At 44.0% G+C, this 71416-nt stretch overlaps 3 protein-coding genes across 5 annotated transcripts; 1 reads left to right on the forward strand and 2 right to left on the reverse strand.

The window, feature by feature from the left end:
• Positions 1 to 6742: 6742 nt before the first annotated feature.
• On the reverse strand, positions 6743 to 15592 carry LOC108942549 (RNA polymerase II-associated protein 3-like). Its single transcript, XM_018765964.2, has 16 exons — positions 15229 to 15592; positions 14416 to 14556; positions 13298 to 13414; positions 12944 to 13071; positions 12651 to 12772; positions 12274 to 12344; positions 12047 to 12181; positions 11613 to 11740; positions 11409 to 11530; positions 10892 to 10974; positions 10691 to 10786; positions 9374 to 9591; positions 8909 to 9095; positions 8701 to 8798; positions 7216 to 7316; positions 6743 to 7123 (listed from the first exon to the last, which is right to left on the reverse strand). The coding sequence occupies exons 1-16, from the start codon at positions 15379 to 15381 to the stop codon at positions 7047 to 7049; spliced, it is 1977 nt and encodes a 658-aa protein (XP_018621480.2). The 5' UTR covers positions 15382 to 15592; the 3' UTR covers positions 6743 to 7046.
• Positions 15593 to 16453: 861 nt separating this feature from the next.
• On the forward strand, positions 16454 to 19512 carry LOC108942554 (mitochondrial inner membrane protease ATP23 homolog). Of its 2 annotated transcripts, none has more exons than XM_018765972.2 (6): positions 16454 to 16509; positions 16913 to 16958; positions 17245 to 17326; positions 17643 to 17780; positions 18052 to 18135; positions 18548 to 19512. In XM_018765972.2, the coding sequence occupies exons 2-6, from the start codon at positions 16942 to 16944 to the stop codon at positions 18749 to 18751; spliced, it is 525 nt and encodes a 174-aa protein (XP_018621488.1). In that variant the 5' UTR covers positions 16454 to 16509; positions 16913 to 16941; the 3' UTR covers positions 18752 to 19512. The 2 variants fall into 2 exon arrangements, with proteins under 2 accessions (XP_018621488.1, XP_018621487.1); XM_018765971.2 differs by having other exon boundaries at positions 16458 to 16717.
• A 17664-nt stretch (positions 19513 to 37176) lies between these two features.
• On the reverse strand, positions 37177 to 59900 carry LOC108942539 (leucine-rich repeats and immunoglobulin-like domains protein 3). Of its 2 annotated transcripts, XM_029252210.1 has the most exons (19): positions 59469 to 59900; positions 55632 to 55703; positions 55456 to 55530; positions 48494 to 48628; positions 48228 to 48371; positions 47992 to 48135; positions 47087 to 47230; positions 44889 to 45032; positions 43520 to 43600; positions 43251 to 43322; positions 42476 to 42547; positions 42202 to 42365; positions 41101 to 41421; positions 40727 to 41008; positions 39751 to 40200; positions 38846 to 39004; positions 38583 to 38723; positions 38148 to 38321; positions 37177 to 37813 (listed from the first exon to the last, which is right to left on the reverse strand). In XM_029252210.1, exons 1-19 carry the CDS (start codon positions 59675 to 59677, stop codon positions 37563 to 37565), a joined length of 3234 nt encoding a protein of 1077 aa, XP_029108043.1. In that variant the 5' UTR covers positions 59678 to 59900; the 3' UTR covers positions 37177 to 37562. The 2 variants fall into 2 exon arrangements, with proteins under 2 accessions (XP_029108043.1, XP_029108044.1); XM_029252211.1 differs by lacking the exon at positions 38846 to 39004.
• Positions 59901 to 71416: the final 11516 nt, after the last annotated feature.

Genomic DNA, 71416 nt, shown 5'->3' on the forward strand with positions numbered 1-71416 from the left:
AAGAAATAAACTGCTGATGCAGCTGTTCATATAAAACCAAACATATAAACAGAAATGTAAGTAATTAAACTATAACTGCAAGAACTTCGAAATTTCAGTGTCTTCATACCAATATTTTACTCCCATACAGCAATTTAAATACATCAGTGTTGCAGCAGGTTGTATTTCATATTTACTGTTTGCACAGCCTCTACAAACTAACTCACCTTTCAGACTGTCATCCCCTGACCCCTAAAACCCCAACATGTGAGAGGAGCCCTGGAGCAGAAGTAAAACACGGTACTTACCGGCTGTGGTGGACATGAGCAGGGATGAGAGCATGAGGATGAGCAGGCAGCTCTCCATCTCCATGAGCACAAACCAACTGTCCTCAGAGCAAAGTTCAGAACCCAACCTTGAGCTGTGAGCTCTCAGGGCGAGCGAGTGCCTTTGTACCATCCTGGACCCCCATGGAGAACACGCCCCCAGCCACCAATCACACTCAGCATTGCCTTATCAGAGGAGTACAGGAACACATGAAAAGTGTGGAAACACCAATCAGAGGAATCTCTCTGTGTTTCCTCCATATATACAGATACTGTAGCGCTGAGGTCTGACTTGACTCCTCCTTCCAGAGTTAAACTACTTAGATAAAAAGAAATGGGTTTATCATATGAATTTTAAGTCTGCTACTAAAGGAGACATACACTGAGATTCAACATTCAAGTTTAGTCTAAACCCCTTATTAACCTATTGTTGTGTAGTGCAAAGTCCTAAGGAAAAAGAGGACAGTTGTGGTTCATTACACTACACGTGTCCTTAACTGACCTTTATTAATGGAGTTACTTGTTCATCAGAAACATACATTCATCCCAGTTAAAATGTGAGCCCTTCAGTAAAGGGCCTTAAAAGAATACACCAAAATTTGATTATTATGGTCCAAACCTTAATTAAACAGTAATTACATGGCAAAAACCTTATAGTTTGACTAAATAGCAGATTGTGAAAGTGGATACAAACCAATACAGACTGCAGGCTGGAAACAGCAACATGTCACAGTAACTGTGGTTTGCAGCGAATTGTGTCTTTCTTTTCAACAGCTGTGTTTAAATGTGTTTCTTGTGCTGATAATTACCTGCAATAAATAAAATGATTTATATGTGCACAAGAACTGAATTATTTATCCATTTATACAGCAGGGTATTTTTAATGTAGTCTAAGTACATACATTGGTCTAGTTTACCATTTCATAAGACAAAAATTAGTCTTTTTTGCACAAAATAATTATCAATTACATTTCATGTACATGAAGTCACTTAATGAATTTTAAAATACAGAAATTCATTATTTGTACTTTTGTGTCACAAAAAATTTCTATCATAATATCATAAATTCCATTAAGCCAAATAAATGACTGGGTCTGAATGAGTGATATATATATATATATATATATATATATATATATATATATATATATAATATTTACATTTATTCATTTAGCTGACACTTTTTTTTTCAAAACAACATACATTGTTAAGATGCTAACAATTATTTACCCATTTATACAGCTGGGTAACTTTTTTTTTTTAAACAGAAATTATTTACTATTAGAATACCAGTAATTCCATGGAGTTAAATATGTGGTTGGGCCTGAGTGAGTGAGTAGGAGGGATGAGTTGTGACCTCCGCTTGCTGCGTAGAGAAGAAATGGACAAGAAAGACCTAATGAGGGTTAGACAGAAAACATGAAAGCAAATCAGTAATTAAGACAACACTTTGCTTTGTATCATTAAATTTCTTCCTGAAGCAGAGACAAAATGTTGAGAGTTGACTTGTGAGGGTTTTCATGCGAATAATGGCATGTTTCTCCCAACAATAGGAATCTGTTACACTTCGTAACGTAACGTGCGGAGCTCCATGTCGCTCATGTATCACTTGTGCTGCCTGTCGCTGCTTAATACCCTTTGCTGTGACTCCAGACGAGCTGCGAATCGGTGAAGAACTCAGCACACATTACAGCACAGACCAGCTCTGTGACGGAGCTCCGTTCAGCCTTTTGTGTGGCACCTTATCATGAACATCCTCTTGCTCCGTGTCACATTAGCGTGTTTATCTGTCCTCATCCTGACGCCTTTGCAGCGCCGCAGCTGCGGGCCCCTCGTCGTGTGGTTTCTGAGCTCCCGTTGCACATTTAACCAAAACTTATTTATAGCAACCAGATTATTTTCCGTTTGCAGGTATAATCTCATAGCAAGATCTATAGTAACTAGTAACAAATGAAAAGTCACAATATTTTTATGAAAATTAGCATAACTTTGAAAACATTCTGACCAGAAAATGCTTGACGCAAAGAAATTTGACAAAATGTTTTCGCTAACACCAAACAGTAACGCTGTCATGACCACAGAGAAACAGGAGGTGTCTTATTTATGAGTGCGCAGTATAAAAGGTGAAGACTGGAGACCCAGTGCGATGAAGATGTAGAGGTAGAGGTTTGTGAACAAGGAGACACGGGGACTTCGGGATTTGGTAATGTCAAGGATATAGGAAGACATGGACATGGAGACCTGGGTGGTTGCTTGACTGCCTGATAAAATCCATTACATAGGATATGCAGGATCAGGTCAGGCAACCTCACCTCTGGTAGTATCACAATTCAGAAGGAATCAACTCTGTTTTTGCACAAAATGGCACAGCGGGTAACGCTGACAACAGCGGGATTGGGTCTGAACTGGGAACTGTGTGAGACCAGGTTGCATGTTTTTCTCATGTTCATGTGGGTTCCTTCCCAGTGTCATACCCAAGCACCATGCCACCAGAGGATGTCCTCTACAGGAGGGATTCTATACAGCTGGAATATATCTGCTCATCAGTCAAGTCTTCAAAAACAAATGGACTTGAGTCACTCTATGAAGAGTCTTGCTTCCTGGTGAGTTAGTTCTTTGCAGTTTACCTCAGTTACTTGCCTTTACAGCTCAGGGTATTTGTTTCAGGTGAATTGGTGAAGTGAAGTTGCCCTTAGTGTTCTGAATGTGTGTGACATTGCCTTGCAATAGACTTATACCCCATCCACTCTGGGCCCTATGCTTCTAGGATAGGCTCCAAACCACTGCAATCAGAACTGACTAAGCAGATACTGAGAGCACCTGGAATTAATGGGTTAATTCATGTACAAATGTCAAAATTTTTCAACAGTCATGTGAACAAGAAAGTACACCCTCTTTGAATTCTGTGGTTTTAAGTATCAGGACATTATAATAAAAAAAAAATAATAAAAAATCTGGTCCTTAGGAGGTCTTAAAATTAGGTAAATACAACCTCAGATGAACAACACATGATATATTACACTATGTCAATTTATTTAACAAAAATAAAGCCAAAATGGAGAAGCCATGTGTTAAAAACTGGGTACAGCTTGTGATTCAATAGCTTGTAGAACCACCTTTAGCAGCAATAACTTAAAGTAATCATTTTCTGTATAACTTTATCAGTCTCTCACATCATTCTTCTTTACAACGTTGCGTCAGTTCATTGACGTTTGCGGGCAGTTAGTTATGCACAGTTCTCTTAAGGTCCTGCCACAGCATTTCAGTCAGGCTGAGGTCTGGACTTCGACTGGGCCGTTGCAATACCTTCATTCTTTTCTTTTTCAGCCATTCTGTTGTATATTTGCTGGTGTGCCTGGGATCATTGTCCTGTTCCATGACCCAGTTTCGGCCAAGCTTTAGCTGTCAGCCAGATGGCCTCACACTTGACTCTAGAATACTTTGGTATACAGAGGAGTTCATGGTCGACTCAGTGACTGCAAGGTGCCCAGGTCCTTGGCTGCAAAACAAGCCCAAATCATCACCCCTCCCCCACCATGCTTGACAGCTGGCATGAGGCATTTATGCCAATATGCTGCGTTCGGTTTTTGCCAAACATCTCCCCTTTGGTCTCCTCTGTCCAAAGGCCATTGTTCCAGAAGTCCTGTGGTTTGTTCAGATGCAACTTTGCAAACTTAGGCTACACTGCCATGTTCTTTTTAGAGAAAAGAAGCTTTCTCCTGGCAACCCTTCCAAACAAACTATACATGTTCAATTTTTCTCTAATTGTGCCATCATGAACTTTAACATGACAGCTGAGGCCTGTAGAGTCTGAGGTGTAACTCCTGGGTTTTTTGCAGTTTCTCTCAACATTACACAGTCTGACCTCAGGGTGAATTTGCTGAGACATCCAGTCCTGGGAAGATTGGCAATTGTCTCAAATGTTTTCCACTTGGGAATAAAATTTTCCTCACTGTAGAATGATGGATTTTACATTGTTTGGAAACAACCTTATAACCCTTCCCAGACTGATGAGCAGCAACAATTGCATCGCCAAGATCATTGCTGATGTCTTTTCTCCTTGGTATTGCATTACCACACACCTGAATGCTCCAGACCAGCAAACTGCTGCTTTTATAGAGGTGGTCACACTTGCTGATGATCAATTAATCAAGGGCATTTGATTAGCAGCACCTGGCTGCTACTTACCCTCTTAATTCCTATGGAAGCAGTAAGGGTGTACTTAGTTTTTCCACACATGGCTTCTCCCTTTTGGCTTTATTTTTGTTAAATAAATCATGACACGGTGTAATATGTCATGTGTTGTTGTTCAGCTGAGGTTGTATTTACCTAATTTTTAAGACCTGCTAAGGACCAGATGATTTTTTATTATGTCCTGATACGTAAAACCATAGAATTCAAAGAGAATGTAGTTTCTATTTCACGACTGTACGTTGCCATGTTTGCCATTGTAAAACTGCAAAAACATCACAATAGCAACCTGCCCAGGACAGTTCTGTTTTACTCTATTAGTTTAGCGACCCTCCATCCACAGGCTTGAAAATAACTGTTATAAAAATAGCAGAGTAATACTTATATCTAATACTGTGCCCTCCTTTGTACACTGACTTAATAGCAAGCATTAAAGAAATTTATATTCCTCTTAATTTTTAATACATTCCAATTACTTCTGACACTTCAAAATCTTCACATCCTGCAGCTTTCCCAGTGCTCACCCAGCCTGGGGCATTGCAGGTAGACTTTCTCTCTTCACTTATAATGTTTTGGGTTTCAGGATGCAAGAACCGTTTTGAAGAAGCACTACTTTCAGCTTGTCCAATCTACCTGAAATACAACTTTGTACTACAGGAGAAACTCCACACAAACACAAGGAGAAAATGTTTGGTTTTATTCACAATACATATTTTCAAGCATGAGCTAGAACAGGCATGAGTAAATATAAATCAAAATTTGCACATCTATCATATTTATGAAGTTTCTTATGAAGTATTATTCCTTTGAGACTAAAAATTAACTTTTTCCAAGAGATAGCTCAGGAGGATTAGTTTATTAGGCTAACACTTGAGCCAACGTTTCTACAGCACTCAAAGGTGTTCATTAGCATGTTGAAAATGAGAAAAAGGCAAAAACAGGTTGGTAAATAGCATTTTTATATACAGTATCAGGTGAACCCGATAGGTGGACAGTCATGATTGACTGATCAGTTTGCCATTGATGCCTTGATCTTGTCTGCTCTCGCTGAGACCACTTACCCTTCATTGGCTCATGAACAGCATCTGAATGTCCACATGCCTGCTGATGAATTCCGGTCCAGAAAATGAGGCTTCCAGAAACCCCTTGCCTTGTTCACAGTTGGATTGGACCAGAACCTTCATGCTGTCCAAAATGAAGGTTTCCTGTGGTTTCTTCCTGAGCTGAGTGACAGTGGGTCACATCTCCTCACCAGCAGTTGATGTTCACACGCCAGTGTTGAGTTCCTGCCAACCCATCCCATGTAGTTATATTCCCAGCTCCCAGTCTTTTGTAGAGGACATTCCTCAAGTTCTCTGGTGGTTTGCAAGAGTTCAGTCTGCAATGTGTTGGCATTGGAGTCACCTGCTAGTGTTAAACATAATGTTGACACTACCACACCCATTTTTGCCATTCTGCAAATGATACCACCGCAACTGGTGGTGAAACATCTGCAAAAGCAATGCTGAGCATTCATCTAATAATCAAATTAATCCTGCTGAGTTACTGCTCTTCATCAGTATCTCTAACAGCCTATGTGTCAAAAACAGTTGAGCAGCTCCACAAACCAATGAGAAAAATATCACCATAGGGTCATTTTCAACAGGTGGGACTAGGGGAAGCCATCAGGAAAGATGTGAATATTTGGAGCTAAATAGAGGCAAACACTGTATTATACTGACTTTCCATCGTAAAGGTGTAAAATTAGTATGAGGATCCATCTTTACCTAAGAAAAAGTGACTTTAAAGCAGCTTGAAATTAAATGTTCCTGCATGATTTGAACCAAATCTAATCCTAACCTTAAACCTAATCTTGTGACACTACTTTAAAAGTGCCATTGAAAATGTGCCCAAATAGACAGAGAATGAAATAGTTTGATGTTAACAAGAGACATTACAGGCCTGGTACAACAGTAAACTAATAATTAGCTTGTGGGTACATTCTAATAACATATGAGCATGAGCAGTAAAAGAAATTTGTTTATAAAAAGAGGGAGACTTTATAAGGCATAGCTGAAATTAGTTTTGTTATAACAGTCCAAGATGAACTGATCTGGTAAATAAGAAAGCAATTTTGTGAATGCAAACAAGCCTGAGAAACAAAGGTGAAGCAAGTTCTGCAGGGTAGATAGTGACATTCTCTATTGCAGGCTGGAGCACAGCCATCGTTCAATCTCTTGGGTCAAACAGGGTCACACATTTCTGTGTTCCAATTACCTAACTCATTTTAATGTAATATCAACTCTGGGTCTGTACAATACACAGGGAGGAGACAATAGAATCTCAGATATGTACTAATGTCAGTGAAAACATGCTCCTGGGGGAATTAAAAAGATGGTTTTGTGTAGTTTGTCAGTTTTTGGCTTTAAAACTAAATGCCTCATTCTGTTATAAAAATTGGAGTATGACAATATATCTCCAGTAGCATGCAGTATTTAACTTCAAAAGGTTTGCTCTTGACTGGAAGGCTTATTCAGTGAATGCCACCATCTTCAATGGTCAGGAAACAGATCAGATTCCATATGTTTTCTTCAAAGCAGCATCTTGGAAACCAGCTTGATGAAGATATTCAAATATTTCCTGTACAACTAAAGAAAAAATAAAAAAAAGAGTTACTAAGGCTAGCCCATGAATTAAACGTTCAGCCATGAAAGCTAGAAATAAAACCAGCTAGCTATACCTTTCTTCTCAGCCTCAGACATGAACATGATGGCCATGTCAAACCGCCTTACATGTGAAAGGTTCTTCAGTATGTCTAATAAGACAGATGGATCCTCATACCTAGGGGAAGGAAGGGTAAAAATGTTTAAGAATTTGCAGAAAAATTATCCAACTTTACTATAATGTTTTAAGAGTCCATTCTGTTTAACAAACAGATGAATTACAGGCTTCCCTCACATAATGAGCATAATTAATTTGTGAAGATTCAGCTGAATTTATTTTTATAAAGCACTTCATTAATTTAAATTTAAAATGTTTTTGAACTAGAAGAGTTTCACTCACTTTTTGAGCACAATTTCCTGTCTTATCTTTTAAACTACTCTGGACACCTTTAAATCCAGGCTTAAGACCCACTTGAGCAAAGTCACTTAAATATGTTTGCTGCAATTTTTTTTAAATACAATTGTGATACTGGAAATTTTCTTTTGAGTTGTCAGACCTTACATAAAGGAAATATACATAAGTTACAAGCTGTTTCTCAAGGCACTGCACAAATGATTACTGGTACATTATGTAAAAAGGCAATTCTTACAAATATGTTCACCTATAGCGCCTTGCTGTTGAACTATTTGTATTATTAATTATAAAGACGTGTCACTTAACGTCGGGGATACGTTCTGCGAAATGTGTCAGACAATTTCGCCGTTGTGCAAACATCATAGAGTGTACTTATACAAATCTAGATGCAGTCAAGAGATGTGGTAAACACGAGATTTATGATGCTGCTGCCGGCATAACACAGCATACTGTTTTACAGTGAATTTTATAAGCAGAAAGAGTACACTAAAATAACAATAAAAGGTACAGTATAGTAAATACATAAACCAGTAGCAGCTTTTTATCATTATCAAGTACGTACTGTACATATGAATGTACTATACTTTTATACCACTAGTAGCGCAGTTGGTTTGTTTACAGCAGTACCACCACGAACATGTGAGTAACACGTTGCACTACGACGGCTATGATGTCACTAGTCGATAAGATTTTAATGGAGCTGAATAATTCTTATGGGACCACTGTCATATATGCAGTCAGTCATTGCCCGAAATGTCGTTAAGGGGCGCATGACTGCATAAATATATGTTCTATCAAACCACAATAATTTTTATTACCTTTTCAAAGAATTCTATTTTAATCACTTCAAGGTTTTAAAGTGATGGGTAAGACTCTCTCTTTTCAAAATATTTTATCATGTTCTTTAAAACTTTGCTTTAGAGTGCATTACTATGACAGATGTTGGTTGGATTTGAGGGATGCACACATGGCTATAAAGTGCAAACATTGCTGCAAAACAAGTGAGGTCTGGAAGAAGCCATAACAACACAATCGCTTTGTAATGTGCTCAATGTGTTACTGTGTTGGAAATTTTACGGTAGAAATTGCATGCACTTACAACAGCGAGTTCTCAAAATGTGATTATGTGATTAACAACTGTTCTTACTTGATGTAGAAACTCTGAAATATTCTTAGAAGTTGGTTGAGAATCTCAGGTTCCAGTGAATTCTGGAAAATCTTTAGGTACAAGTTTGGTTCCATTTGCTGGTGGAATAAACATGTGTCAGACCAGCCTCAACAAGAATTGCTCACTCAAAAAGTTATCATTGTTGTGCTCTTCAGCGTCAGCATTCTTAAGAACCAGTGTGGTTTACCTTTAGGTACTTGTACATAGTATCTGGGTGGTTCTTTAGTTTCCTTAAATCTGCTTCAAGCTGAAAGCTGTTTGATGGAAGAGGAGGAACAGACACCATTTGTAGTAATGAGGATGCTTTCTGATCATCACCAGTGTTCTCCTTCTGCCTCAACAGTTCCATTTTCACATGGTCCCCTTCATGGCCTCTGCAATGAAAAGGTTTCACTCAATATACCAACACAGTGTTTGGTCTTAGTTTAGGGATGGTGGCTTTAACATGTTGTACACTATAATTTTCAAAAATGAAAAAATTTGTAAAAAAATGCTTTCTACTGCAAAGTAAGTGTACTATAAGAATACACCACATTTTCATGCAACTAAGTACGAGACTATACATAAACAGGGGAATGATACAGACTAATACAAATTTTCAATCAATGAAAGTAGAGTCATGTCAAGATACAACAGCTGAAACATTCCTTACTCTTCTGAAACCTGTGCGGGATTGTCAGCGATCTCCTCTATTTTTGGAATCTTAGCAGAAGGAGAACATGCTGAAGATGGGATCCAGTTCTTGGTGCCTCCCATGTCCACAGTGGAAGAATCTACTCCACTGAATGTAGAAGACTTCACCATTTCTGACTTTTCGGAGGTACAAAGCTGGCCTCCAACTTCCTCAATGTCCATTCTCCTCATTGGCCTCTGAAGACCAACGGAGAAAGAAAAAAGTTAAATAAAATAAAGTAAAATGTGTTATTATTTGTATCTCAAAAAAATACTAGGAAGGTGATTAGGAATTGACAATAAGTTTTATGCAGCTACTTGTGTGATGAACATTGGTGCATATGGTGAAGGAAACTAACTGCACTTAATCACATCTGCAGCTATGTCTCTTTCTCCTAAGGTAATGCACAAATTTTCTGAGATGTACGTCGCTTTGGAGAAAAGTGTCTGCTAAACGAATAAATGTAAATGTATTTTATCAACTGCAAGATGGCTGCCACACTAGTTTGCTCTGTGTATATACACATTTATTTTTTTGTGTTTGTACTACATCTAGACCACTGGACATACCATCAGTGGACTTCTGTTGTTCTGTTCACAGTGAGTGTGGTGTGGTTTGAGCAATTGGTTCTGTTGCTGTTTCACTGGATGCTCGATCCTGCCAAGAATGTGACAGCAGTATGGTTTTTATATGTACAGTGGACCAGCTGCTGATCCTGAAGAGGCTGCTAGTGCTTGCCTGGTGGAAGTTTGGCTTTGTGGATGGGCTACAGCAACATGCTAGGGCTGCACAGACATAAATGAACAGGCTTTGGACTGTGTGAGCAGATGGAGGCCACCAGCAGAGCAGTAGGAAGTGAGGTGGAAAGGCTTGCCATGCTTGCACATAGTGGGTCGTGTACCACTGGGTATTGCACAGTTACGGAGCACATCAGAAGCCCAGACACTGAGCTGATTACAGTGCATTGCCACATGGGTTTTCATGCTAGCATGGAATAAGCATGTCACGTTACCCACAGTGCAGATGTGGGACTTCAGACAAGGTACCACAGTGACACTCATTGTGGTCTCAGAAAAATTTTTTCACTAGTAGCCTAAACCAGTCGTGCTGTCAGTGTTTCTTTCCATTCATTTAAATACCCTCTTTCACAACTTTATTTAATGTTTACTGTTGTAGTCTTGTCCAATTGCCTTTGTAATCAGAAAGTTTTTAAATTTATTAAAATATTACATTGGAAATACCACTTCTTATTAATTTGTTATGTATATAATCTCCAAAAAATATTAGTTCACTTACAGTGGATCTCAAGTGTAGAGGCTTATCAATCGGCTGCACTGTTCTTCTTTGGCTCTGAGAATCCACCTTTAATGTCACCCCACTATCAACCAAGCCCTTGGAAGTGAGATCAAAAGTATTTCAGAGATATGGCATTCAAGGCATTTGTTTGCAAAATAGTACAGAGCTGCTGCTCAGTCAACTTAGTTCACTGGTAATCACCATGCTGCCTGAAGATGTGATTTTCTTCAGCTCATTCATCGCCTGCTTGTTCCCCGGATCTAGCTTCAAAACCTGCTCAAAATCTGCAACAAACAGAAAAAAATATATTCACTGACTCCTTATCTTATAAATTATCTAGTTCAAAATCTACACGCAAACATACTGCATTTAAATTTTAAACACATTCCGTCTTATTTTCAATTGTATTTTTGTAATATTTTCTAGAATTTCAGTTAGCAACAGAGTAGATGCAACCTGTTTTTACATATTCCGCCAATAGGTGTAGAAGACACCCAAACTGGATAAGAGTGTGGGATGAATTAAACACAGTATTTCCACACTGGCAATGAGCAGAGTTAAGTGTTGGTAAGCAATAAATATGGAGGAACACTTATAAAATTTATGGCCCCCCCCCAAAAAAACTGCATTGAATTCTGTACCCTACTTTTTATACTCAATGCACCAAATTCTAAGAGTTCAAGTATATTTCCAATACATTCAAATTCTGATTGCTCACCTTCTTTCGCTTCCCTGAGTTTTCCCAGCGATATTCTGGCTGTCCCTCTTCTGGCAAAGGCCTTGGAGTAGCTGCTGTCAAGAGCTATGGCCTTGCTGCAGTCCTCCTCTGCCTCCTTGTACCTGCTCATCAGACCACTGAGAGTAAACCAACTACCAAGTTCTGACTACGGGTTTCCACTGGTCAGTGAAACAAAATGCTAACCTCTCGAGCTTTAAGTAGGCCATGGCCCTGTTAGCAGGTAATAGCACATTGCTTCGGTCCGCCTCCATCCCCTTAGTGTAGCACTCTATTGCAGCCTCGTACTTTCCCTCCTTGAAGTAAGCATTTCCCTGAAATACAGTGACAGGCAACCAGTAATGCAAACAATAAGCTTGCACCCTGACATGCAAATTATCATCAGCACAGTGTCACCGCTAGGCTGTCTGGAGAAAGTACAGACTCTTTAGCTCTGAATATCCAGAATGTTACGACTAACGCATCCAGCTACCACCGTATCAAAAATGCAGAAGTGTACCGTAATTGCTGACAGCCAAGCTTTATTTAAACATTTACTTTGGCATTTTATGTCTGATTTCAAGTTAAGCACCTAAAAAAAAAAAAAAAAATCTTTATATAAACTTGTGAATGACACACACCAGATCTTTCTGCACAGCAGCCTGTTGCCTTCTCTGCTGTTCTTCTAGCTGTTGCTGCTCATGATCGTTCAAAAGCCGTGGCTCTTTTTTAGCCATGTCTTCTGTGTTTGTGTTCAGTGTCTGTGCAGGCATGGCCTATCAGGAGATGTATTAAACAGCATTATGTGAACACATAAATGTAGGATTAAAAAGAGAAGCACTGCAAATACATGGGAATGAAGCCATACCATGTTTATGTTCTTCACTTCATTTTGTGCTTCACAGTTGTCAGGATCCAATTTAAGAACCATTTCATAATCTGATCAATAAGAAAACAAACAAATTAACCTGGTTTTATAATTTCACGAACAATAAATGCATACAACAACAGAACCTATGGTTTTCTGGTGATAAACATCGATATTAAAATAGAAATGTTTCTTGCAACAGAGGGAAAAGTCCTATTTCAGAAATGCATTTGACATAAGTTTCAAAAATTAAATGTACATGAATTTAAGTAAAAATGTAAATCCCTAGACATTGTCTCTCTGTAATCTGGGGTGGTAGTCAGAAAATAATATTGTTCTTAGATGATACATGTTTAAAAATGTATGTAGCCACTCACCTTCAAGAGCACTCTCAAACTTTTTAAGGGCAAAACGGGCTGCTCCTCTTCTGGCGTAAGCTTTGGTGTAATTTCTGTCCAAAGCGATAGCCAGATTACAATCAGATTCCGCTACGGCATACCTACAGGAACAGAAAGGGTTGTTTGAGGTAAAACACAAACAGTAGTTGTCAGGCAATGTACGAACATGTTCACCTTGTCAATGTAAAAATATTAGTGAAGGATCTTAGAATTCTGAATTATAGTCAAATGTAATGAAAAGTAGGTTCTCTCACTGTTAAAGCTGCACTGACTTTTTGAGTTTGAAGAAACACGTGGCTCGGTTTGTTGGCAGAACTGGATTGTAAGGGTCAGCGTTCATTCCTGTCGTGTAACATTCAATGGCATCATCGTATTTTCCCTCTTTGAAAAGATGGTTGCCCTAAAAATAAATTAACAGACATCTGTATATATTACTGACCTCCAACAAACACCATTACATATAGATATAACAAATATTTTCAGTTAACTTCATTTTTACACAATTCTCCACTCAACAGAGAGCTTAGGAAAGCAACCAAAAATGCCAAAAGCAAGTAGTAATACAAGTAATAACTTAACAATACACATAACTGTTGAAACAAAAAAATTCGGAATTCAAAACGCACTTTCTCCTTTTCAGCTAGGGCTCGGTCTCTGTCAACAGGGATGCCAGAGTCTTCAGAGTCTGAGTCATTGGAATCTGGTGGGCTACACTCTTTGTCCATCATTTCTAAAGCCTTATCCTGCAGTGGGAAAATTGCTGACTTAGTTTGTAACATCATACGGTTTACATTTATTCACTTAGCAGATGCTTTTCTCCAAAGCAAAATACACCTCAGAAAACAACAGTGTATTACTGCAAAACAAGCAGAGATCTAGATGCAGACATGATGTGTCTTGTGTACAGTCAGTTTGTGACACACCACCAAATAAAACAGTATGAATATGAGCAACTGCATATAGATTTTAATACAGATAACATAAGCACACATCTCTCAAGCATGTAGGTCATTTGGGCAGAAGTGAATCCAAAAGAGATGGGTTTTGAGACCCTTCCTGAATGAGGTTCAGTTGTAACCTCAGAGCTCTGCTTGACCTCATCAATGCACAGGGAAACCCTAAAGAATAATCTGAAACTTCAAGATATATTAAAAAATAAGATTAATAACAAATACTAAAGATACAAAAGATTAAATTAACAAGTCTTAATAGTAAACACAGCCACTTATTTTTAAAACTAACACATACATCTTCGCATTGTACAGGTAACAGGTGGCATAGTGGTTGGGGTCGTTGCATTGGACTCAAAGGTTGAAGGCTCAAATCCCACCATCTGCTGTTGTCCCTTTCAGTATAGAACTTTAACTTTCCATTAGATATTTACATTATATGTCTGTCATTATACTGGAATAATGAGTGTTCAATACAACACACAGAATTTTATTCAATCTACACTGTTGGCATTTGCATTCATGCTACATTTTTATTCATATTTTCAGCATATACCTTTGCCCATGGTGAAAAGCACACATTTTAGAATCATATACTCAGTTATACAACAGGGTCATTTTTACTGCACAAATTCAAGATGAGTACCTTGATTAAAGGTACTACAGCAAGACTGGGATTCAATTGAGAACCTTCTGCCTGCCAGGCTACAGCCCGAACCAGTACACCTCTTGCTACTGTATCCAAACACTGTTTTATAGAACAGCTGTAACACAGTGATGTAGGCAAACCATACCACATCAAATTTTTCCCATGACTGGTAATCATACGATTTTATTCGTGACTCTTTCTTCGGTTTGCTCTTTGCAGCAGTGGTAACGTTGCTTTTCACCTTCTTTTTTCTGTACTCCTTGTTTCTAACCGGTGGCAAATTTTGCTAAACAAAAACAAGAGAGAAACATGCTGGTTAAACAGAGGGGACAGAAACTTCCATTACAGTTTACATAAAGAAAAATAAAGCAGAAGACCTGCCCACCTAGAGAGCAGGATTGTACACCACCCGCCAAGAAGGAAAAGGGGCAAAGTGGTAGCATCATGTGTGTGAGAGAGAGAGAGAGAGAGAGAGGAGTAGAGGTTTTAAAGCAGTGACATGTGACCTTTTAGTAACTAATTAAAAATGAATGAAAAAACTATTAATTCTAGAGAAATTTGTAACCAAAAGTACAAAAATTCTTGTAAATAAGTGTACACATTATATGATATGTTTGGCCAATTCAATTCAGGTAAACCGTTCTATTATAAACTATTATTTAGTTATCTCCCAACATTTTTGAGCTCCTGAAATATATACGTCACTCACTCAGGGATTATTTTTTCCACTGTTAAAATAACCTTCCATTTTACTGCCAGCGCGGTGTGACTATATTTTAAAAATCCTTACGTTTTAAAATTATGACTAAACGAGGGGAAAGGACTTAAAAGAGAGAGAGAGGCTACCTCTCGGTGGGGAAGGAACGACGCTGCTGCTGCAACGCCGGCGCGTAATAAAATAAATAACTAACACCACGTGGCTCGTAACTATCCAGAATGTGGAAGAAGATGGACCTACCGACACATTCTGTCCATCGCCCGCCGCCCGCAGTTGCTCGTCCCTCCTCCGCATGTCGTCCTCCCAGCTCTCCAGCTCCCGCATGAAGTCGTGCAACTCCTCCGCGTTCTGGCGCATCTGCAGCTGCAGCTCGGCGGCTTTACTGACAGACATCGGCGTCACTCGACCGACTGTCACTGAGAGAACAGGCTTCACCACGCTACTCAACGCCGGGCTGTTTTACCAACTGGCTAAAACGTAATGAACAAATACAAAACTGGTACAAAAAAAAAAAATCTATGAATTACGTTTAAAACTGCTGTAACAGTACAACTCTCTTTCCAGCGCACAGCACTCGTTTTTAACGACCAGTGGTCGTTGCGGACGCCCGACGTCGCTTGCAAAATACGTCAAATACGCAGTGCACGGCATTATCACCCCATTGGGCCATTTCATTCGCTCCTTGCACACGTAGTAAGTTTTAGCGCCACGCTTGGCACGCGCAGTCTTCTTAAAGGCATAGCGCTTGTTGTGAGAACACAGAGTTGAATTAATTAGAAACTAGGGTTGTGCAGTGAAAATGGGTCTCATAAATTGCTCCTATTTACATTTACTCACTCTTTTTTTTTTCCCTCGGGCCATCACTCTCATGAACAGCTACACTACGTCTCCTACCGTATCCCATCACTTTTGTTTACTTGTTTTTTTTTGTATTCTATTTACTCTGTAAATATGCTATTTATTTATATTCTGTGTCAGCTGTGCTGTGTCTTGTCTGTTGTCAGTAATACTGAAAGTACCAAGCGCCAAAGTAAATTCCTGTGTGCGTCAGCACACTTTGGTAAATAAAGCTGATTCTGATTTAGCTGACGCTTTTCTCATAAGCGACTAATGTTAAGTTACAGTTATTTAACCTTTTATAAAATTGGGTAACTTTCCTGAAGCAATTAAGAGCAAGTACTACAGCCGGCATCATGGAATGCAAAGAGTTTTGACCAAAACTTAGTTACACCGGGGCCCTACGCGGGTATGAAATTTTCCAGGTAGCATAAATCATAGTACTCATGTGCTCTCTAGGTTATAACACTCAAGCAGTTAAAGAACTAAGAAAAAAAATACTACAAAAATAATCTACAAAGAGAAGTTTTTCTAAATATTTTTAAGATAGTTTCAGTTGCGTAAGTATTGGATTTTTAAGGGTTAACGGAAGTCACCTTTGACCTCTTCGTCATCCCATGGTGCTGAAGCGGAACAGGAAGTAGTCGGACAGGCGTTAAAGAGGACACAGTGAGCCATCGGCCGGTATGCTCTTCAATATGTACGGGTTTATGCTTTAACCTCGTGGTGGAGATGGAGCAGAGTGGGGAACAGCAGCGGAGCGACGAGGACTACGGCTACGGGCTCTTTCCCAAGCGGAAGGAGGCGAAGTACAAGAAGGGCTCAGTTGGGGAGAGCCTCTTCACCTTCCACAACAAGTGTCAGCTCATGCTGCACTTCGCCCTAGAGACGAGTACGGTTCAGTAAAGGCCTGCGCTCACTTCCCTGCTTATCCTTGATGTGGGATAAACATTAAAACGGGGTCTTTGTGGAAGCAGCTAGTCAGCTAGTGGGAGTTCACCTTGCAAAATATTCTCCACTCCAGCTGGTGGCAGTAGTGCTTCTATATCTGAAATTAACGTGTGTATATAATCTCTGCTTTCCTTAGGTCCTTATGCAAAATTCCTGCTTGGGGTCATGAAGCAGTCTGGATGGTATGTTACTGCTGTTCAAGGTCATGTCTTACCTTTGCCTTAAAAAAGGAAAAAAAAAAATCACCTTTCTAGGTTGTTTCTGAAATTGGCAGCATTGCCTTAGAAACAAATTTTTAAACCCCTTCCCTCCATTTCTCTGTTGAGGTATACGTTTAAAACGGGACTACTTATTCCCACTATCAATTTAAATGTGTTTTTGTGGGTTGGTAATACTGCTTTTAAGGGGTGTGCCCTGCCCGGTGTGTGACTCTCACTGGCAGTGCGCTGTTTGTATGCCTCCCCTCAGCACCGCATACCAAGATCGCCACTTTTCCTGTGAGGACTGCGACGGCACTGTCAGCGGCGGCTTTGACGCAGCCACATCTCAGGTAAAACGGGCACCTTTCTACTCGTCTCCTTGGTTTCACATGTTGAACTACAGTCATCTGTTGTAATGACATCAGACAGTTGTCTAATAAATGCTATAATCCAGATTACACCCTTAAGTGCAGTATTTGAACTGTTTTATTTCCAGTAATTTTAATTTTTCATGTGTTTCATTTGAATGACTGTTGAAACATGTACCAACTGAAACAGATCAGATGTATTTGATGGAACTTGAAAGTAGACATTCAACAAAGTGTGGGTTTTTTTTTTTTTTTTTTCTCCCCCCCCCTCTTCCCTTCTTCCTCCTTCTTGCAACAGATTGTCTTGTGCCAGAATAATGTTCATCGGCAGTCTCACATGAACAGAGTGGTCACGCATGAACTTATTCATGCCTTTGACCACTGCAGAGCACACGTTGATTGGTTCAACAATCTGAAGCATTTGGCGTGCTCCGAGGTGAGAAGTGTACCACTGTATGTCTTCTTGCTGACTGTGTCTTTAGTTATTGTCTCAAACCAAGAATTATATATAACCTTAGTGCTATATTGTTGTATAAGGAAGATTGATACTAATTATACAGTTCTGATTTCACTGTTTGTTTTGGCACTTTACTTCTGCATGAAAATATCAAGTATGTAGCATAATGTTTCACCTTCACAGTTTTTGAAAATTAGAGCTTAATGTCTTTGACAGTCTGTGATGATTTTGTATACATCGTACATTTCAGATTCGAGCTGCCAACCTCAGTGGAGACTGCTCCTTTGGCAACGAACTCTCCAGATTCAACTTTGGCTTCAAACGGCATCATCAAGTAATGTGGAGCTAATAATGTCACGTGACAGGACTTTTCAAATATTTCTGAATGATACCATTTTAAGGGTTTAAACCTTTCATTGGCATTCCATTTATTTTTCTTTGTCAACTCTCCTCAGTTTGCTAAGTCTTAATTGGTAACGGGAGTAAGATATTGTTTTACGTATTTGTATTGATACAAGAATGCTTTCAATAACCAGCATTTTTTGAAACTGTTAAGTGAGTTTAGTAGCAAGTATTTAGCTCAGTCTTATTTTTATCTTCAGTGAAATTATGCAGAATATGTAAAAGTGTTTTACATGTGGGACAGTCCTGCCAAACGTAGTGTATATATGTTTTCAAAGTTGCACATTGTCCTGTTCGCTTCATGCTTTAGACGTAACGGCCATCTCTCTGTAACGCTTTGTCAGGAGTGTGTGCGGGACCGTGCCCTGCGTTCCGTCTTGGCCGTCCGCAAAGTGACTCCAGAGGAGGCTAAGAAGGTGGTGGATGAAGTGTTTGACAGCTGCTTCAATGACCTTGCGCCCTTCAGCCGAATCCCACACAGCAAGAACGATGTTAAGTTCGCCTTCAGGGATTTCCAAAACCGAGACCGCTACTATGGTAACTTATAAATGTCCCACCCAGATGGGCAGCCACCCGTATTTCAAAAGGTGCTTGTGTAAAACATGACAATGTATGCAGTACACTGTGTGGGCAGCTGAAACCACCCATGTAACTTGAGTGGAAAGGGATCAAGGATGTGACAAACCTTGCCATGCAGTTCATGTAGAATATTTTAATGATGCATTTTTTTGAACATCTTTTCTTGGTTGTAACTTCTCATCATGTTTTAAAGATAGCTACGAATCATTTACTATGATGGAGTGTTGTGACTTTTCTGTAATGGAAGACAAAGCTGAAGGCCTGTTTGAAATCCATCCATTGTCAGCAACCACTCATCCCGAGCAGTGAGTCGGAGCCTTACCTGGCAGCATAAGACCGAAAGGGGAAGGGACACATCCAGGATGGGGTGCCAGTCCCTATTTGAAATGAAGAGGTTAACTGAAAGTTATCTGCCATTTGCCTTTGAATTAAAAACTGAAGATTAAAGTTTTTATGTAAAATGACTAACCTCATTGCATAATCAGCGTTTCTAATTTCCATTCAAGAAATGTGCCAATACTACAAATACAACATACTTTCCAATGACCTGATAAAGGGTTTGCCAAGAAGGTGATCTTAGAAATGGCTAAAGTCAGTTTCTGTATGTGAATGTGTCAGAGTGCGCCACTTTTCGGGTAACACAGAACCAAAGGGTAATAACTGTAATAGTTCTAGCTCGTTTGTGTTGATTTGTTAGTTTGTTGTTACTGCAGAAGGAACAACATGCGTGAGCTTGACTTTTTTTTTTTTAAAAATACATGTGACTTGGAAGGGGCACAGTGGTTTGGCCTGTGCCTACTTTCTGATGGGTCTGGGGTTCAAGTCCTGCTTGGGGTGCCTTGCGATAGACTGGAGTCCCCTCTTGGGTGTGTCCCCTCCCCTTCCAGCCTCATGCCTTGTGTTGCCAGGTTAGGCTCCGGTTCGCTGCGATCCTGCTCAGGATAAGCGGTTTCAGATAGTATACGTGATTTTACAGAGCATAAGCAGAAATACCTAGTGCAGTATTTATCTGTAGTTCTACTGTGGCTCCACAGCCCATATCATGGGTCTGACCACCACATCCTTGCCATGCTGGAGGTACCTATGTGCACAAGGGATGCTGACATACATTATTTGAAGTCTTCAGTTCTCAGTGGGGTCCTTACTGACAAATTGGTGTTGGGGTCATGGACAATCGCTTAGACCAATGCCATGGAACCTGGCCCTTATGAAATAGTGATGTGCTGTTTTGAATACATAGAGTTAAGAGATTGTTGAAAGATTTTCCCCTTCCTGAATCTATTAATGCAGAACATTTAAAGTTATTTGCCATTTAATATTTTAAAGGGGATAAAAAGCTCACTGGCTTGTGGTGGACACACATTCAACAGCAGGTGGCGATGTCTGACTAGATTATAATCACATTTCTTCATTCCTTGCACTGTAGCACAGGGTTACTAAAATATTTTGAGCTCCAAAATGACATACTCCAGAACACAAATGAGGGCTCACACTCAAGGATTTCTAAATAAACATTTTGAGTACATTTTTTTTTCCAGTCTTAAAATGGAAAAAACATCATCTGATGTATGTCCATCTGTCTCAGGAACCACTGATCTGTATATTATCATCCAACTGTAACTGTTGAATATCTTTGGAAGTCAGTGTGCACAAAGGCATCATTGAAATAAAGGTTTAAAAGCTACTTGTGTTCTGTGAAAGTGAATTGAATATGATATTTTACATCTCCTCTGTCATGATAAAATGGTCGCATTTGGTCTTCAAGTTTGCACTCATATTGTCTGATGTCAGAAGTGATCATACTTTTATCGTACCTGAGGGCATGGGGTGGTGGATGGTGGATATCTGTGGCTCTCGCATCCAGAGCTGCTGCATGATGAGAGATGCGAGTCAGTGCAGCTGGGCGAGGACGACACCACCAGGGTTCCTGTGTGGATAAAGCCTCACAATCAGCTGGTTGCTTTTGATTTTGATCACAATTTTACAGATCTACGGTATTTAATTTTTAAAAGCAATTTAAGAGCTCTGCCAAGTTGTATTGTGGAGGTTAAATACTTCCACAAATAGCATTTTTACTTTTTGTATTTCCATAAAACAATGTCATCACAATAATTTTAAGTTTCAATGTTTTGAAATAAAACAGCAGAGAAAATTGGTTAGTGGTGAGAATAATTTATTAAGGCTCTGAAAACAGGCACTGTAATGAAAAATTGGGATTAATAACACTATAAAAGATACAATGCATCTTGTCAGGGTTTTATTATTATAGGTTTTTCAAACTTTTTAATGTTGGGTGGATTTAAATTTTAAATGAATGGCTGAGCTTTCTCTTGCTTGTAAATGTAGCTCAGGTAAAGTTGAGAATATCCCATTCGATCATATGTTCTACTGGTTCTGTGTTTGGAAGTGGTGTACCTGGAGAACTTGATCACGGTATTGCATTAAGGTACTTTTATCAAAACTGAGGTGCTTTTTTATTCTTGTAATAATGCTGATGTTATTGCATATTTTTAGTTATTCCAATAATTCCATCACATTGAATAAGATCCTACATGTATGTCTTCTGCATTTTTGTCATGCAAATTAATATTTTAATTTTTGAAAATTGACTGACCGTCCAGCAGCAATACCACTCACCACATTTCAGATAATGACAATATGTACATAGGCATGCGTATATTTTCCAGATTCCCATAGCTGAGGTTTCACTGCAAAGAGTGGCAGATTACAGTAACTGGAAATTGATGTGATACTTTGTCCTCAATAAAACTTTACACCCTTCATAACTTTTTCAGCATACTAAAATTCATAATTAATGTGTGATACATGCTTGTTCAGTTCTATAATGCTGCTTGGGTCAGTTCCCGACTACAAATCTTACCCTCATTTCATTGCTTCTGTAGAAGATCGAAAGGGATAAGAACTTATTAACATCATACAAGGCAGCATCTTTTTAGTGTTTCCTCTAAAAGGAAGTTATTTGTCACACGTTCAGTTATTTTCCTGGAAGACTTGTAGGATTAAAAAGTGATGAACTTTTGCGACTGGGTAAAAAGTCACAGAGTAGGCGTTTCACGTTTTAAAACTTTTGTATTACATGTCATTTGTGGCATTTTTTAGAATTAGTTATTCATCTGCGGGGATTAATAAAACAAAGTTAGGCTGAAAGTGGCCCAATAATAGTCATTATCACTCAAAAGGAGAATATCTTTGCTTTCGGGGGACTATCACAAAGCTACAATTTTAATGAGAAAATATGGCGGCGGGTCTCCTTTCTGCGTTAGTGTTTCATGCACATAATTCTTATTGGCAGCAGAGCACTGCGAAACGTGATTTGGGACGAGACAACAAAAGTGGACGAGGGAAAGCGGATTACATTAATTTAGAAACGCTTAGTGGAGCTGCATCTTCACAAGCACCGGATTGCTCTTACATATTGCTTAAGAGAACTAACACAAGATATACATTCTCACAAGCCAACACAAATCATGCTTGTTCACTTCTGTGTAATGCATTGTCTTCCCTAAATTAAATATTTCACACTGTAAAGCATTGATAAAATGTTCCTCTTATTTACTTGCTCAGATGGTGCTTTCGTCCAAAATTATCTGCACGGTGTCTTAGTAACCGAGCCTCTTATTAAACACAGCCAGAGTACACTAATTCTAGCAAAGTGGGAGCATAAAAAAATAATAATAATAATAAAAATCAATGAGTGCAGTATTAATCCAGAGGAATGATATGTGAGAAATGTTATAGACAATCACTAGAAAGATGCTTGCATTTATTATTTTGTCATGAGAAATATTTGTCTGTCTTGTTTTTCTTAACTGATGCTTGAATAATAGAGGTTTGTAAATTTGAAATACGTACTTAGCAGCCTAAATGACAGTGGTTAGTCGGCACTACAGTATACCGTGTTCTGCATTGCGACAGGACGCTGCGTTTAGCGGAAATTACCCATCATTCCTCTCTTGTACAGGTACAGCATCAACGCTACACAGTGCAGTACTGAATGAAACATGGCAATGTATAGCAGTCAGCATGAAGAAGAGCTGTCTTCATTATATGTATTTATTTGCCTAATTGTTTTTACGTTTATTCATTTGGCTGACACTTTTCTCCAAAGCAACTTAGAATGTTAAGGTCATAATTATTACATGCTTATAATCATTTAGCCATTGATACAGCTGGGTGATTTTACTGGAGCAATTCTAGGGTAAGTACCTCGCTCAAGGGTAGTAGAGCCAGAGGTGGGGCTCAAGCCTGCAACCGTTGGGTCCAAAGGCCGTAGCTCTGGCCACTATGCTACCAGCTGTCCCCAGTATGTCCCCTCTTTTTATGGCAATTAAGTAAACGGTGCTGCGCACGGCACAAGTCATTTAACCCAACGATTAGATTCACAGCAGGGCGCCGCCGTAATGGACCCTCAACCGGCTGCTTCCGAGCGCATTACAGCATTACACGTATAAAGAAATGCATTTAATCCCAGTTTAAAGGTTGCCAGTGTACATTTCAAAACTGAACTTTATCTTTCAATAATATGAAAGGGCTCAAACACAGTTTAATACTTTATTTGTAGGCCTAATTTTTCTTTAAAACTTTTCTGTACTCTAACTGAATAATGTGAATTCTTTTAATCGACAGTTACCAAAGCCTGCCGTAATTAGTGAATGAAAACCCTTAAAAGTCATGCGTTTGAAATTTTAATTGCACGGTCTCTTTAATAGAAATAATGCAGTTAATTACTTAGTGCTGATCCTGCATCTCCTGCTGGTGGAGGCTGATGATGAGAGGGTGATGTGAGGAGCGGAAGCCGTGTGAAGGGCACGCGGCCCGACTGCGACAGCGGCTAATTTACACACGAGAGGAGCCACTGCCGCTCTGTGTTCTCCCTGCAATTAGTTTGCCCACATTCAAATTGTTTGCTTCGTTTGCTGATGAGACGTGCGCTATTAATTAGACCAGCATAATGACCATTGTGTCCAGTCCCGATGTGGGGTGGAGGCTCGGCTCACCTCTTTCCTTTTTGCGCTCATTAGTAAACCATCGTCATCATCGTCTTCAGTGTCTGTGGAACGAGCTTTTTCCCCTAATATTATTTTGCAGGAAATTTTGTTATTTAATATCGAAAATAAATGACCAAAGGAGGTGGCATCCCCTTGAAATACAGTGACATATGACTATAATCTAAGAAGACAACCTTTACTGACTGTAACTGTGAAGCAAAGTGAAAATCAGTGCAGCACTGAATGTTTTATTCGGGAAAGGAATGTGGGGATGTAAGGAAACATCTGAAAGAGTATTGTCGACTGATAGGATCAGCAACCAGGGGCCCGGATGCCGATCTTACCGTCCACAGAGTATTGCTGAGCCTTACAGAGACGCCAGCCTGTTGTCCCAGACATATCCACACAGAATGTCAAGGAGAGATGGAAATCCAGTGGATTTTGGACCCCCAGAGGTATATTTTTCCCTCCTTTACAGTTGAGGAGAGGAAAACAAAAAAACTCCCATCTGCTAATTCACCTAATAATTTATTATAACTGCTGCTTTAACTTTGTTCAGCCTTGTCACCTTGGTAGAAAAAGGCATCCCTATAAAAATAAAATGAATTGCATTAAACATGTGTATTGGCCCCCAAACATGAGGGTGACAAAATTTGAGAAAACTGAATGCAAATTGTATCAAGTCACATTATGTTCCACAATAGTAACAGGTAAATATTTACAGCAATTATAAAAGATTTTACTCAGTGAAATACTGTTAGCTGCCCCTCCTACATTCACCAGACAGAAGAGCCGTAGATTTGACATCAGAAAACAACACTGAAGAACTGCTGACCATGTCCGGAACCTCTCTGCGTTTATTAATTTAGCTGACACTTTCCTCCACATCAACTTACAATATTAGGGTTACAATTACTTACCTTCTTATACAGCTGGGTAATTTTACTGGAACAATTTAGAATGGGTACCTTACTCAAGGGTAGTACAGCTGGAGGTGGGGACTGAACCTGTAACCTTCGGATCTAAAGGCAGTAACTGTAATCACTACACTACCAGCTGTCAATAAAGCAACTAACAGGAGTGAGAGACACCGCTGCTTAAATCTCTCCAAATGCACAGTCAGACAAGACCATTAAAGCTCTGCAACGTGAGACAGGAGCACGTTTAATCTGTTCCCAAACAATTTAACCAGAACTTTTGATCAGCAAGATATACTTTTAAATTAATCCAGCATCAATATAACACTGATTAAAAAACAAGGTGCAAAGTATGAAGACAAGCAGTTCTTATACTTATTCTTTAAAACCATTTTCCAATCCAGTGCAGTTTTCTTCACAGATCTTACAAATCCTTTCAGGCGGAAGTTTGAAACAAGAAGTTGTTCCTACCTCCCTGGGTAAATGTGGCCCTCTAATTGCGATCTGCGTCTTCATTAACCTCAGCTGCCCTCAAACCCACGGGGGGTTCATTATGCAGGAGGCGCTGGGAAGGAGGCGGGTCCGAGGGACCGTTGACTGACCATATCTGGGCCTCATTAGCCAAGCAGTAGACGGCAAAGCCCACTCCCGCTTTTATCAGCCTTCACACATTATTATTTTATTTATTTACTTCACCAGAAACTGCGAGTAATTAAAAAGCATAACCATAAAGTGGCCTCGCATAATGAATGCCTCTAAATGACGCACACACAAATGTTTGAGGCTCCATCAAAGCACTCGTGTGTTTGGGATGGAGAGAATGTGCAAGCCTGGGTTCGAGAGGACACTGCGCACAAAGGAGTCTGATTAAACAACAATGTCTGCAAAACAGCACCTTCCTCCATTTACGCACAAACTGCATGAAAGTTCATTTGTAGCACGCAGTTCAAGCTGGTTTTAGTCCGTTACTCAGTTTAAATGGGGTACAGATTCGCTGAAATGGAAAAAGTGCATTTAAAAAACAAAAAAGGCTGAAATTGTAAAATCTGAAAGAACCTGTTTAAATAATCGATGGTAAAAGTGTAATTCCAGCTGTAGATTAATTGTACAGTATTTCTGTTGTATTTTAATGTAATAAACTGCAGCGCCATTCAGGAAATTTATTCACATTACAAAAACCCATTTGCACTAAGTAGACTTTTCATCACAGCTGAAACTCAAAAGAGAAAAATATCCTACAATAGCATATTTCATTATAGCTTGTTTCTTACCTTCAGTTTTATTCTGCACATCTGAAACGCTGTAAGTTGTTAGGATTTTTGTGTTTCAGATGTACATACAATGAACATGTAAGGTGGTTTCCTCCTTACGATAAAGGTGACCCACAGTGAGGTCGTTGGAATGAAACCCTGTCACGAGTTACGAACTAATATGAATACGAACATAAATGTACAGCTGCACACAAGCTGAACAATGGGGCAGTCTGAAATATATATTTTACTCTGCCGTAAATATAGAACAGACATGACTGTTCCCTCCACTGAGAACAGTCAACGTGTGGAGGAAAAATATTTTTTTTAGGTTCCGACATTCACCCTGGGTTCATTAAACATGATCGTATGTTAGAATTACATATTAATACATGGGGAAAATTGAACACTTTTGCTCCCTCTGCTGGTGAGGTGGGGGAGTTGCAGCTCCCTGTGAACCACAAGGCAAACCTGCGCATCTCCACCTGTAAGCAGGGTGAGAAGCACTTCCAGTCCGGATAGGAAAAGCAAACCTCTGGGTTTCACTGACGCTAACAGCACTTGGCGGAACTATGAGAAGAGTTCAGAGTCACTGTCGCCGTTCTGGGGACACAAAGCAAGCAGCGCAAGTTAAGGAGCACAGGACCATTCCATCAACATGTTCACTTTGCAGCCAGCAGGGGGCACCAGTCACCTGCCTACACAGAAGCCCATGCACCTGTGCAGGTGTGGCACAGACCCCAGACTCTACCGACAGCCCACAGGTGAGACAGTGGTCCAAAGACAAATCGGCTGCAGTCGGGATTTATCGCAATGAAAATATCAAATCCGAACCCTGAACCCCCCTGAAAGGTCTCGGCAATGTCCCGTTACTGCATTGTCAACATGTTCACTGTAAACAACAGCACAGCACTAAGGCCTCCTGGGAAGCTGCACCTCAACTGTACCGTGGTTCCTGGGGGGGCAGAAACACAAGCATTTAACTTGATCTTAAAACGGGAACGTGCTCAACAGCTCTGAAGTGCTATTCCTCTGTGGTACTAAAGCTGGAGATTTAGCTCATTAAAGGTAGTTTCGGGGCCAATAGGGGATGTAGCGGTTGGAGCTGTGACTTTCCTCTCAAGGGCCCAGATTTGAATCTCATATCCTGCTGTAGTACCCTTGATCAAGGTACTTACCCTGAATTGATACAGTAATAATTACCCAGCTGTATAAATGGGTAAATCAGTACAAGTTGCCCTGGAGAAAAGTGTAGGATGAATGGATTCGGAACCAAACACTGAGACGTAAATGGGCTCTAATGAAGACGGTGGCTCGGTGGCTCGGTGGCTCACGCTGCCCGACCACCTGCCTGCCAGGCAATAGGAGGAAGATGTGTGTGCGCGATGATCGCCATGTGTTCTGCCCTTTCATGTTCCGATGCGTCACAAAACACTTCCAGCACTTTTTTACTGCTGCTTCATGTTCTTATGATCGGACCAAATGTTGCCGCAGCGACAAGCTATTTCAGCTCTTTTGGCTCGTAGGAAAGTGCCGATGCAGCGGAGTGGCGCACGCATTAACCCCTCACCCCACCCCCATCCCCATCCCCCAAACACATAAATTGCTTCTCTCTTTATTTTTAAATGGAAACCACTTCTCATAGGAGGCACGGCAGCAGCTGGCAGGATTGTCCAGCATACACAGGACATGTCCTCCGGGGGGCGCTCTCACTCTATTTCAGCTATTAATTTACTTTGACACTGTTCTCAAAAGTGACTTACAGCACTTTACAGCGCTAAAAGTGACTTAGAGCAAGGTACAGCAGGGTCATTTTTACCATATTTGCACTGGGTGAAGACCATGGTCAAGGGTACTAGTACAAGAGGTGCGATTTTGTGCAACACTCAGTTTTCGTTGCCTCCTTATTAAATGTCTGAATCACAATGTGGGTGTCACAGCTGTCAGTGTGACTGTGCGTAAGGGATGAAAATGCACATTCCGGTGTGATTGATGCCGTATGGCCTGCATGTGTGTTTTCCAGAACTGTGACACTTTGAAAGTCCGGGAATACGTGTCTGATGTGCGCCCAGGCCGACTTGAAAAGAATGACTGCTGAAGCCACACGGAGTTCAAAATCTTTGCGACTCCAGGACCTTTACTCCATTCACACGCCATGCAACTGCAAAATCGCCCCTAGACATATTCAGGATTCCTTCTCTTCGCATTGATCTCTAACTCTCAGGAACACCAGACACGAGGCATAAACGCTGAAGCGAGTTGAATCAATTCGTTCCCCAACGCTCTTGCCCTGTTTCTGTGCGTTTTAGTGCCAACTAATGGCTGGACATGGAAACGCAGGTGACCGATTAACAACAAAAAATTCTCTAAGTGGATCAGTGAAGAATAAAAAAAATAAAGGGAAAATTCCAGAGATCTTTAAATATTCATAGCTTCAACATTCGTAGCATGGGGAGCCACCGTACTATGTCAGCCAGTCCATTTTCCCAAAAACTATGAAGGAGCTACATAACATTAAAGAGTTAATTATTTTAATGCAAAGGAACACACGGGTATGTCTTGAAGTTGTCGTTACTGCCTTTGGATCACAGCACACATAACCAGACCTACAGTGGTCTCTGTTTCTGAATTTGTTTCTTCATGATTTACTGTTACTAATATTTCCAGCTTTATGAATAGAAAAAGTTTAAAATTCCACATGCTTTTGAATTGTAAGATCTTAAGAAGACAAAGGCTGCACTATATGTTAGATTCCTGTGGCTACAATCTGTTTTTCAATTACATATTAATTCCTTTTCAGTATATTATTTCAGGAGAAAACAACACAGATTTTACGTAATTGTACACGTACAAGTGTAAACTTTTTAGTGTTTTTAGCTGTTTAAGTAAAAAGCGGTCTTCTTTTGTAGCTGAACTCTTCCACCAGAGGAGCCTGAAAATGCCTCGTGGAAGATTCACAAACAATTGTGCCCAATTTACACTAATCATATTCATGTGTCTGAAAAGGAGACGCAGCGCCAGGACATTATCTAACGCGCTGCTGGAGCCGTGCGCTTCGTCTCGCAGTCTGTTCAACACCAGACGTCTCTGTTATGACAGGACCATAACACCCACTAACACCCAAATTTACTGCAACTTTGCTTTAACTCTTCCCAGATGACCGTTACAATTATTTGCATATGTACTAGGGCACTTACTGTAATAAAACCACATACATTTGATACCATAATTTATAAGAAGTGAAACTGGTGACATGAGGGAAACATGGCAGAAAGTGCAGCACAACACATTTAGGCTGCCTTTGAAATCTTAGTGGTGCTTTGCTTTTGTGCATTTTCTCCAGTTAATTTATCTAAGATGTTCCAGTAATAAATGCACATATGTTCATTTTTCTTAACCTATATTTAGGTGTGACATCATAAAGTAAATAAGCAATACAATAAACAGTTCTGTATTGAAGAACTTGTACATCTTACCCAAGAGTATCTGGGTAGCATAAGATCATTAGCGTTAATAGAATACAATGCAATATGCATATAACAAATATACAGTTCATCAAAAGTTTGAGTTCAGGTGCTGAAAAGTTCTCCCCCCCAATTCCACCAGAAGACACCAGTAACTAAGAAACGAGTGTAACATCCACCTCACTCTTCTACAGAGGCTCCCACAGACGAAGGACATGCGTGCGTTGCTTCACTTCACTCTTCTGTCCAATACATTTACATTTATGCATTTAGCAGATGCTTTTGTCCAAAGCGATGTACATCTCAACAAAAGTACAATTTATGCATTACATTAAGAGAAAGAGACATAGCTGCAGGCATGTGACTCAAGTAAACCTAGTTTGTTACCTACCACTTGCTGCACCGAGGGTCATCGTTCAAGTAGGTGCATAAAACACAGGATAGACAAATCCTGACACCCTCCTACCAATTTTTTTTTTTTTTGTCTATTATAAGACACAGAAACAAGCAAATACAGTGCCGGAGTAGTGGCTGAATAAAGGCTTTATCTGGTGATGCTCATGAAGTTACGGTGAATGAACTTTTACACCGTACATGAGTTGGAGAGATCTTGGGCGAAATGAGTTTGGTGAGTTTTCAGACCCTTCTTGAATGTAGACAGAGTTTCCGCAGTTCTGAGTGACAGGGGAAGGTCATTCCACCACAACGGAGCCAGACCGGAGAACCTCCGAGCTTTACCTTTCGTGCGCGGGACCTCCAAGCGAGCAGAAGTAAACGAGCGAAGGGGTCTAGCTGGGGTGTAGCGGTTGATCAAGTCCTGTAAATAACCGGGAGCAGTTCTATTGATGCATTTGTAGACAATAACCAGGGTCTTGAATTTGATTTGGGCAGCTATAGGAAGCCAGTGCAAAGAAATGAGAAGAGGAGATAACGTGGCAACGCTTTGGCAAATCAAACACAACTCGTGCAGCAGCATTCTGTATTGGCTGCAGAGGTTTGATGGCAGTAGCAGGAAGGCCACACAGGAGAGGGTTGCAGTAGTCCAGATGGGAGGTCACCATGGCCTGGATAAGTAGTTGGGCAGAGTTAATTGCGAGGTAGGGACAGGCGTTGCCCAGGTATAGTCACACTTTACACTGGTAATGTATAAAAAGACTTTAAATCTGGTCATCCATCTCATTATTTTCTTCACCCTCTACAATGTTAGATGGCACAAAGACAGCCATTCAAATTCTAACCCGGACAGTCATCCTAAATTTTTACTCTCCCAGTGTTTGCGAAAGAAAGACGTGTGAAGAAGAAGTTGATTGTAACCATGTGAGTAGCTGCTGTGATTGGAATTTGATGGCTCTCACCTTATTTTAACTTTCACATTCGAAATATATTAAAGTTATTTGTAGACAAAACTAAAAATACACACCTCAGAATTCTGTTAAATAGTATACTTAGTGTTAGAACAAACCACAAAAATTAAACATCCTGTCAACATGAACTTCTTTTAACAAACCAATGTATTAATGAGCTATGAAAACCAAACACTCCCAAAACACTTTGATAAGTCAATCCCAATCTCCAAAACTGTATATCAATATTCTGGGTAAATTTTCTAGTTAAGTAACAAACAATTAATGCTATGTTTTCTAAGTCTTTTAGTTTTAGAGTAAAATCTCTTTTAATCGCTCTTTAAAGTCCTTAAAGGAATTTCTTGACAAAGTAAAGGTTACCTGCTGTTTTCAGAGTATTCAGGGTAAAACCACTAAAAGTGGCACACAGAGGTAAGACTTTACTTGGTCAGATCTGTGGAGTAAATGTATTTGCCTTTGCAATCAGTCACTGAGATGACCTGGTCAGCTGTGGACAATGAGACAATGAGGGGCTCACAGTGGGGTACACTTATCTCGCTATTCAACCGTGGTATCTTCGAAAAAACAATAGGGCAGAGGGTGACTTCTAATTCCACACAGTTTTTACATACAAGTGATTTAGCCAGGTGTTAAACTTTAATTTGCTGAATTGAGTGCTTAATAGACACACATTTCATTTCAGTGCCAATGTTGATTCACAGTGCTGAGATTTACACAACTTTTTCATTTGATACAGCTTCGTCAACACAAATCCAAATAGGGAAGGATTTAATTCATGGGAAAATACGGTCTCAGTCCAGCGTCACAGTGTCAAATGAAACATTGAGAATGACATAAGATTTAGTTGCTCTCTCTAGAATTGCCCATGGACCGACAATGCTTTGTGATAAGCAGCAAACCATCAGGACAAAACCATAACCATGTTATTTCCCCGTTGGCATTTAAAAAGATAAAGTTTTTTTTCTCTAAATACAAAATCAATCACACAATGCAATACAGTAATCTTTCAGGTTAGAGCTTGTCAAATGGAAACAAAGGAAACACTGAGTGCTGAGGGTCTTGGAATTCTTTTCGCTCGGGTGCTGTGGGCCTTACCCTCACACAGTCCAGCTGCGTTGCTTGAGCTGTTTTGTCTGCTCCGCTCAAATTACGACAGCCCTTCCTGTGTCAACACAACGGGAACATGCTGCTGCAAATCTCTCCCACACACTCTGTTCACCGCAGCAAACGCACCTTTTCAAAACACACCCCTTCAGCACGTCACCTGGCTCTGCAAAGTGACTGGCTCCTGCCGGTGCACTTGAAAGTCCAAACGGTATGAAAATAATTGAAAGTGGTGGTTCTTGTTAAACTGCAGGACAACGATGTATGAGAAAAGCATCACGTGTTTTAGGAAATTACTTCTACAGCACGGCACTTAAGTCATATGATCCTTCATTTCTGCAGATTTATCAATGAAATGTTTCCCTTTGGTGTTGAATTTAAGCCGTGACTGGGCTGAAAGCTGTAAAATACACTATAAAGGTCACAGAACTGGTAAAATGTGTAACTTCAGAATTTTCAAAGCTCCCTGTCCATCCCTCACGTTGGTCCCTGCAGCACACCGTGAGGACTGTTTACAAACCTCCGTACACACCGAGCTCCCTCTAAGGGCAGCACGTGGCTCTCGTGTCCCATGGGTCAAACATGACGTTAGTAACTCCTAGTTCGGCGGCTCTCCTGTCCGCATGAAAACAGAGCAGAGCCAATGCCTGGGGGGGACAAGGCAGCGGGACCTTCTCCAGATGCACATTGCCGGAGGCAGGTCATCTTGTCCAGCAGGGAGACCCAGTTGTTGGCCATCCCCCTCCCTTCTGCAAGGTGGGGGCTGCACCACAACAAAGAGCCCTCTGGGGCATCAGCGAGGACTTTCAGGTCATCCAGAAGTTTAAAAGCTCTTCAGAGACCCTTTGTGCTTTTCAAGAGGGTTCTTCAAAAAAGGCCCTATGAAGTGTTTGTACATGGTATCAACTTTAGGTGCCCTTGAAGGATCCCTGCAGCTTGTCAGTTGTGATGGTACAGAAATTAGTTACACCATATATGTAAATAGATACAGTATGTTGTTCCCTTTACACAAATGGAACATAATAATCATTGTGGGAATCGACCACTGCCTTTAAATATTATGCAAATTAGTACTCTTACTAAAAATTCCTTTATTTGAGTGTCTACACACACACACACACACACACACACACACACACACACACACACACACACGAAAGAGAAAGCATATTCGCACAGCCCCAAAGTAGATTCTGTATAAAGCAAGAGAATGCAAAGCTGAAATGGTAATTTTGGTGACAAAGAGCAGAAAACAGCCTGCAGGGTAAACCAAACTCACAAGGTCACCTTTACCTCCATTATTCCTGTGCTTTAAAAAGCCCCAGCAAAATTTACTATGTTACAATACAAATCTGCACCTAACTTGAAGTTTTCCAATTTTTGTATATTTAAAAAGTCTGATATTCCCAGTATCTAGGATTCCTTTAAAAAACACCTACTGATTAATGGATTAAATATTCCAGTGTTAAGATTTTTTTTAAGGCAATTTGATAAATTAGCTTCATGTGACTTGACTTATTTTGGGCAATTTTTTTTTTTTTTTTTTTTTAAATGAAGCTTTTGAAAAGAGATGAATCAAGTCATTGCAAGCATGTGTGTTGTAAGCCTGACAGAGCCAGATTAACTCAGAACAATGGAGAGGCCCTTTTAATACCTTCTCACACCTGTCAGCATAATGTGTGTGTGATCTGAAGCAACCTCAGTGCTCCCTTTAACTTAAGCCTTCAGCAAACTAGTACCACTTTTGTTTCAGAAATGTTCAAGCACTCCAGCCCATTTCAACAATTTTATTTCTACCACACTCCTGCCAGTTACCAGATTAATAATACAACGCCAGAAATGCCTACGAAAAGCTAAAACACAAAGCGTACCACTATGTCAATACTAAAATCCTGGTAGAAGTTTTATCAAGAAACAACTCCGATTTCCGGGTTTCTCCGACCCCCGGGGATTTCGGTGGACTGTCACACCGTGGCTGAAAACACTGATTTGTCCTTAGTGAGACAAAGGCAGAGACTAGCACAATGGAAAAAAAGAGCATCAGGGTTCTTTGGTCAATGAAGTGCAGGGCATCTTTGAAAATAATTTTACTAAAAGTCAGAAACAAGATAAAACATTATTAAGCGACTACTATCTCGGACACAGCTCTGCGTGAAGGTCAAGCATCGGTGCAACATTTTCTCAATGTATTTATGGACACCAAGCAGGGTCTATAAGCACTGGGATGAAGGCAGTCCCACAGTCCCATAGATACTGAGCAAGGTACTAACCCTAGAAATGGCTAGAGTAAAAAACTACCCAGCTGCATAAATGGGTAAATAATTGTAAGAATCTTAACACTAAGTCGCTTTGGAGAAAAGCGTCACCTAAATGAATCAGTGTAATTCACTCTTCTTCATTCAACCTGCTGCCAGTTAATGGCTGGATGCAGAAATGCGGGTGGTTTGCACACCGGCATTTTAATCTGAAATTTTATAAACAAAGAATTGCCAAGAAAACGCGATTAAGAATATATATCATGGAAACATCTGAAAGTCAAACGTTCGTAGTAAGAAGTCAGCGTAACGCGACCCATCAGCACTACGACGTAGGGACATCGCACATTAAGGCTGCTGAACATATAATGCGTGGTTCACACGTGGAACTGAAAGGCTTCAAAATTCCTCTTATGGGATATCAAGAAAACCCAGCAAAAAGAAAAAAAAAAAAAAAAAAAAAATGGCTTGCTCCTTCTAGAAGTTTCATCCAAGCATTTTTTACAATTTAAGTCATGGCTCAGTTGTGATAAAGAGGCCAGTCTCCGCAGTTTGGTGAGGCAACGTCTTGAATTAATCCCCCGACTAGCTGGCCGTCCCAGTCACCCGTGTGACTAATTGGGGTCGTCTCCACTGTCTTGAACCTCAAGGCTTAGGCAGCGTAGCGATTTTCTCATGCAAAGTGACTCACGGCTCTGGAGAGCCAAGGCGACGAAGGGTGCGCGCGCGCGTTCGTGCGTTATTTACGGCCCCCGGCCGCCCCACCTGCGCCGACACGGCCGGGAGTTTACGGCAGTCCCCGAAAGGGTTACGCTCAGCGCCTCCGAGATTCCGCGTTTTACGGGCCTCGCGTTACTGTGGGCCGCCTGTCAGAGAGCCAGCGGCCGAGGCACGCCGGGCCCCCGTTTACTGCACCATCTGCAAGCTGGAAAACGCCTGTCTGCTTGTAACCGTCCGGCCTCTGCGGCTCGTCGGGAAGAGAGAAAAACGAGAAGCGACTTTAAAAAATAATAAATGCAGCCCAAGTTTGAACACATCTGAAAAGAATTGCAAGGTCATCACGAGTTTCCAGCAAGTGGACTCTCGGTTTTCACTGCTTCTCCGTGTGTGTGTGTGTGTGTGTGTGTGTGTGTGGAACTAGCACGGAGATGGAATGCTCTTTCACTTCCTCAGTTTTTAGGCTGTAAAAAAAAAAAACATTTAAAAGGCTCCACATAACTGGATCCCATTTACCCGACGGGAAAGCGACAAGCAGCGTGATCCGTCGCCCAGAGACTTTCCGTTCTATGTAAATTACACGCAAAGTCATGCAAAGGAGGCGGAGGCAATGGAAACGGGAACGGCGAGGATGCTGTACTCGTTTCCCTTTCAAGTCTTGCGAGCCCGGTGACCGAGGAGGGACTGCGGCGCCCTGCATCGCGCACATCTGACTCCCGCTCCGCACATCTGGCAACAATGAGGGCAAATCAGCTCTGAAATTCACAGTATCTGGCAGCAAGATAAGGCCTCGCATGCTAAATTCATTTTCTGCGCTTAGTCACTGGTGGTCTGAGGAATGATCGGCTTCCTGTCTCGTTCTCCGGTGCCCAAATCAAAGAGGGGAAATTACACCGCAATCTGGGCCAGTTCTCCAGCCACGGGCCGGGTCGAGGCGAGAGGGCCTCCTCTCCGCGCCGTTTGATGCCGACCGATTTTCTCCCGCATCTCCTTTTCCAACAAATTGCTTCAAGACTGTAGCTGTTTGGACAAACTGGCCCAGAGCAAGAAATACACAAAATGTTCAAAAGTAAAATCACAGCCACATGCATAACTGTAAAACACAGACTTTAATGCGAAGCGACTTTTGCAGGGCCAAGTAACCTGTCCTGCAGCAGAAAATCGGAGCTGGAGAATGAAACGCCTGGGGACATTTTTTTGCATTGGTGCAACATCACTAAAAGAGGAGCAGCACTTTATACTGGAGCTACATTTACTGGAGCACTTGGGAAACCAGAGCAGGGTTTGCAAAAAACAAAACGCAGGCGACACGAATGCGAGCCGAAATATTCCGGAAGATTCCGAGGTCGTATTCGATTACGTTCGACTGCCGCCGTCTCGCTGTCGTTTACGGTACGGTTCAAAGGACAGCCCTTCTCAACCGGCTGCACGTCGCCGTGAGGTCACGCGACCACCACCCGATCGGTTGCGTAGCTTCGTCGTCTCCGCAGGGTCCTCCGCTCCGTTCGGTCTGAAGGACCTCCGCCTCGTTGGTTCACTTTTCTCTGACTGGAGGCTAAATTTATCGGTACGGACATGCAGAAGGGTGAAAATGCACAAATCACATTTATTTATGAGCAAGGGAAGCACACTTTTGGAACTGTTTTAACTGGAATACGCTGCAAATTAAGAGATACCAAAACAGGTGCGTTTGCATATTGTTACCATAACTCACAAGTTATCGAGCATTATAACGAAAATGCATTTCGCGAAACAAAACGCACAGTGCTACTTCACAGAATCATTGCTGTAAGGCATCAGTCCGGGGAAAAAAAAAAAAAAAAAAACGATTAAGGGGGAGAGATTTTCCAGCGTCGACTTGAGTGTGCGCGCACAGCGCACGTCTCCGAACATCCAGGGAGGCCCGGGAAAATAAACGGAGAGACGAAGATGGGGGCTGGCGGGAGTGACTCATCCAGGAGGCCCGCTAGTCAGGGTCCAGGAGGTGGTGTGGGCCAGCTGAGCGCTAGTACCACCTCTTCCTCCTCCTCAGAGCAACCAGGCCCCTGTGTTTGGACTGGCAGCCACAGGACTAAAGGCCAAACCCCAGGCTGCAGGAGCTCAAGGCCCCCCGGCCCCTCCCCGCGGCGGCAACGTGGGGGGTCACTGGCACACACACCTTGTCGTAGGTGGCCCGCTGTGTGCCTGGGCCCGCGGATGGGGGGGAACGCAGCACCTACGGCCGACGGCCGGCGGCCAGGCGCTCCACAAAGACCTTTCCATGCGTGCATCCAAGAATATACAGTAATAAAAGTCACGGCAATTTCATATAAAGCAGCAGCACATGGACATGTACTTTTATTGCATTTACTTATGTGCAAAGGGTGCATAACGTATGAAAAGCTTAAGAGTGAAAACATAATTCCATTAAAATGCATATTTGGGGGAAGAAAGCAAAAAATAATAGATTCTATTTACACTATTAATTTACAAAATATACTTTTGTATAAAAATGTACATTTAGCATCTTCTTCCTCCGAATTCGCCGCCCGTCCTTACAATCGACGTCGAGAATAGTTTCACGTTCCCGGCGCTATTCCGCGTTCCTTCCGAGTCCCACGTTTCCCTTACATTCAAACGTTGCACAGCCAAGCGTGTCCAGTACTGAGGTAGTTTGCGCTCCTCTGCCGGAGGAGACTCGGCCGCAGGGCCGCAGGGCCGCTACGTGCTCACGGCGCCGCAGCGATACGCGCCTGTCCTCTCGCCGTCGAACGGCTGCTCGTATACGTCGCAGCCGAGCTCCGCCTCGGAGTCCCGCGCCAAAGAGCGGACGCCGTCGCCCTCGTGCTCCGAGTCGGCGTCCACCGCCGTGTACGGGTTCTCCAGCAGCGTCACGGCTCTGAGCGCACCGGCCGGGCCCGGAGCCGGGTAAGCGTCGGCCTGGGGCCGCCAAGCCGCTTTCCCAAAAGTCCCTGGGAAAAACGAGGAGGGAAAAGGAAAGAAAAAAACAAATGTAAAAGGCAACCGCAGGCAGTGTCCGGAACCTCTGATCTTCCTAAACATGCCGAAATGAAAGCTGTGTTTTCGCGGTCTGACCGAACAGGAGCCCGAGGGGGTCGAGCCGCAGAGAGTCAATCAAAAACAAATCTGGATAACAATAACATCCGCGGGACTCCTCCCGAGCTCTGACCTCACGCCGCGCCGGGCGCGCGAGCCGCGGCTGACGTCACGGCGAGGGCCGTGCCCGAGCCGCCGGCGAACCCTTCAATTAGGGCAGCGAGGACAGGCGTTCGCGTTCCAGCTCACCCATGAAAGCGGTCCCTGGCGGGCAGTCCGCATCCGCGGGACACCCTTCGCAGCTGCGAAGTTCCGCCGGGCCCTGCAGCGAGCTCCGCCGGGGACGGTGGCCCTCTTTCCTGGGGTGGGTCAGGCTGCCGCCGTACGAGTCGAGGCACGCGGGCCCGGGCTCCGCCACGCAGCCTGGGGGACGCGGGGAGGAACGCGGCGTGAGCGATCCGGGAGGAACTCGGCCATCGTAAATCCTGCGCGCGCATCTCGGACGGGGAAATTCGAACAAACGGGAAGAGTCGCGCAACCGCAGACAAAAGGAAGGATCCCGACGAAGAGCAACGGCGCTGCTCTCCTCCCGAGAGTCTATCTACAGAGCGGCTGGAACCTGGAGCCCATCGCGCGCCGCGTTTCCGTCGGAAGAAGCGGGAAAGGGGGCGGCGGAGCACCTACTTCGGAAGGCTTCCGACGAGTCGGCGCTGTACACGTTCCCTCTCCTCAGCAGAGACCCGAAGGCTCCTTGGTAGTGGTAGAGCAGGGGATCGATGGCGGCTTCCATGTCCACCTCGCTTCCGGTGTCCAGGTGGCACAAGCCTGCGTGCAGAAGTCACGATTAACACGCTCCGCTCTCTTCGTCCTCGCTTCCGCCGCATCGACATTCCCGCAAGCAACCGGTCGCATTTCTGCCGCTTTATTAGCGTTCGTCGAGCGCGCACCATTCATATCTTTCTGCGTCGAGTAAAACCCGCCGACGGAGGAGGCCATGAACTGGTGGCTGCTGCCGTTCTCGGAGGGAACGTATGCGTCCTGGCGCTCGGCCAGCGTCCCCTGGGAGGACAGGTAGCTCGGGATGTCCGCGGGCAGGTTCGTCTCATCTGCGGGCGCAAACGGCACGAGCGTCACGCTGGCGGCTCGTTTCCCCACACGGGACCGTCATGCCAAGTCTCACACGTAGAACAAAGCGGTCTCGTCTCTCTTATTGAAGGAAAAAACCGTGTCGATTCCGAAAAGGCAGCAATTTTTTTTTTTTTTTTTTTTTAAAACACAAACTTCCATAAGACAACAGACTGTATTACATCAAAGTAACCGATTACTTTTAACTTTTAGCATTTCTAGCTACCTACGTAGCCGATATTCCTAATTTTCAGAAATCCTAGCTATTATTTTTGTTGACCACATTTCTAGCTATCCAGGTAACATTACTTTTAATTTTCAGCATTTCTTACTGCCTATCTAAATGAGGATTATTTTTAATTTGCACAATTTCTAGCCACCTACGCAGGTAATTGATGATGATGATGATGATGATACTTTATTATTATTATAGCATTTCTAGATAACTAGGTAAGAAAATTACTTTCCAAACTTTTCAGAATTTCTTCATAGCTAAGTAAACCTAGTTTTTACCATTTGCAGCTAGCTAGATAAGATTTTTTTTTATTGATTCCTGATAATATACTTAAAATCGATACAATAAAGGGCTCGTACTTTAAATAGACTATTAATAAAACAGGTGCTCACATTCACAGCTGTACTTACTTCTCCGTGGCCCTACTCGGAGACATGCTGAATATCACAGGCACTGTCCAGACAAGCACTCTGGTACTTTCCGGAGCCTCACCCGTGTTGGTGACGCTGCAGTCCTCGTTTCGCCGCCGTGTGTGGTAGATGATGACCACCCAGACCAGCGAGGTGCCCACCACACAGCACACCACGGCGATGATAACGATGCCAACCGTGGTCCAGCCGTCCTCCTCGACGGCTGCGCCGTTTGGCCCCGACTCGCAGTTGGGGCCTGGCAGCACGCCGAGGCGCACGTTCCCGCGCTCCGTGCCCAGCGGGTTCGACATCTCGCAGGTGTACTTCCCCGCGTCGGCCTCCGCGCTGTCCACGATGATGAGCAGCTGGTTGCCCGCAGCAAAGAAGTGCCGCTCTGTCAGCAGCAGCGGGCCGCCGTCCTTGGTCCAGTTGAGCCTGGGGGGCGGGCTGCCGCCCGCGATGCACTGCAGCACGGCCGTCTCCCCCCGAGCGACCGTCCGGTCCACCAGCGGCCGCAGGAACGACGGCGTTTCTGAGTAACGCGAAACGCACCGGTTACCGCAGGGAAACGAGCACAGCCTCCTATTTTTAAAGAGGTGCTTGTTCATCTTGATGTTTCAGCAGAGTACTGAGGTTTAATGGCAGTTTTATTAGCGTGTTCGACATGCTTAATGTCATACGATGACAGTTCGTATTTTAAAAAGAAAGGCGAATCGCTGAGATGCCGACGTGCAACGCTAGAACCAGGGGGAGGAGCCTCACGACACTTTCCTTACCCTGTGTACCACCTGCGAAAGGTCAAGCGTAAACGAGCAATTTCTCATGCATTTGCCAATTAAATCAATAACAATCTGTACCTCACAACATATTGCATTACATTATTACTTTGTGTTGTGATGTTTAACGGAAATGGTTATGGGAATATTTTACGCTGTGCATTGTCCGGCGTTTTCTCTTATTTATTATGTATGAATTAATAAAGGAGGCAACTCATCTGTACCATGTCAATACCCTACGCGGTGGAATAAAGACTATATCTCGATGCAGTCCCTCCTCACCCAGGACGGTGAGCGTGGCATTGGCCGATATGGCCCCGGCAACATTCTGGGCCGTGCAGCTGTACACGCCGATATCCTCCGGGGTCACGTCCACGATGAAGAAGACGTCGTCCTCGGGCATGACGTGCATGCGGCGCTCGCGAGCGGCCGGGAAGTCCGTGCCACCGTCCTTCTGCCAGGCGATCTGGGGGGCGGGATGCCCTGTGGCGGCGCACTCGAGCCGGGCCGTGGCGCCGGCCCGAATCGTCAGGTCCATGGGCATCTTTGTGAACGTGGGCAGCACTGGAGGATCGCACACAAAGGGTGTGAGCCATGCTTCAGACACACACTCCCGGCCCGCACACACGCACACACACGATGGCAGTAGCACTTACTGTTCACTGTGAGCTTGGCCTTGTTAGAGTAAGAGGAGCCAAAGTGGTTCGAGATCACACACTGGTACTTTCCCTCGCTGGCAAAATCGACTTGGCGCAGGTGCAGCACCGTCGTATACTCGGTGACGTCGGCACCGCGCGCACGTAGGTGCGCTTCGTTGTGGACTTCGGCATCGCTCAGCCCCTCGTTGTCCTTCTTCCAGGCGAAGGTCATTGGGGAGTCACTAGAGCTTGCCGCCGAACACACGAAGGTCACGTTGGAGCCTCTGAGGGCCGACTGGGTCTCGGGTTGCACCGTGATCTGGGGCTTCGGGAAGTCATCTGCGTGCAAACATTGAGCCAAGCACTTGGTATTTCGGCCATCAACAATCAGCCTTAAGCAAAAATGTACATATGCAGGTGGTCCCGGATTTACAATGGTTCGACTTCGTGATGGTGAGCTGGCGATAGACATTCAGTAGAAACCGTACTTTTTTTTCCTGGGAAAGCGACAAGCAGTACGATACACTCTGGTGATGCTGGGCAGCGGCAGCGATTCGCATCTCCCAGTCTACGACTTGGTCGCTAGCGTATACAACCGATACTCTACAGTGTTCTGTGTTGCCAGCATTTTTTGGATACCCTCCCAGTATGCACGTTGTGTTTTATGCATCCATCATGTCAACGAAACACCCGTCTACTGGTGGGAAGAAGGAGACACTGTCCGTGCGCAATAGTCCATTTGATTCCCTGGTAATTAAGGCATTTTTAATGTAGACTAACATATTCATCTTTCCAATATGTTTAAACAGGAAAAAAAATTCAGAGGTAATATTGGAGAGGAAAAAAAAAAAAAAAAAAAAAAAAAAAAAAGTGAAAAATCTGATGGGACAGGAAGGTGTAAAGTGCACCTGTCCTGCGGGTGACACACCAAGAGAGCCATGATTTCATCCCCCAACTGATACAACATGGTCTGGGGTTGCGCAGGCTGAAGAGAACTAACTTTTTTTTGCTGTTCTGTTCCACAAATAATTTCCATACATGTATATTTAATAAAAAAAAAAAAACACACACACACACACACACACACACGCCATGATGGTGTCAAGCAGGGAAACCCACCACACACAAAGTCGTCAAGGTCCACGGCGAACACGCTTCTCCCCTTGAGCACTTGCGGATGGGCACAGCTGGCATTGATGAAGGGCGCAAAGCGGCGCTCGGCCACCCATGGCGGCAGCCACTTCAGCTGGCAGTCGCACAGCAGGCTCGATGTGTTCAAATGCCTGCGCCGGTGCGGCCACGAGGGTAGGGTTTCGGGTCACGTCAGTCCACGCTTCACAGGCATAATGAGGACAAACACCACAGTATGTACCACGGGATAACTTGTACTTACAGCTCCTCCAGCTGCTTCATCTGCGAGAAGGCGTTCACCTGAATGGACATGATGGCGTTGTTGCTCAAGTCACTGCGGAACAGAGGAGGGACAATTGCCGTGGAGACGGTTAGCGCGACTTCCGAACCAAAATTCAACCGCGAACCAGTCACCAAGCAGCATTAAATAGAAATCTATGGACGGTGCATTTTCAAAAGCGCTGGAAGTCTTACAGCGTATTTTATTTAGTTTGGCTATATCCGAGACTTTTACAGAACCTACCCAGGGAATGCATCGAGCTATACTTATATTACATTTTTATTGGTTGTACAGGTAGAGCAAACTGAAAGTGGCCAGATGCTGATGAATGTTGCATGTGTTTCAAGTTCATAAAAACTAGTAAAAGCAGAAGCTCTGTGATATTGTAATATAACGGTCGGACTTTCTAACAAATTGAGTTACAAACAGAATTCTGGTCTCAACTGCATTTGCAAGTTGAGGACCCAGTGCTCTTGGGTGATCAAAATAGGGCCCGAGATGCATTTCAAAGCACGACGGACGAACTTTAGATTGAAATCAAACGTTTCACCCAGAATCCCACCTCCTTCATGTTGTCGCGACTCACAGATGAGCAGTGACTAATATAGAAATATCCGCTCCAAATTCAACTCCCCGGCGGAGTCGACGAGATAAACCGTCAGCAGAAAGGCGGTTAAGAGGAATCGAAACTTTGTGGTTTCCCGATCTACGTCTGTATTCTGGTAACTCACATTTCCACCGTCAAAATGCCACTTACAGGTGCATGAGCGTGTCGAGTCCTGAGAACGACTTCTTGGTAATGGACCGGATCTGATTTCCCTGAAGAAACCTAGCATGTGAAGCACAAGTATCGGAAGAGCAAACAGAATGAAAAACAAAAAGCTACAGCGACTCGTTCAAGACGCAACAAACGATTACGTAACTCCCTGGCAGAAAAACCCAAACATTTGGCCGTCTGAAACGAAAGGAGCGTGGGGACGTCCGCAAATCACCGCCTCTGGAATACTGTACAACAGCGCAACTCACAACTGGCGAAGGTGGTCCAGCGCCGAGAAGGGCCCGTTCATGTCCTCGATGGTCCACGATATGTCGTTGTTTCTCAGATCCCTGAAGGACGCAACACAGCCGCGTTCAAACCCGCACGAGAACATTCGATAACGCTCGTCCCTAGGCTGCGCGTGCGTGTAAAGGGAGAAAGCTTGACGCGTTTGAGGCTCCCTCTCTTTACGGAGCCGCGGCCGTGCTGCTTCTACGGACCGTTATCCCACAAGTCCCGCGCAATCGCAGCACGCACCGATTCGCTTAAAGAAAACACACCGGACACACTTCGTACTCGCATCGCAAAGGCTTCGGTTTCGAAATTTATGACAAACATTCTCCTGTTTATTTCAAACTGCATTTTCCTGTATATCTATTCAGAAAAATCTGTGGTGAAACAAACATCACCTGCATTTCCATGTCCAGCCTTTACTTGCCAGTATAACACACAATATGATGAATATTGCACTCATTTATGGGATACGTGGCTCAAAAATGAACATTAAACAGGAATTTGGTATTTTTGTCATAAATCATTTTAAATTAGTTTTCTTTAATAAAGGACAAAATTAAAAACTACTCAAGTATTACATCATATTTTATTAATAACCTACCCTGCAAATAACTATTCTTACGTTTTATTCGCTGTACAAATAAGCAAGCTGAAAGCAGCCACAGTTAATAAAAGACAATAAAAACATACAATGAGTGCTTGACGGAAATGAAATCACATTCTCACAGGTAATTTAATTCATTATAGCGTCACCTGGAGTTTTTGAAAGTACTCAACTTGTGAATAAAACGAGGGACATCGGCAATACCCTTAAACTGATTGTGACGTAGTGGCTGAATTTACAATCAAATCTAGTTACAAACAGAAATCCAACCAGATGTATCCACACGCTGAAGATGCTGCGTGCACAATATTCATGGGTAAAACAGACGGCGATGATGCTGACGAAGCATTAAGGAGAGCGGGTGACCTCCCACGCTGTGTGGAATTCCACCCGGACAGAAAGCCCCCTTTCGCACGGCTGGCTGGAGGTGGGGTCGCCCACGTGCCCCCCGGTGACCTTCACGCACGGCGTACATGTGGTTCCACTTAAAGAGGGAAAACTCCGGCTTCGGGAAGCACGCGGTCCTCCAAGTCGGCCTCACGCTACCGCGTTTCACGTTTATTTAAAAATCCCACAAACATTAGCGTGTCCGCTTTAAATGCGCCGAAACATGTTCGCAGGAGAGAAACGCAGAACTCAAGTTTGATTAAGACGCCCGACACCAACGTGCACGAGACTTTCCCGTATACGTGACGCGTGTCACGCGTTACGGGAAGAGCGGGACAGGGCTTCGGACTCACAGCGTCTGCAGGTGCGAGAGACCCCGGAAGGCTCCGTCGGCAATGAAGCTCACACGGTTGTCACTGATGTCCAGTCTGTCCAGAACGCTGAGGCCAGAGAAACTGGACTCCTCGAGCCGAGTCAAGTGGTTGGACGCCAGGTCACTGCGGGCAGCATAAGGAGCGGCTGAGTGCAGAACCAAAAAACTGCTCATATTGCTCAGACTCTTCCAGGGTTCGACATTAATATGCACTTAATACAATGGTATGAGCTGTCACCATGCTGTCTGGGTTTGAACCCAACCTCCTACTGTAGTGCCCTTGATCAAGGTACTTACCCTGAAGCGATACAGTAAATATTACCCAGCTGTACAAATGGGTAAATCAGTACAGTAGTCCCCCCCCTTATCGGCGGGTTCACTTTCAGTTACCTGCGGTCAACTGGGGTCAGAAAACACACAGAGTCTGAAACCGCTTGTCCTGAGCGGGGTCACGGCAAACCGGAGCCTAACCCGGCAACCCAGGACGCAAGGCTGGAGGGGGAGGGGACACGCCCAGGACAGGTTGCCGGTCCGCCGCAAGGCACCCCGAGCAGGACCCACCAGAGAGCAGGACCTGGTCAAACCCGCTGCGCCACCGCACCCACCGGTCCGAAAATATTAAATGGAATATTCCAGAAATTAACGATTTATAAGTTTTAAATTGCGCGCCGTTCTCAGTGGTGTGACGAGATCTCGCACCGTTCCGCCCAGGACATGAATCATCCCTTTGTCCAGCATATCCACGCTGTATACGCTACCCGCCCGTTAGTCACTTAGTAGCATCTTGGTTATCAGATCGACTGTCAGTATCGCAGTGCTTGTGTTCAAGTAACCCTTTTTTATATAAAAAGCTTTACGGGAGAAAGAAAAAAAAAAAATCTATGTTTATGAGGACCTGGGCATTGGTCCTTAGCTTTTTCTTCTTCTTCTTCTGTATAGGAAAAAATACAGTATATATAAGGGTTCGGTACTATCGGCGCTTTCAGGCATCCGTTGGGGGTCTTGGTACATATCCCCCGCAGATAAAGGGTACTACTGTATGCGGAGTTTAACGGTGTGAGACACTTTGGAGAAAAGTGTCAAATACAAATGTCGATATAAAAAGTGAGAAATCGATATGGTTTGGAAAGCGGAGTTGGCAAACATTACAGGGAAACAACATTCCAGTCAAAAAATATTTTTACCGTAACTAATTACACAGCGGGGGGTGCGGTGGTGCGGCGGGTTTGGCCGGGTCCTGTTCTCTGGTGGGTCCGGGGTTCGAGTTATGCTTGGGGTGCCTTGCGACGGACTGGCGTCCCGTCCTGGGTGCGTCCCCTCCCCCTCCAGCCTTACGTCCTGTGTTGCCGGGTTAGGCTCCGGCTCGCCGCGACCCCATATGGGATGAGCGGTTTCAGCCAGTGTGTGTGTGTGTGATTACACAGAAAAACAAGTTTTCCATTATGTAAATGAAAAATTAACCCTCGCAGCCAGTTTAATGCTATAACATTCAGAGATACTGTGATGCAACTGGTTCCATCTGATATCCTCCACTCTGTCAAACGTGTAAACATGTAAAGGTCTCGTCACCTGTCCCTTTGCATTAGATGATGCGTCTATTGAGACAGAAGTGTTGGCACTTCAGTTGATCTCACTCACTCACACACTCTCACACACACACACACACACACACCAGTATCTGCTCATCACAGCACAGCGGTCTGCTAAGCATCCTGGATGCGTGCAACAGAGGCCTTCTGGTAATGAATAAATATTCTTTTTTATTGCCCCGTAATGTTTACCATGTCCCCTCGGCCGAAATTTTCCACTCCCATCGAGGCCGCTTGTCATGCAAATCACACGGACAGAACGCATCAAAGCGAAATGTTCCAAAAATAAATAAGTCAACAAATAAATCTGCCGCGGCCGTTTTTTCCCCTCTTTGTGTTGCGGATTCGTTTTCAGGGTGTGCGGAGCGAAATACTACGGTACGCCCCATTCAGGCCTCCGCTACGAACAACAAAAAAGTTGTTGCTGCCAAGCAAGCTGTCGCCTAGGAGACCATGTTATGAAAAGCCCCCAGACAGACGGCGAGGGGGCCGTGTTTTGGCAGGCAGGCAGGCACTCTGTGTGTGTGTGTGTGTGTGTGTGTGTGTGTGTGTGTGTGTATGTGTGTGTGTGTGTGTGTGGCGCACTCACAGCTCGCTGAGCTTCTGGCAGAACTCCCAGGCGTCGGGCCGGATCCTTGCGATGGCGTTGTGGCTCAGCTGCAGCTGCTGCAGCATGAGGAGCCCATAGAGCCAGCCTTTGCTCACCTCCGTCAGGTTGTTGTGCTCCAGCTGCCTGCGAGGGCGACGGCAGGGCCCGACACGCAACACGTCAGCCGAACGCGCAGCTGTTTTTCGACACAATTACGTTTCATTTACACGCCGTCATCTGGACTAGAGGTTCTTAACCGTTTCCAGGGTCCCTTTAAGAGTCTCCCGAAAGCCGAGGGACCTCCCTCCTGGATAAATGACCATAAATAAATTTGCGGAAAAATCTGCATTCGGCTTATTGCGCCGAAATCTGATCGCGGAGCATTATAGCACAGAGAGTAACAACGTTTCTGCTATACTTTTAAACTTTTGTTCGGTTATACGGTGAAATTTTCGAAGCATCCCAGGCTTTTGGAGATCCGCCCGCGAAGTGACATCTACGGGCCACAGGTTAAGAACCTCTGATGTGAGTCAATTCAAAAGCGACATGTTCAGAGGCTGCAAGAAAAAAAAGGCTCTTTCCTAGAAAAGAAGCGTAACGTTGACGAGAGAGTTTAATAACGGTGTACAGTTCGACTTCCCGACGTGTCGATGGGTGTATAACCACACAGACATACAGTGGTGCCCCGCAAAGGTAGCGGGGATCAGTCCTTAGAGCTCCCGCCTTTGGTCTCGAAGGACCTCGGTCCGAATCGTGCTGTAGAACCCCGACCGAAATACTTACCAGGGCACGATACGGTAAAAATTACCCTTCTATATAGAAGCTTTGGAGAAAAGAGTCAGATAAATGAAAACAAAGACATAGTACAGGTTCCTCTCTGAGCGAGCTGGTACTGCGGTACATACAGGGTCTCCATGTTGCTGAGGCCCCAGAAGGCGCCGTCCATCAACTTGCCGATGCCATTCCTCTGCATCTTGAGCGACTTGAGCGAGTGCAGCCCGTGGAAGGCCAGGCCGTCGACCCGCTTCACCCGGTTCCGGTTCAGCTCCCTGAAAATGCACACGGATCAGCAACGGCAGGCCGAGCGCACATCTCCCACGCGCCGCGCCGCGCCGCGCCGCCCGACGGCTCGGTCGCTCACAGGTGCTGGAGGTTGGGCAGCTGGAAGATCTTGGCTGGGATCGAGGACAGTCGGTTCCGGTTCAGCTTCAGCACCTGCAGCGTCGCGGACAGGTTGCTGAAGCAGCCCGGCTCCAGGGAGGAGATGCGGTTGCTGTTCATGAACCTGCGGCGGAATAACGGCAAAGACGTGCAGCACACGAGATGGACACGGGGATGTAAAGGTGATGTCATTATTAATAATGACAACAGTAATAATAAAAATGTTAAGGTAATGAGAGCACTTACAGGAACTTGAGGGGCAGCGCAGGGAAGGAGGTGGCCCTCAGCTCCGCCACATTGTTGTTGCTCAGATCCAGGATCTCCAGCGACTGAAACGGCTGCAGCTGCTCCAGAAGCACCTTCGATATCCTGTTGTTGGCTCTGAAAGCACATCACAACCACATTAATTAACAGACGCACGTGTCCAAAATCAGAGCTCCACAAGCGCCGAGGTTTGGCCCCGATACGACTGAATGGGCGCCCCCTGCCCCTCAGAGCTGCTGAATCCCTCTCCACGTTCAAGAAGGGTTCCAAACCCATCCTTTTCAGTCCCACTTCTGCCTTGATCTCCTAACTACTCCATAAAGATCCGTGACAACATTCTCACCGTCATGTCTATTTCCTATCAATTCTATCTGCAGCTACTCCTGTAACGGAACTTATTGGACACAGCGTGAAGTTCTCAATCTGCTCTTCACGCAGTCCTTTGCCATTCTGGAGAAAAGCATGACAAATGATTAAATGTACATAGTACCTTCTAAGAAATGTATATTGCACTGATTTACGGAAGCAGTACAATTCAAAACGGCCCAAGGCGCTTGACTGGTCAACAGGCAACGTAGCCGTCAGTTTTTACCACGTTATTTTGTTTATCAGGTAATTACTAACAAGGTATTAAGGAGTGCCAATTAGTCGGCTGATGAATGCCGTTCCCTCAGTGAAAGCAAGCCGCAGCAAAAGCTGGCAATTTCCTGAGCCACCCGCCTCCTAAATTGCAGCGCAGCGGCGGCTGGCCGTAAACACAGCTGTACAGTGCGCCTTTGTGGGACGGGAGGGGCGCTTCGACCCCCGCCCCCAAAACCATCAATGCCCCCCTTATTTCTTCTGCCTAACAGAGCTTCAAGCAAACGTTATGTTCACATTCCGTCCAAATTGAGCGCTAGCTAATTTAATGAAGAAAAAATAATAATTAAAAAGTACTTGATAATTAAGACTCTCTTTAAATAGCAGTTGAGATGCAAGGGCTGTAATTAATTTAAATCAACAGGGAATCAGTCCTCTGTCTCATACCACCCATTCTTTTGTTTGTTTTTTTTTTTTTTTTTCCCAAAATGACATTTTGCCAGCAAAATTTTCCCATACATATTGCCAGTTAACCTGTGTTTGCATGTCGGGCTATTATTTTTACTCCGGGTCCTCAACTACCAACAAAACTGGGACCTGAAAGTGCAATCAACTTGTTTAAAATGAGTGAAAATAAAAACATGTTCTCTCCACAACACTTCATTCAATGATGACTGGTGACCGATTCACCCCATAAACATGCGCTGCGTTCCTCGTCTCGTAACTGATCACGGACACTCGGGAACACCAGGCACGAGCCGGAAACACGGTTGAAGAGAGCTGAACGAAGGCGGTCTCGCACTCCTACGCCGAGTGAGTTTTACTGCTAACGCACAGCTGGATGCTGAACCGCAGGTGGCTGTCAGTGCCCAAGTCAGAAATTTTAGAAAACAGGACAGTGGAGAAAATGCAATTGGAAAGAAATGAATGAATTGGAAAATGTTTGTATCTTCGAATGTTTGTAACTCAAACGTTCATAACACGAGGAGCCAGTGTATGCTGATGCACGGCGACTGACGCACTCTCCATGTTAATGTAGACCAGCTGCACCAATCTACATATTTACCATATGGATTCATAACTTTCTCCAAAGATGGTCAAATGGCAAAATTGCTGAAAGGCAACAAAACAGGGATTCTGGCTTTGGCCTCATCAGTGGAGGACTCGGATAAGTCACTTTGACACTTAAATTTGTTCAATTATATGACAATTTTCTCCAAAGTGACTTAGGCTGTTAACCTATGTCGACTAATTTACTCATTTATACAGCTGGGTAATTTTTACTCTATCGAGTGTAATTACCTTGATCGTTGGTACTGGGGTAGGATTTGAATCTGGGTCCACGGAGTGCAAACTGACAACTTTAACCACTGCTCCATCTGCTGGCCTTTATTGTCTGCCAGGCTTTTTTTTTTTTATCTGCCAGGCAACCCCAGAAGCGAAAAATCGGGACGTCAGTAGGCGGAGAGCAGCTGGCCCATCACCATGAAAAATGTGGTGCAGTTCCAGTATTCCAACACATTTTGTGCATTTTCCCCGGTGGCTGCAAGGCCCAGCCGCGGTCAGACAGCGGTGCCGGAGCCATGTCCCTCCTGGCCCATTTCTTCGTTTTTTCCAGGTATGAGACGCTGATGAAACTCAGGTGTCTGTCTGTGCCCCCTGGCTCTTTGCGGTCACGCCCCCGCAAGCCGTCACGGCGTGCGGCGAACCGGAATTTCCACTTTCCCAGAAGGCACTGCATGTGTGGAGCGGAGTGAGGGAGGGGCTGAAACTAAGCCCCAGGCCCTTCAGCTGCGAGCGGGCTCGCCGTGGTCCCCGCACACCCAGCCGCTTCCTGCCACAAACGCACCTGGTGGGCCGCGAAGCGTGGCGGAAGGGGGTGGGGGGGGGGGGGGGGGGGGGGGGGGGGGCTCATCATGAGAAGAACAAACACTGCCGCTCTCTCACTACGGTGTCAGCTGAGCTCCCGGTGTCCCTCGCAGCTGCTGAATCGCCCCCAGCACCGCAGAAGCGTCTCATACCATCTCTTTCAGACCAAATTCTCTTCTAATCTCCTGACAGCTACATAAATGGGTCCAACACCACATGCTATGACTATCTATTCATCTGATAACTATTCTCTATGCAAAGATCACATTTTGTGAAAAAGGTACATTTATTGTAAATAATTTAAAATTAGTTTTCACACATAGTTAAATTTATTTCCTGTCTTGCAGCATTTTTATGTAGCATTCAAGATCGGTCTCAAACCTATTTCTTTCAGACCCCCCTTGTCTCCTCCGTATAGTATCTCCATCACACCATCTGTCACCTTCACCTGTATTTCCCATCAATTCTAGATGCAGTGTAATGTGCAACAGCAAAAATGGTGGTTTTGAACACGTTGACTGTGCTTTAAGGATCGCGTGTCTAAGTCCATTAACGTCTCACCGGTATCGATGCATTTTGTTTACTCGAAGCTGTACGTCACTTTGAAGAAAATCGTCCGCTGAATGAATTAACGTGAATGCGATGTAAATACCGCGCCCCGCATGTGCCGCAGAGCCGAGAGGGAGGTAAAACTGAGGTGCAGCGTGGAACTTGTGACGTTTGTGCCCCCAGCAGTTTCGCACCTGGTGCAGATGGCAGGAACGCAAGAAGCGCCCCCTTCTGTCACACGGGGAAACAGCGGGGGAAGGGAAACGAGAGAGACCACACAGAGCGGCACATTCCTCGGCACGTCTCAGGACGGCTCTTTGAAAGCGTAGAGTCAACGCCAACAAAAGACAAAGAAATACTTAAAACATCAGGTATCTGCAGCAGTTTGCACCAATGCCTTTTTGTTAAAGGGTTTGATTTTACTGAGCATTAACTGAGCTCTGTACTCTAAAGTACTCAAATGGCACCAGAACCGTGTTCATAACTCAATCTGTTTGCAAATCCAACCACTTTGTTACATTCCCGAGAAATTTATAAGAATTTGTATATTATTTAACATAGTATATTAGTATATATTAGTGGTATATACATATATACTATATTTACTACAGCATATACTGTATACTATATTATATTAGTAGTATATATACGTACATATACATAGTATTTTATTTAACATTTATTTAGCAGAATAAATTATTAGTCTGCTAAATAAATATAAAATGTAAATATAAGACAAAGTATTCAAAGGTTAGGTTCCGTAAAAAACCTCCAATAAAACTTTGACTAAAAAAAAAAAAAAAAAAAAAAAGAGGAAAACTTGTTATAAACGCACACTAAATGCCGACTGTTGCCAATTCATCCCATAAATGTGTAATTCCCTCTTCTATTACGATTATTAATCACTGACGCTCAGGAACATCAGACCCTGTAACTACTGCAGAAGTAGTCCAATTAATGCACTGCAACAGTCCTCGTCTCAGTGCGTTTTACTGCCCACTAATGGCTGGACATGGAAATGCAGGTGGCTTTTGTCCCACGACATTTTTTTTTTTTTAAATAGAGTACAATTAAAAATAAAAGAAGAAAAAATAATGTTTACACCTTCAAAGGTTCCTGATTCAAGTGTTCACAACACAAACATCCAGTGTACAGTGTAACACATCGCAACACTATTCGGCCACCTTTAGCACATCGGTCCAGTAACTGGCATTCTGCAGACGATACGAAGCAGTGCAGTCAAAACCTGTGACAATATGGTGCTGATCTCTATGTGTCCAGCTCGTCCAGGCCAGTTTCTGCCCGCATGCCTCACATTTACTCAAGCAATATTCTTCCAGATAAAGTTATTCCAGACCATTACGGATTAATTTGGGATCCCACCGTGATCCCTGCGAATTAAGTCACCATGGAAACTAATTTAACCCATTTACAAAAATAACCCAATAACAATTTATCCCAGAATCACATTAAACATGGATGAAAACAGACTGCATGATTTATGGTGGACTCCGCGAACAAAAAAAAAAAATCAACTTTTTCTCAACTTTTTTTGTGCTTTTGCAGAGGAATTTTAAAAACGGGCCAGTGTGATGCAAAGGACGGTTTGGATTTGCAATCACATTTGGAAGCAGTTTATGCCGAACAGAATTCCAACACGAGCGGCGTGGGCCGTTTACGAATAACAGGGCTGCGCAGAGACTCGACACCGAGAATGATGAGCCCCTCAAAGCCAACTCAATTTCTGCATATTTGTGCGATGCGGTAAGCTTCCCGCTCTGCTAGAAATTAATAAATCGACAACAACAATGGAGCCTGCCTAAACCCCTCCAACATCTTGAACCGTCTGAAATTTTTCCATTTCTCCGCACTCCAGCTCCCCCCCCTTCCCTTCTCCCCGTGCGAGGCGAAGGGGGGGAGCAGAGCGAGGGATCGAATGCCACCTCGGCCTTGTTTAAACAGGCCGGCAGACAGAGCGGCAGCGCCCGCGACTCCTGAGCTGAGGAAAAACAAACGGCCGAAAGCCTCCAGCTGGTACTCATTGCCTCCCGATCATTTTAATTAATTGAACAATTTCCCAGGAATTTATGGGCTTTAACTATTCAAGGTTCCCAGTAAGGGGGAGGGGAGGAAAGTATGTTTTCCTGCCTTTTCTGCTCTCTGCAATTTGCCCAGCGATCCCAGGTATAATTACAAATTTAAGAAAATAAAGTCTGGCCTTGGAACCCATCAGAGGGGGGTTGGGGGGGGGGGGTTCCCTCATATTAGCACAAACATTATTCACTAAGGTACACATTTTGAACAAATTCCCTTTTGCTATAGTACCTCATTGTTTTTGACTGAAATTTATTTCTGCTCACGGACCGCATAACTCAAAGCTAGAATAACTTCATATAAAGTTAGACGTAGAACTAATTCTATATACCGTATCCGCATGCGTTTAGTCGGCGTGTGCCAATAACTGACAGCGTAATAAAGAACTACTTCTGAAATTGTGCGTACTCCTCAAAGTTGCTCAGTGTACTAGCCTGTTAAGCAAAGCGAGACCTGGTTTTGATTAAAGGCGCCACACCATAAAATGGACTCATACGATGGTTTTGCAAAACTCTGTTCTTTTTCCAGAAGGAAATACCACACACGCTGGCTCTGCCAAAAAAGTACAGTGATTTTCAACTTAGCGTTTGAATTCAGCTAGCCAAAGTTCTAGAAGACACGCAGACGATAACGGCGAAAGAGGACGATGTTTCACGCGTACGGTTCTTCGAAGAAATAACGAGAACGGGAGGAGCTTGACCAACAAACCAATCAAGCGGAAGAAAGCAAAACGAGGAGGAGGAGCTTAAGGAATAAACCAATCAAGCCATACGAGCTCGCAAAAACATTAACGCGTTGAAACGCAAGGGTATCGCTTGCTTTATAAAGTGTATAATAACTTTTGGTATTGATTATAGTTATTCACGTGGAATAACTTCTTTAGAAAGACTTAAGGTAATGGTAGCATTCAAATTAACCCCAACCTCTACAGCTAGATCTCTCCACGGTCAAAGGAAGGGACTACATATTCAACATCTGGTTACCATGGAGATAAAGCTAAAGATAACACAAATTGACACATTCATAAAATAAAATCATAATCAACGTAATGACTACTACTGCACCCAGTCGTGAAAAGAGTCTGACTTGGAAGGGTCCAATGTCGCCACAAAACTAGAACTAGAAAACGTTCTTCCAAGTTTTTACATTGTGAGTTTCATAGCCAGACATACTGGAGCCACTGTAATATATCCCTGACTTATAGTCAGATTTATATACGTTTTATACGAAACGTAATAAAATAAGTGCATTCACCTTAATACACTTCGACAAAATTTAAACGTTATCTCGTGTGCGGGACTGAACAAACTGCTGCTACAGTTGCACATTCAAGCACAAACACAGCTGTGTTTTTTCATGTCACAACTTGTAAATACTAAACTGTTTCTAGCTCATACGTTTAAGCAAAACTAGTATTAATTAACTTTTTCTATATAGAATGGGAGGCTGAGATTGGCCGTCCGTCCTGACAATTGCAACCTCGCGCTCAAAATAAATATTTGGAGAGCTAAAGTCCTTTAGATTAAACTTGAAAGTCAAGTCCAAAAAAGTGCTCTTCAGCGCTGAGGTTTAAGAAGTTTAAATGCATTTAAGCAGAATAATGCACCAGGAAACTACCAAATATATGGTGAGCACCTTTGATCCTATAAATATAAGGACAATACTTTTTGTTCAAAGAAAAAAGCTCAGTTCTTCCTGAAGGTAACAATAAGCTCAGTATGAAATGTTCAGCGTATTACCTATAATACTCAAACTTAAATGTCACTTCCACTATTTTTTATCTTATTATCTTGTGCAAACACATTTGAAGAATTTCACACAAAACTGGCACAAAGAAAGAAAACATTACTTACAAGTTAAGAACTGTGATGTTTGATGAACAAAGTCCCAGGTCTGGCACTGAATCCAGTTCGTTGTTATTTAATTTCCTATGAGACACAGAACGCATCATATAGCTTAGAGTTTGGCTTAGAGCATCCAAATGTTGTTGTGTACTTAGGAGCGAGTTTATGGTTAAATGTATACTTACAATTCATTGAGGTGGCGCAACTTGGCAAACACGATGGCATCAATCAGCTGCAACTTATTACGGCTCAAATCTCTGTAAATGAAATATATACGGTATATTTAATTACATATTACGCATATTAATCCCTTTAATGTAGAAAATTTGGAAGGGAAAGTGCTAAATAAGAGATTCAAATGTTCAACATCGCAAACATTGTTTTGTGACTACGAATGAGCTCCTCCTGCCCCTCAGAGCTGCTGAATCCCAACATTGAAAGGTCTCAAACCCATCTATTTCAGAGCCACTTCTCTCCTGGTCTCCCGACAGCTCCATAAACATCCATCACGCCATCTGTCACCTTCACCCGCAAAAACAGTGACACCGGACTAAGTGACTGTACTCGGAAAATCACGTGTCTGTGTCTAAAGCTTTTCATATGTTGGCGAAATGCTCTTTTTTTACACTGCTTTCAGTGTCAGCTAAAGGAGTAAATGCCAACGTAAGATCATTGGTAACTTACAATAAATAACATTGGTTTTATTTTAAAAAAAAAAAAAAAAAAAGCACAGGCCAAAAACGAGAAGAGTGTGGAGCTGCGAGACCTGTAGCCAAACGGGCTGGCAGATAAGTTACTGGAAAGGCACGGCTTGGCGGCACCAGCGCCCCCCGACTACAAAGTGGTGGAGGGAGCGAGGCTGCCGCGCTCCATCGGCACGCAGGAGCCAGGCGCCCATCTGGAGTCTATCAGGGAGGCAGGAGAAAACAACAGGGCGTCTATTGAGAGCGCGGCAGCGAGGCGCGATCCCGCCGCACGCCGAGCCCTTCGGAACAAGCCCCCGCTCTAGGGTACAACGGCAGGTGTGTTTTCCCAAACCGCGACGCTAGCGCCACTACACCGGTAAAGTGCGTTTAAAGGCCCGTCGCTCTCACTGTTGCTGTTTTTGACCAGATAATTGAAACCAGGGGCTGTTTTCTCATGCCTCGAGGCATGTCACAGGCGTGCGCGCAGAACTACGGTACACGGAGCGCATTGCTTTTCCACTCGGCTCCAAAACCGTTTGAGCCCAAGAGGAGGGCATGGCTTAAGATCACATGTTCCATCTGGAAAAAAAGTTTAGGGGAAAAAAAAAAAAAGAAAGTCACAGCTGAAAAAAGTGTGAGGCTTTGATTCATTCCTCACCTCCGTCATGACCAAACAGGCTCAGATTTGTGATCCAAGGCAGCACTGACAAAAGGGTTCAAGACTGAACAAGCCCATGGATATCAAACAGCCGGCGTGATTCCCCCCCACATTCTAATGTGAAAAGTCAGCAGCTTGCAGAGGTGTGTGATAATACACTGGCACCTGCCTGCACCACACTTTGCACCCTCTGTGGAGTACAGCAGCATATCCAAAGACAATTACTCTCACCCTCCTTATGGCATACAATAATAATTATAATAATAATAATAATAATCATTAAGTGGCACAATGGCCCACATGTGCTCATGCACCTGATCTTATTCCTGCCAGTTGTCATTAGTCTCTGTAAGGAGTTCTCTCTTCATCGGGGGGTACTGACCTCTTACCGTTACTGCGCTTCTCAGCTGGCACTACTACGTTTTACCTTTTTTACTAATGTGCACACAGTGTCTGTTTCTGCACTATTTATTTATTCCAGCGGTGTTCCTGTGTCTTATATGAGCTGCTGTAGCATTGCAAAATAATTCCTTCTCTATCAATCAAGCTTTTTTCTGTCCATCTACACATCAGCTATCTATCCATACATCCATCCTTCAACGCATCACGTCTTCCTCGTGGATATGTGACAGGAGCAGGATGGGGCAGCGCAGCCCCCTGTGTGACACTCCACATCGCAGGCTATGTGCCATCTCCTCTCGTAGAGCCCCTCATGTCCTCCCTCCAGTTTAGTGCAGAAAGGATGGGGGGGTTCTGCCAAACAGCCTCAGGCTCCTGCTTCCTCCTCCTCCTCCTCCTTCTAAGGAGCAAAAGTGGACCTCCTTTCCAGACCCAATTATCATCTCCATTTTTCCTGGCACTAGGAAACTGGAGGCTCCAAAGTTTCAGATGCAAATCCAGCGACGTCTCCTTAATCAGTTCCATGAGGAGCGCCGCAGCTGCGGATTCAGCAGAAATGAGGAGGGAGGGGGGAAGCTGGAAAACAAAGCCTGAGAGCGGTTAGGGGTTCAGGACATGCTGGAGAGCAGCTCATAAATTACCATGTTGGAGTGCAAGATGTTCGGTGTGGAAAATTTGCGAGGGGCCGCTGGGGCCGAGGCTCGGCCGCGTTCCGCGCGGCACAAGAGCTCAGACCCACTCTTACAGCACGAACACGAGAGCGGGAGAGAAATCACAGCCGTTTACAGCCTTTGGCGAAACCGATGGCGCGCTATAAAGTTCACTTACTGCGCCATGACAGCTCACACACTATGATGACCTGGTTCTGGATCTGCTCTCATTTCCTTCCCCCCCCTTAGTCAGTCTATATGCAGCTTTATTTAATCTGATAAAGTGCATTGTGATCGTCGACCAAAAGCCACTAGGGACTGAAGAACAATAATAATGCAGGAGGAAATAATAATCCTAAATAAAAAGGCTTTGACATTATTATCCCCTGCACAAAGTGTGTCACCGAACACACAGCCAGCACTTCGGTGTCTCCCTGTAACTGTGCGGCGGTATATTCATTATGTCAATTACAACAAAGTGGAGCTGAATGGAAACAACCTGAGAAAGCAGTCTTTAACTTCACATTAAGTTTATTTTTTTCTTTTAATAAAAGTTAATTAGCTGACAAAGGTGGGTAAACACAGTACTCAAAGTACTCATATTTAAGTAAAAAAAAAAGTACTGCCCCAAAATGTACTTGAGTAAAACGGATAATTTAAAAAAAAAAAAATAAAAAAGCTCAAGTTACTTGTTACAAATTAGTCTTTTTAATATCCCCAACTACTGGCAACATTAAGATGTACAATATTCACTTTTACTTAACAGAAAAGTGTCACTCAGTATCTGGCACTAATTCTGGGCCGAAAAAATGTATATTATGAGGGTAATCTACATAATAAAAGTAAAACCTAAGAAGTGCCGAGGGCAGCTGGCAACACAACAGTCAGGTCTAAAAACTGGGTAACTTACCATGATTCACCTAGGAGCTATACTAAAGGAGTCTAGTAAAAATTACCAGGGAAACAGGTAGGGTAAAAACAGGTAAATCGTGTACGTCTCTTTGGAGAAAAGAAAAAACAAAGAATGAAATAAAAAGCACAGGTCCTGAGCAGTGACGCTCTGTCCCCGGGTTCGGACCCCCCGCACATGGCGGAGACGCGCGTTCCCGATCCTAGCGGCGCGGCCCCGACGCCAACCCCTTCAACTACGAACAACAAGCAGCTCCGAACGCAGCGGTGTTTAGTAAACAATAAACACACATCTAGATACTAATTACCATAACGTAACGTGTACAAACAACTAGTCGGAGCAGGTCAGACATCGCAATTTAATAAAGAAGAAGAACAGCAGCAGCAAAATTCGGAGCTCGAATGTAAGAGAAGAATAAAAATGAAGAAAAAAAAAAATCGTCTGAATTCTTCTGAACTGAACATCATCATCCTGATCACTAATGATCACACACGCAGGCAAATCCGGCAAACCTTCGACTTGACAACCCTTATGTTCAACACACAGACACGTTTGTTTGCGAGTAAAATTTAAAAGAAAAATAAAGTTAAAAAAAGTTCAGTGTAACCGAGAGGAGAGAAAAAAAGACAGGAGGACAGCGAGCGAGAAAGGTGCTTCAATCAAACTCAAAGGCGCTAAGAGTTTTTATTATTATTATCATTATTATTATTACTACTCACAGATGGGCGACCCACGCGGGGATCTCTCCTCGCACCCTCTTCCACCTGAGCGCGCTGCAGTCCAGCAGGTCCCCGGCGCACGTGCAGGCAGAGAGACACGCGCCCCCGTCCCCGGTGCGTCCCGCAGCGATCGGGAGCGCCCACAGCAGCGAGAAGAAGAAGAAGAAGAGCAGCAGCGGCGGCGGTGGCGGCGGCAGTAGCGCGCACATCTCGGAGTCGGAGAGACTCGGGTCGGGAACGCGCTCCTCTTTTCCACTCTAAAACACCACGTTCGGAACGAGCATCCAACCGCGCCAAACACGTCCAGCTGTTTGTAACTTGTGTTTTATCCCCGAATCGCAGTTAGTCCGCGGGACAGTGGGCAGCGGACTCCACTCGCTTCCATGACTCCGAAAACTTTCCACGGAACTGCGTCTCCCTGCGGCTTCGGCGGCAGCTACAGGTCTGGCTGCGCGTTCCCGCACTTCCCATTGGATCGCCGAGACCAGCGAATGACTGAGGCGCTGCCTGGAGGCTTCTGGGAATTGTAGTTCTCCAGACGAAGCCGTTTACCAGGACAGTACGGTGCAATCAGTTCTGCTATGGCACGTGTTTTACTTGCGCGATTTGCATATAGGGTGGTGAATACATGGAGGTACACTCAGTTTACACTGTTGCCCAGTGATTTCAACACAGTAGGAGCAGCAGAAAATAACCAACACATTCTTCTCGTTGCTACACAGAGAGCATTACAGCAGTTTGCTGTAAAAAAATGGGCACTGGTGGCACCGTGGTGCAGTATTTTCCTCAAACACTTTCTGTAATTTCAAAGGACAATAATTTCTAAATAAAAGGCACATTTTATTCCTGGTAAATTTTCATTCTGAGTTAAACAAAGAAAAAAAAAAAGACCCCAAATTTGAAGCAACATGTCTGTGAAACATTGTAACAGGACACGGTATAGAAGAAACCACCTGTATTGCTTGCTTTATTTCATTCAGTTTTCAATTAATCATTTCACTTTTTCCACCATTCACTAATGCAAGGCACCAGACTTTGATCCTACAGAACAATTAACCTACTTATTGACATGCAACAACCCGCATGCAGCAAAATCAAAAATTGCCTTGTGAACTGTCAATGAAAGTAAACTAGAGCAAAAGGAAATCAATTCATCAGCGGGTAACTCAGCAGCAGCAGCAGCAGCGACGGCAGCTTCATTAATTCTCTGTGTTCTATGGAAATTCTGATATCGAGCAGATTGAGCATGCAGACAACTGGGAAGGTGAAACCCAAAATAAGTAGGGATTTTTTTTTTTTTTGATGGTGGGCCTTATTACTCTTTGTATTAAATAAGATGGATCAAATGGAGGAAAATAACATTACTTTTAATGAAATACATCTAGTGGCTAGGAGGCTTTCATGCAGATTAGATTCAGTGAATATTTTGAATATTGTTTTGCATTTTACCTCTTTTAAAATGCAAGAGGATCACTTCTGAGCTTAAAAGTGTGTGTGTTCTTTCTCACCGATGTCTCAGCATCCATTTACTATAGTACACAATCTGAACACAATGACGGGTGGCCAGTTGCCAATTAAAATATCAAAATAGTTTGTGCTACAATTGTACGAGCTGCATTAACATGGACTGTTCGCCTCTACAGTACAGAATCTTGAAACTTTACTGGCAGATACCGTATGTACTATGTCAATTAACACAGTAGCTGGACACATTATTATTAGTGCTTAACTATCTCTCCCAGCCCAGTATTATTAGTCCCTAATTAATAGGGCCCCTAGAGGCCGGTGTATCTTTACTGTACACCCCGTACTAGTCCTGGCACTTTCCGACTTGGGTGCAAAGTGTGTGGTTCAGCTTGATTTGAATCTTGCTCCAGGGATGTCTCTTCAAAACTTTAAAATGACTTTCAAAACTCCAGCACTAAAACTTGTAGAACTTGCTCCTTGTTATGCTCAGTTTAAAATTCATGGCCTTTGCAAGCTGTCAATAAATATTATGGAATTGGCTGTTTATTATAGTGAATCATTCCTTTTTCCCCCCAGATTTTTCTTTTCAGATGTCTCATGCGGTGACTTGTTTACCTTTGCTCATTCAGCCGCACACCGCCTCTGTGAAATGTACTTTTTGGCCTTCTGCGCATTTGTGTTTGAAAGGCTATGATGATGGATTAATTTTTCCAGCACACGGAGCGTGCAGATTAAACAGGCGAAACTCGGAGGCTGCGGCTCACGGCTGCATCGTCACAGAAGGCAGAAACACACGAGTTCGATCGGGGAACATCCTGCCCAACGTGGTACTCAGATTAGCTGCTCACCCCACTTTCCAAGGTAATCCTCGCGGTGGCCGAGTGCCAGTCATTATACTGAGAATAGCAACAGCAATAAAAAGTCCTCCCAGCATGCCTTGCTGCAGGTATTTCTCTGCCAGTATAAACACGGGCGCTCTGCAAGCAATGGCAGGCACCGGCCAAGCGTATGAAATATGCATGTGACGGGTGGGTGGGGGGCAGTTCTCTGCAGCACCGCTGCATTCGTTCATGCACGCGGGAATAGTACGAAGGCCATTTCCCCGTTTCCACATTTCCGCATTTCTACACTCACAAAACGTGTCGATCTTTAAAACTTCATGCACAGGTGTGTGCAAATCCATACACCGATATTTAGGGATCAGTGCCGTTTCTTTCACAGACACACAGCTCGGGCGCTCTGCACCATTTGTTACATGGGAAGAAGCAGCACCGGCAGCAACACCATTACTCATGTGTTTATTTACCTACAAATAAACCCTCTCGCATAATTGTATGTAATTTTTTAGCTGGATGAGTTGCTGGATGAGATGCCTTGTCCCATGTGATTCTGACTTCATTAAACCCATGCCTAACCAAGAGGTTTCATAAAGTTGAATCAGAAGCATCGTATTGCTACGAAATATTATATTGCTATGAATTCCACGAATGACAGTAGTTATTTAATTATTTGCTATGTTCATTTGTTCATGAGTTAATTCAGGCGGGGGGCACGGTGGTGCAGTGGGTTGGGCCGGGTCCTGCTCTCCGGTGGGTCTGGGGTTCAAGTCCTGCTTGGGGTGCCTTGCAATGGACTGGCGTCCCATCCTGGGTGTGTCCCCTCCCCCTCCAGCGTTATGCCCCGTGTTGCCGGGTTAGGCTCCGGCTCCCCGTGACCCCGTATGGTATAAGCGGTTCAGAAAGTATGTGTGTGTAGTTAATTTAGCTCTACATCAGTTATTAGGTTGTGAATAAACTTATTATCCAAAATTGTAAATGGTCTCTCAGGAGCTGCAACATTCAACACTTTTGCACATTATTGCACATTTTTCATCATTGTCTTTTAAAAAATGTTTTTCAAAAAATTTTCCACGATTTCCATATAACCGCGAGAATGTGCCGTACGGTGGAGCTTTACATGGGAAACAGTTGGAAAGTCAGACTGCGTGTTTGACTGAGGCCACTCCCTCCCAGATACCCCCGCGCTTTGGCACAAACACAAGGAGCCGAACAGAGTCCCGTTGTCAAGGTAACACACGGGCCCCTGTGCATGTGTGCGGCAGCTGTCCACGGGTGGCTCGGAGGCTCGGAAAGTGGTGCGCGCTCAAGGTTGAGCCATGTGGCCGAAGCCAGGTATAGGCTCCAGACCCGCAAACAAACAAACGGTGCGCGTGCTACACAAGACGCTTCTGTTCCGATAGTTTCTTATACACATAATATTTGCATCTCGTCATAATGACATGACAAACACAAGCATTTAATGCGTTCTTGAGCCTACTGTGAACCAGGTTTTTAACAGACCCTGCTTTCCCATGCTGCCATAATCCAACATAGACCTTCCCAGATCCCTCCACTCCCATTATGTTGTGAGTGCATTTAAGTGTCATATTCAAAGAAAGAAATGTGTTTCTCAGTGCTCTGCTTTTGTTTCACCTCATTTTACAAGCGATCGCTTTTGTTTCAGCTTTTCGGATGCAAGAACTGAACTGCGCAGCCACGCAGTCTTTTTCGTTTGTAAACTCCGAAATCTGTAATCTCAGATTTAGATAAGGATTTAGATTGAGGAACATGTTTTCTCATAACCCAGATGATTAAATATCAGATTCAAAAGTGTGAGTTTCAATTCCTGCCTCTTTATCCGAGTACACATTTTCAAAGATACAAACACACGCATTTACTGAACCGCTTGTCCCATACGGGGTCGCGGGGAACCGGAGCCTACCCGGCAACACAGGGCGGAAGGGGAGGGGGCACACCCAGGATGGGACGCCAGTCCATCACTGTGCCACCACACCCCACCAAGATACAAACATTTTCTGTGTATTTATTTATTTATTTATTTATTTAGGGGGGGCGTGGTGGCACAGTGGGTTGGACCGGGTCCTGCTCTTCAGTGGGTCTGGGGTTTGAGTCCCACTTGGGGTGCCTTGCGACGGACTGGTGTCCCGTCCTGGGTGTGTCCCCTCCCCCTCTGGCTTTACGCCCTGTGTTGCCGGGTTAGGCACCGGCTCCCCGCGACCCTGTATGGGACAAGCGGTTCAGATGGTGTGATGTGATTTATTTATTTATCATTGTGCATTAATTATATGCCAATTTTCAAAAAGTTTTTTTTTTTTCACAGCAAACACAGCCTTTGTTCCTGTGTCCAGCCCTTAATCAGCAGTAAAATGTGATAAAACAGTGTAGCAGTGTTCACTGTGCTCCCTGCCTCGCGCCCTGTGTTTCCAGGATGGACTCTGACACAGCGACCCTGCACAGGACGAATGACTGAGGGAAGTGGAATTAATAAAGTCATGCGGCAAATGTCTACTTCGCCGCTGCTTTGCGCGACGTTTTTTTTTACAGAGCGGAACCCATGAAAAAATTGGGGTACTTCGATATTATTCACCTTTTATTGATTGTCAAGCTGTAGTTGCATTGATGAAGAAACTAAGTTGCGTTTGTAAACTGCGAATATTGTGCTTGAGTAATAAAAAGAAAAAATACCATGTGAAAAATTGAAATAGAAGCGTGTTCACATCTTGAGTGACCTTGTTAGCTTAGTATAGCTTAGTAAACCCACTAGTGAATATCAGGAAGTTTGATTGATCAGTTTGATCAAGCAGCAGCGGAAACAGTATTCTCCTGGGAAGTACAGTATTCCTGTCAACTCATATTAAATAAATTCAAAGTTTCCCTCAGGCATATTGAAATGTTCATGGCAGTTCTATACATCTTCTGCTTTTACGGTTCCCAAACAAGGGTTCTTGGTTTTTATCATTTCAAACGCTTACATTGGTCAAGATTATGTTTGAAAACCTTTAATAGCCAAAAGAAAAAAAAAACTGCTACTAAACCAACCGTCATGTAGTTCAGGATTTTTGACCTACTTTTGTTTTCATTATTGACTTATTGGGGGGGGGGGGGGGGGGGGGGGTGGTTGCAGTGGGTTGGACCGCAGTCTTGCTCTCCGGTGGGTCTGGGGTTCGAGTCCCGCTTGGGGTACCTTGCGGCGGACTGGCATCCCATCCTGGGTGTGTCCCTCCCCCTCCGGCCTTACGGCCCTGTGTTACCAGGTAGGCTCCGGGTTCCCCACGACCCCCGTCTGGGACAAGCGGTTCTGAAATGTGTGTGTGTGTGTATTGATTATTATGGGGAAACATCACAATACAAACCAGAGCATTTTGCTCGAGTATGACACCGGTATGTGCATTTGACCATGAAAGATTGCAATATCCCAAAAAAAAAAAAAACTCCAATATCTGAAAAAGATCTGCAGATTAGATTGTTACAGTAATTCTAAATTATAATTTTAATTAATTTCCATTTTAACTGAACAACAACATATTATTATTATTATTATCTGTAGTATTATTATTATTATGTATTTCTTCTGATATTTATGGGTTTTGTTTATATGGATTTCTGGGATATAAAGTGTTTTTGAAATAGTTTTCTTTTATATCGCATCTTTTATATCGCAGCCACATATCACAAAGGTGGGGGATTGTGGCCCCTTTCACTGTTATATCTGAAGCTAATTAAACAAGACTGTTGGCTTTTTTAAGTTTTTTTTTTTTGATGACACAAGGATTTCCACATCAAGAGTTTACCTCGGTTCATGGTGGGGAGGAGAGGAGCCACAAGACACTGAGACGTTACCGGTTCATCGCGAGGAGGCTGGAGGCAAAACGGCCGATGGCACAAACACACACACACAAACACACACACACACACACATACACACCTGTATGAGTCATGCGGAAAAACTCGCTGTGTGATTTAACAGATTAGGAAGAAGACAGAGCAGTGCATCTATTCGCATGAAACAAACTGCCCCAGACTGCCTGTCTGTCTGTCTGTCTCTCTGTCTGTCTGTCAGTTTTCCTGGCAGGCTCCTTTTAGCAATGACTCTGCTGACACACAGGTGCCAAGACACATCTTCTACTAAAAGCAACTGACCATCATCTTCCACCATCACACTAGTCCTACATGCAGCATGAGCCTCGTGACTTAGGGTTCCATACAGCTTTACTTACCACGTTGCTATGGTCACCCATCACGATGAACCCAACAGTGCTGAGGAGCTAAAGAACCGCCTCAACACCATTCGAGCACCAGGCGGCATAGCGGTTAGAGCCACCGCCTTGCATTCAAACCCGAAAGACGGACGTTTGAACCCCACCTTCTGCTGTGGTACCCTTCATCAGGCTACGTACCCTGAACTGATACAGTAAAAAATCGCCCTTCTGTTTTAAACGGGTCTTTCGGCATACGTTGATCTGGAGGTAAAGCATCAAAAAAATACGCTGAGCAAAGGAAGGCAGATCACTCAGCTGGCGGAGGGAGCTCTGAAAGGAAAGACACTTCGCGCCCCGCAAAGGCTTTGGAGACATGGGAAGAGTCACGCGGGGGAGTCGGCGGCGCTGATAGAGGAGCTACAGCTGTTCAAACACTTTGCGCAGATTAGCCCACGAAGCTGATAGCACCCGGTGGACGTGCGGGACAGGCTGGAAAAACAGGCCCCGGTTTCTCCCAGACTCCTAACAGCTGTAAATATACGTCAAGGCATCGGTCTTTGCGTTGCCGGATTCGGGAAATCGGAGCGCCGGAGCGGTGAAGGCACTCTAGAGTTGGGCCCGTGCGTGCGATCGCAGTCCAGTGTCAACGGGACACAGCGTCCTAGAGCCCGGGAATGAGCCGCTGGACAACTAAGTGAGATACATCACCTTTGTAGTTATTTTGCCCTTTTCCCCCTAATACTCCTGAAAGACACACCTTTCAGGATTGTTTTTTTTCTGCTTTTTAATTGAGCAACTGCAACCATGGAGACACACGCAGGGAACCGAGGAGACACTGAAAACGCACCCACGCGCATAACGCGGTACAAGGCCGAAAGGTGAAAGCGTTCATCTCTCGCAGGGCTGCGCGCGAAGGGCCCGAAGGGGGAGGGCGGATATTGCAGAATTCAGATTAATATTCACGCAGTTCAGATGTTAGCTTTTCTAGCAAAGAAAGACACTTCACCGCATATTTGTGGAGGGAGCTTCAGGGCGTGGTCATAGCGGGTAAAACACATCTCCTTGCCAGGTACGTAAGAGTGGCGAGCCAACGTTCCAGAACTTTCAGCTTTTCGGTTTCAACTGTGACGTGTATTTGGCCGTTTTCTGTCAGTTTGCCTCTGCGCCTCGTTTTTTTGAAGAACAGATATCGCTGTTTTACCGCATTTCCGACCCACCGCGCTTCCTTCCGCGGAGCTCGAGTCAGGCGGCACGGAGAGGGAATTCGCAACGGGCGAGAGATCTCCCGCACCGAGGAAGCTGCGAAAGGCTGAGCGCGGAGGGCCCCGGAAAAGGCGACGGATCCGCTTGTCCCTGCTGGGCCCGAGAAGGAAAGAGGGAGAGGTGGAGAGAGAAAGAAAAGGAGCGAGGAAGAGAGAGGGCATCCATCTCGTCCCCAAAAGAAGCCACTGCAGCTCCACTCCCTGCTCCCAGCTGCTTTTCCACTGTTGATCTGCTGATCGTACCACGGTGCCACTGAAATTAACTACAGCAGTCTGCAAACCACACACACACACCACACACTCACACACATATGGAAAAGGAATTTCAAAACACTGACCATGAATTAAAAGCAAGGAGCTCGGTTAGAAGCTATTTATGGTGTCATAGGGCTCATCTGAGCTTAGCGCATCCTGGGGGGGCGATTCCATCACTTTGCATTGATCATACGGTCGGCCCAGCAGCCCCAAGTCCACGTGTTCTCGCTGGCATGTCGTTAAGGGGATCCCTCCTGCTGCTCTCTGGTCCAGGCTGGTCACCCACAGCTCTTCTGCTGGTCTTCAGCCAGCTTCTTCCTGACCTTCTGCTTCCAGCGACAGCATTTCTGCAGACGCCGGAGGTCGTAACCCTCCTTGCACTGCTTCACCCTTTGAATTTGCTTCATGTTTAAGCTAAAAATGAGCCTCCGGTCGCTTGATCGGTTCATGGGATCCTTAGCGGTGTTTGGATGGGCTTCAGGAGGTCCACGAAGCACAGGCTTGCTTTGAAAACAATACAGGTTAACGGAATTAAATATTTAGATGAAATAGAAATATTACAAATATATTTAGTATGTTACTCTCAGTGTGAATGAAAGTTATCAAGTTTAATAAAATTATACATATTAAGAGTTTCTAAGAATTTGTTCATGAACCTGTTCTAGAAGGGGTCCCGTAGTGTTCATCTGGTTCTAGAGAGGTTTCGGGAAAGGTTACGGACCAGAACCTCTTTTCCTGGACTGATTTTGTCGCTATTGATTGTGCACAAGCTCCACACTGTTGAGGTATGATATGAAATGATGAGAGAGAAAAATTGTACTAACCCAGGCAATTATTTCAGACTAAATATAATTTCATATAATTGTTGAACCGGCACTTTTTTTACATTAAAACTATAAATCCTTCTTTTAGATGTTACTGTACCAATGTGTTTTGTGCTGGTTCAGTTCCCCGAGTGGCCTGCGCAATGGAAACCACTTCTTATAATCTGTTTTTTTCACTTGTATGAATGTGAAGTTTGAAGTTCGTCCCTCACAGCAGAAAAAAGCAGACAAGTTATTAATCTTTCAAAGCAGCTTTTTTTTACAAAGTAAAATCTGTTCCAGGCAATTTCCGTTGTCCATCTTTTCCCAATTAACAGTTTATTTACATGCATTATTTGCATAAGTGAGGCAAGTTGATCACATTTGTACTTGTGGAAATAGATGTTAAAACTGATAATAGGTAACAAATGATATGTAACGAGGAGGCAATTGATGCGTTTAGATAAAGGACTGTTTTTGTCTGAGCGTGAAATAAAGCTGTTTTCACGAGAGCTCGGGGGAAACACATGGGAAGATCCAGCGGCTCGGTGTGCGAGAGACAAACCCTCCTTTTACCGCGGTGCGCTCACGGCGAGAGAGCGGCAGCTCCCGAGGAATGCGCGCTGCTCCGGGTCTGAGCCGCTCACGCGAATGGTGTCGCCCCCAGTGAGGGTGGGAAACAAAAGGCCCGCCCCGCTGCCGCCCCTTCCCCCACAGCGCGTGACCCTTAGAGCACCTGAAGAAGGTTGAAAGAACTCATTTCACAGCGAGGGCCTGTGAAAACACCCCCCCAGAGAACTGCTTGAGGCCCCCCACCGTCCTTCACAGCAAGCCTTTTGTTTCTGTTTCTTCCCCCCAAGGAGGAGGCCGCCGTTTACCCTGCCCCCTCCCGAGGGGTCGACCCCCTCCCCCCACAGATGGCCACTCCAAACAAGGCCATTATCTGTCCTTTGTGTGAGGTGTGCCGGTGTGAAGAACTCAAAGGACCTCTCAGCCAGGTGTGTAGGAAACAAGAGGTGTGTGTGTGTGTGTGTGTGTGTGTGTGTGTGTGTGAGAGGTGGTAGGAGAGCATTGTAAGGGACTGTAAAAGGGAGCTGTGGGGGTTTCACCACCTCTAATGTAAATTTAGAGCCAGGGGCTCAACAAGCACCCCCAGTTTCAGCCTGTCAAAGGTCCCACAGCCCCGAATCCACAGCTATGAATAAATGATGTTTATTAAGGAATTTCAGCAGCAAATTGGATTCTGCAACAGGAACTTTTTTTTTTTTTTTTAATTATCAGGAGCTGCCTAACATCCATACCTATTTACATCCCAGAAGGGCTTGGGCGACACTGGTGAAATCTTAGAGCAAACCTGTGCAGCAGAACGACCGGAGTGGGGCCGCGTTCAACACGCTGGCGCTGCGGAGCTGCGGAGGCGCACTAGAGACACCTAGAGGTGAAAGTGTCGCATTGCACCTATTCAATTCATGGGCCTCTGGTTACAAGGCAAGGCGGGTGGTAACATCGCTATGACACACACACACACACACACACACACACACACACACACACACACACACACACACACACACATTTTCAGAACCGCTTGTCCCATACGGGGTCACGGGGAACCGGAGCCTACCCGGCAACACAGGGCGTAAGGCCGGAGGGGGAAGGGGACACACCCAGGACAGGACGCCAGTCCGTCGCAAGGCACCCCAAGCGGGATTCGAACCCCAGACCCACCAGAGAGCAGGACTGCAGTCCAACCCACTGCGCCACCGCACCCCCTTCAACATCGCTATGACGTTTTTTGCAAATTACAGGAAGATTATCATTATTTTTGGGTTCATTTACACGTCCCTATTTGTCCCGTTAGAACAAAACAAAATAAAAACTTCAGAGAGAAAAATGGCAATCAATGCTTGGATCTTGATTTAATTTTTCCCTCTCGGCACTGCAATACTCGTATCATTTTAAACTTAATTTAATAACAATACGCGTTTAGATCTAACAGATGTGCCGGTGAAAATGTCAAAAACTACTGATCACCGTAGTTAATAAATGCAAGCGTTTAACTATTTATACATGCTTTGTGGAGTTCACAATCATGTGTAATACAATCACGTGGCCGAATAGCTAACGCGTTCTTTTTAAGAAAAAAGATTAAATTAAAGTGCAAAACGAAACAGGTTCATTCATTGTGGTGCGCGCTACTTAGGGAACCCAGTTCGTCGACCTGCGAAAGCAACTGCATCCATCATCACATGATACTTGAGTCCTTTCTTCATGCTTTTCACCTATTTCAATTCGCAACACATAACCTGTTTTTGCTCATGTATTTTTCTATTGCCGCATTGCTCGTACAATGATAATTACACCAACAGTAAAAGTTTTAAACAGATCACAGGAGTAACACATCTTCATTCACATTTGCAGCGCAGACTTTGCAATAAACTACTGCTGGAAGTCGTCGATGTTGTTTTTTCCTCAAACGAAAGGGGGCAGCAAAGACGCGCTTATTGCACCACCACACCGCACGGAGAGGAATAATTATAACTGGCAAAGGCACTAATTAGGCATTAAATGAAATTGCATAAAACAAATAAGCAAATGTAATGACGGCTTTTAACGAGGAGAAAATAAAATGTCTTTGCAGCTCTAAGTCTATTAATTGAGCAGTAGTTGCATGGTGCTGAAGGACAGTTTGGTGTTCAAATTAAATAAAGCCATTTTTCAGAGTTATGCACACACACACATTTTCAGAACCGCTTGTCCCATACGGGGTCACGGGGAACCGGAGCCTACCCGGTAACACAGGGCGTAAGGCCAGAGGGGGACACACCCAGGACGGGACGCCAGTCCATCGCAAGGCACCCCCAGCGGGACTCAAACCCCAGACCCACCGGACAGCAGGACCGTGGTCCAACCCACTGCGCCACCACACCCCCTCTCTCAGAGTTATGCAATAATAATAAATGTAATAAATATGTAGGCATCAAGAGCATCATGATAAACAATTCAGGTGTTACAAGACAGGTTTCCTGCTTTGCCCCAAGTGCTGCCAGAGAGTGTGGGATGAAGAAAGGCAATGCTGATGGGAGTGTCAGTGAGGTGTTTCTGCCCCAGACTCAAAGTATG

The sequence above is a fragment of the Scleropages formosus genome, chromosome 5, assembly GCF_900964775.1.
Source record: "Scleropages formosus chromosome 5, fSclFor1.1, whole genome shotgun sequence".
NCBI lineage: Eukaryota > Metazoa > Chordata > Actinopteri > Osteoglossiformes > Osteoglossidae > Scleropages > Scleropages formosus.

Excerpts from the sequence above, each read along its gene's own strand:
- LOC108942549 (XM_018765964.2), bottom strand. The coding sequence starts at position 15,381 with ATGTCTGTCAGTAAAGCCGCCGAGCTGCAGCTGCAGATGCGCCAGAAC. Across the intron at positions 12,182-12,273 it reads AAGTGAAGAACATAAACATG|GCCATGCCTGCACAGACACT; the intron begins GTATGGCTTCAT and ends ATCTCCTGATAG. Across the intron at positions 7,317-8,700 it reads TTTCAGAGTTTCTACATCAA|GTATGAGGATCCATCTGTCT; the intron begins GTAAGAACAGTT and ends TCCTTCCCCTAG.
- LOC108942554 (XM_018765971.2), top strand. The coding sequence starts at position 16,558 with ATGGAGCAGAGTGGGGAACAGCAGCGGAGCGACGAGGACTACGGCTAC. Across the intron at positions 16,718-16,912 it reads GCACTTCGCCCTAGAGACGA|GTCCTTATGCAAAATTCCTG; the intron begins GTACGGTTCAGT and ends TGCTTTCCTTAG. Across the intron at positions 17,781-18,051 it reads AGCATTTGGCGTGCTCCGAG|ATTCGAGCTGCCAACCTCAG; the intron begins GTGAGAAGTGTA and ends CGTACATTTCAG.
- LOC108942539 (XM_029252210.1), bottom strand. The coding sequence starts at position 59,677 with ATGTGCGCGCTACTGCCGCCGCCACCGCCGCCGCTGCTGCTCTTCTTC. Across the intron at positions 48,136-48,227 it reads CTGCCCAACCTCCAGCACCT|GGAGCTGAACCGGAACCGGG; the intron begins GTGAGCGACCGA and ends GTGCATTTTCAG. Across the intron at positions 47,231-47,991 it reads CTCAGCAACATGGAGACCCT|GCAGCTGGAGCACAACAACC; the intron begins GTATGTACCGCA and ends TCGCCCTCGCAG.